Source organism: Eubalaena glacialis, chromosome Y, assembly GCF_028564815.1.
Source record: "Eubalaena glacialis isolate mEubGla1 chromosome Y, mEubGla1.1.hap2.+ XY, whole genome shotgun sequence".
Taxonomy (NCBI): Eukaryota; Metazoa; Chordata; class Mammalia; order Artiodactyla; family Balaenidae; genus Eubalaena; species Eubalaena glacialis.
In genome coordinates, this window is record NC_083737.1 from 5,209,071 (window position 1) to 5,280,652 (window position 71,582).

Here is a 71,582-nt window from a genome sequence, read left to right on the forward strand (position 1 = left end):
CAAGCTAAATGAGTTCCCCATCATCTCTTCTGAATTAGGAAAAAGCTATGTACCCCACATGTACTCATGTATGCATGAGCTTTTTAGGGCTTCCTTAACAGACTCCCACAAACTGGGCGGCTTAAACAAGAAATGTTTATTTTCTCCCAGTTCCAGAGTCTGCAAGTCCAAGGCCAAGGTGTTGGCTGCACTCCCTCTGAAGATTATAGGGGGCTCCAGGTCTCTCTCCCAGCTTCTGGTAGTTCCTTGGCTTGGAGCTTCACTCCAAGCCACTTACAACCTGCTCCCTGCGTGTGTGTCTGTGTCCAAATTTCCCCTCTTGTGAGGACACCACTTGTATTACATTAGAAGCCACCCTCCTCCAGGGTGACCACATCTTAACTAATCATCTTAACTTGATCACCTCTGCACCGACCCTATTTCCAAATAAGGTCCCATTCCAAGATCCCAGGGGTTGGGATACCAGCATATGAATCTGAGAGGGGCCACGATTCAACCCAAAACAATATGTTAATACAGTGTGGGGTGTGTGTGTGTGAGAGAGAGGGAGAGAGAGGTTTGCTTTTCCAATGTTAAAAGTCGGAGGTGAGTCAGCATCCTACAACTGGAAAACCTTGCACATGGTGGTTTATAGTTGGAAAAAAGGGTGTTTAAAAAGTAGAATTAATTTACAATGTTTTGTTAGTTTCAGGTGTACAGCAAAGTGATTCAGTAATATATATATACACACACACATATATTTTTTTTCAGATTCTTTTCCATTATAAGTCATTACAAGATATTGAGTAGAGTTCCCTGTGCTACACAGTGGGTCCTTGTTGATTATCTATTTTATATATAGACTGTGTGTATGTTAATCTCCAAATCCTAATTTATCCCCCGTGGCCACCTTTCCCCTTTGGTAACCATAAGTTTGTTTTCTATGTCTGTCAGTCTATTTCTGTTTTGTAAATAAGTTCATTTGTATTGCTTTTTTCAGATTCCACATATAAGTGCTATCATACAATATTTGCCTTTCTCTGTCTGACTTACTTCACTCAGTATGATCATCTCTAGGTCCATCCATGTTGCTGCCAATGGAATTATTTCATTCTTTTTTTATGGCTGAGTAATATTCCATTGTATATATGCACCACATCTTCTTTATCCATTCCTCTGTCGATGGACACTTAGGTTGCTTCCGTATCTTGGCTACCGTAAATAGTGCTGCAATGAACACTGGGGTGCACGTATCTTTTCAAATTAGCGTTTTCATCTTTTCTGGATATATGCCCAGGAGTGGGATTGCTGGATCATATGGTAGTTCTATTTTTCGTTTTTTAAGGAACTTCCATATTGTTCTCCATGGTCGCTGCACCAATTTACATTCCCACCAGCAGTGCAGGAGGCTTAAGGGTGTCCGAGGATATCCGAGGATGTCCGTCCACGGAGCACCAGACACATCCGTGCTCCCAGGAGGCAGGTGTTGCTTTGAACACTATACACAATGCTCTCATTTCCTTATTTTAAGACCTTCGAGATTGGGGCTTCCCTGGTGACGCAGTGGTTGAGAGTCTGCCTGCCAATGCAGAGGACACAGGTTCGAGCCCTGGTCTGGGAAGATCCCACATGCCGCGGAGCAGCTGGGCCCGTGAGCCACAACTACTGAGCCTGCGCGTCTGGAGCCTGTGCTCCGCAACAAGAGAGGCCGCGACAGTGAGAGGCCCGCGCACCGCCATGAAGAGTGGCCCCCGCTCGCGGCAACTAGAGAAAGCCCTCGCACAGAAACGAAGACCCAACACAGCCAAAAATAAATAAATAAATAAATTAAAAAAAAAAACAAAGATCACGGTCCTTAAAATGATATATTTAAAAAAAAATAAAAAAAGACCTTGGAGATTGCAGCTAATTGTGACTTTTCTCCTGTTTTCAGCTTGGAAAAAATGTCCTCCGGGTGGTCCTGGTGATGCCTTAAAGAGAGGCTTCCCGAGAGATCATTACTCACATACTTTAATTTCAACGACATTGAACACTAACCATATTTTCCTCTTGTCATCGGGGGGACGTTTATCCCGCTGTTCTCTAACTATATGTTTCTTTATGTGTTCAAAATCCATCTTGTTCCACATGGTACTGAGGAGACCATTTCTTCCTTTGGAAGGTGACAGATGCCCCTCTGGTTCTCAAACAACTGCTGGGTCCATCGGAGCTGGGGGGGGGCGGGGAACCATCTCAGCCATAAGCCTCCAAGGCCATGCGCCCAAAGGATGCACAACGGAGTAGAAAGGGATTTCCTGGATACATGCAAAGCTACGTAGCTTCAGGACTGTTTGACCCTTTCACCACTGTCTCATGGTTATACATGCAAAATATAGAAAAGAGAACACCACCAACAAGGCCGATTTTATTTTTCTCTTACATGTATTTTAAATGATGAAAAGTTGCCCATGACAGTTACAGAAAATGGATGGAGTTACCTTTAAAAATGCTTAAGTTCCATTTATGTACATCTGTGTGTAAATCTGTGTGTAGACATACACACACTTTTTAACAAGAGTTAAATTAAACTCCCCACTAAAACTCATATATGGGAAATGAGTAGTGGGCATCCTCACTTATGGGGAAGCTCAACAAGATTTGGGAAAAGTCCTAGGATATTCATATTAAAATAGGAAATACAAGCTGTGTTCAAATGGCTCAAATCTTTGTAAATCCAGGCCGGAAGTCATGCAATTCTGAGACATCTAATCAGGATCTTTAGTTTTAAGTTCTTTTCCATTTTGGGGAAGCTCTTTCAAACGCTTTCTGCTTTCAACTTCTCTTCGGAGACCTAGCTCTCAATCCTTAAGGGTGTGCACAAAGCATGCATATTTGGAATTTTAATGTGTCCTCTTTATGAGATCCAGATTCTAGTGACTGGCTTCCTCTTTGGTTCTAATATTTAAACTCTAAAATTCTATCAGCATTAATCTCAGTTGAATCAAACTATACTAATCTGCCCAAACCATCCTTTTTCCTCTCCCCTAAAGTATTACTAAAATAGAAGCAAACAGCTAGTATACGTTTTAGATGTTTGAGGATAGAAGATTATCTAGTCCAGTAAAAAGAAAAGTATAAATCAAGGAAAGCACTGCCATCGCCTTAAGAACTGGTTCCCACAGAGGATCAAAGACCAAAAATAATACGAAAAGCCTCAACATCTGCAAATCTCTATTTCTACCCCACGTTCTCCAAAAAAATGTAGAAACTGTACTATTTCACAGGAAAAAGCACCCCATGATCACTTCGCCGAGACGGTTTCCATCAGCGATTTTGCACTTAAATTTCCCAAATCCAGCCTCATCCTCTGCAGGTGACAATACTTTTGTGAGCTGAAATAATGTTCAAATTATGCCGTTAGTGTCGGAAATCACTCATTCCCGATTCACGGGCGGTGATGAACGGGTCTGGATTCCTGACATAACTAAGGAACTTACAGCATCAGTCAAGCTTCTTACCCCAGCTTGTTGGAAACCCAAACAGCAGTCTGTCTCTATCTTTTAGAAGTCGATGGCATTCCCGCCCAAGACCCCGGTGCCATTCTGCTGCCCCTGTGCTTCGTGACCATGTCGATGGCCTGGGGTCACACCAGGAGGTAGTTTCGGAGCTCATTCCAGAGCTGGAACCTCTGTCCGGATTCACGATGGAACCAACAGATCACGCAATCTTTTTACAACCCAAGGTCCAGCTGTCTACCTTATCACGATCGAGGTGTCTGAGGAATTAGGAGTTCTTGGTTAGGTAGCACGTCTATTGCAAACAGGAGAGAAAACCCTTCAGGGCAGCTGCTTAAGCCAAGAAGGAAAGGAACTTTGCACGGGAGTGATGAAGGCGGTTCTTGTCTGGGTGGAGCTTTTCTCAAAGCAAAGGGTGGATTTTGAAGGCCTCAGATGTTTTCTGGTTCTGTAAGGAAAGATTGGATGCAAGATGTCATAGCCAGGAAAAAAAGAAAAAAACTCTATGGATTGATCTTAAAGCACTGGTATCTTTTTTACTGCTTTCTATTTGTTCAGGGTTTCGAACATTTTAAATGAATCGAGTAACTCTATCTTTTGGGTGACAACTCATACTTGTAGAAACCCCTTTGGGGGATGCGGCCGAATTAGTCTTCATAACCTCTAAACTGGGAGTCACTATTACGTCCATTTGACAAAGTAAAGGCAAAGTGTGATGTTCACACGGTCCCCTTGAGCGAATAGACATCTGTCGCCCCCATAGAGGCCTCCATCTCCATCACTGTCTCTACAAGATGCACAAGCTCCAGGACTGGGTTGCATACAGACGCACAGGTCGTGCACGGCTCCTAATCCCTGCAGAGCTGGCCAGTGTACGTGCCCGCCATCCTTCGGGAAAGAGTGGGCATCCCTGGCCCTACTCAGGGATGCTAGCCAGCCAGGCAGCATCAGCACCATACCGTAGAGGGAATGTCAAGCTGCCGTATTTCTTAGACGGTTTACGGGTTTTGCACCCAGCAAGGATCAGTCCTTCCCACTGTGGGAGGGGTGCCCGAATGATGTCACAGCATGTCTTAACTCTCTGAGCTCGTTAACTTTCACAGAAAGGCAGCCAAATTCGGTCCTTCGTGGACCTGGTGAAGTTATCATTAAAGTATAATTGAGGAAGTAGACAGAATTTTTTTTTTTGGAGTATAGTTGCTTTATAATATTGTGTTAGTCTCTACTGTACAGCAAAGTGAATCAGCTAGACGTGTATTTTATCTAGTCCCGAAAAAGGCAGGAGAGAGCGTCAAGACAGGACACTGCTTTAACCAAAAAGGGCTTCCGCCTCAGATAAACGGGAAGGGCATGATCCCCAAAAAACAAAAACTGCCCCTGCTTCAGAAATTCAAATAGGGGGAGGTGAGTGGACACCAAGTTGTAACAGGTGCCAGAAAACTCAGGATATGTCGTAATAATCGAATGCAGTGTTTTTTTAAAAAAAATCATAATGAATGCCCAGAAAAGCCCACCTGAGCATAGTATCAAAATGTGAAATAAACGCGGGATCCAGTCTTGCATTTGTATGTGAGGCCTCACTTGCCTCTGGCTGCAGTAAAACTTTATTGACATAAACAGGCAGCAAGCCTGCAGGCTGTAGTTTGCCAGTTTGTTATTTTTTTAAAAATATGGCACTAAAATAGTATTTATCTTGGTGACTTCACTTGTTGGGGCTCCCTCCACCCCCTTACATTTGTGCCTGAGATGATGCCTCACTTTCCTTGCCCACTTTCAGCCCTGAGCTCCCGGGGTCACAAGTGCTTACAGAGTTTGGCCAAAGATGCAAGCGAAATTAACACAGAGTGTCTCTGTAATGATAAGGCATGTTGCCCAGAAAGTAACGTTGTTCTTCATAAACTGTTTCCCGCCCCCCCCCCCACCCCCGGCCCCCCAAACTTTCAGGGTCAGGCATTGTGTACACCAAGGCTCGCCCCGGCCAGGGGGTTGCTCAGTACCACCCATCCACCAGCAGAGGGAGGCCAAGGGTAGGTTTTGGGATTTTGAAGTCACCCAAATCCTTAAAAAAATACTCCTGGAATAGGCTTCTGTTTCATAGCTTCCTTCCTGGAGGTGGAGGCCCCCTGGCAAAACACAGACAGATTCAGACATGGTTGGTCTCAGGACCAAACCTTGAGAGACCCCGAGTTAACATCTGAGCTGTTGTTTCTGCAATACAGCATCCCTCTCTCCACCCACCCCCCGCCCATCTTGCCTTTAGCGATGTCTTTAGGGCATTCATGATCAGCAGACAGAATCTCTGAGTCCAAGGACGGCAACCCACCCGGGCGTGTGATTCTTCAAACCCGGAAGCCTGGACCCAAAGGTGAAGCAGAAAGTCCCAGCACGCCCCCAGCCCTGGCCCCAACCCATTTCCCTGGAGTCTGTGCACCTTTCGACAGAAAGGTTTGCAATTTAGTCCTTCTGTGGTTCTCTTTTGGGAGAAGGGTCCAAAAACTGCAGACTCCACCCAAATATCTTTCCCGACTCCCTTGTGATTGAAAGTTCACTGAAAACAAAAGCAAGTTACTTATGTAAGGTCTGTGGCAGTAAAACCAAATCTTACAGATGAGAAAACCTTAAAAAATTAATAAAAGTGTAAGCATCTTTTCAAAAGCATCTCTCAGGTCCCCCGTGTGTCCGTAATAAAGTCCCAGCTTTAAAATCCCTTCATTATGCAAGGGGGTCTATATTGGACTTTATCAGAAATAACATTACCAGCGAAGGACCCCAGAAAGTATTTTTTAATTCAAAACATGCTATCATTTATTGAGTGTGACACTTGAACACAGCTCACACAGATGCATCGCGGGTGACTGCTTTCAACTCTATGTGCAATATTTTTAAACCCACTGCCTTATTAAACAAAAGCAGACAGAAAACCTTTTCCTCACGAAATCAAAGTATGTATTTTGCATGAACTTTTTTGATAGATTGTATTCAAGAGGATTTAGCCCTTCATCATAAGTTAAATAAATTAACTAACATATATTTGTCAAAGAATTTTATAACATAATATAGCCAATATTCTGTAATACCTGTAAATGGAGTATAACGGTTAAAACTTGTGAAACACTATATTGTACACCTGTAACATATAATATTGTACAGCAAATATGCTTCAATTAAAAAAATGTATAACAAGAAGAGATCTTAAAAGCCATCATTTAGGTGTGGCTTCAAATCAGCTCTCAAGGCCTATATTAAAAAAAACAAAACAAAACTACTTTAAGGAGTTTTTGAAAAGTAATAAATTCTAAATAAAATGAAACATTTTTCATTTTAAGAACAAATTTCCTAGATACATATGATTCGTGTGAAGATGTGCCAGTGTGTCTATTGGACGTAAGTTGTTTTGGCTGTTATTTTATTAAAATAATTTTTTAAGTGAAGTATAGTCGATGTACAATATTATATTAGTTTCATGCATGCAACATAGCGATTCAACATTTTTATAGATTGTATTCCATTAAAGTTATTATAAAATCTTGGCTCCATTCCCTGTGCTATACAACATATCCTTGTTGCTTATTTATTTTATACACAGCAGTTTGTTCCTCTTAATCCCTTTGCCCCATCTTGCCCCTCCCTGCTTCCCGCTTCCCTCTCCCCACTGGGAACTGCTAGTTTGTTCTCTGAATCTGTAAGTCTGCTTCTGTTTTGTTACATTTATTCATATATTTATCAGGCTTTATACTTAGGGAAGATAAAATTGGGAGGGAAACTTGCCATTTGCCCTGCAACAATTCCTCCTCCTGTTGTACTGGAAATAGCTGGCCGTTGCCCCCACCAGGGTCACCAGCACCCCGCACACGACAGGAGACACGATTTTTGCTATCCTGTTGCCTGTGGGAATCCAGAAAAGCAAGATGGTCTAAGAAAAACACAGCCAGCGGGAACACCGCTGATTGTAAATAACTCTGCAATCACATCCCTGGCCCTCCCCACCCTCCTATTCACGGGGAAATGATGGAATTCACACAAGAAGCCGGAGGAAGTGATTCTGCTTTCACCCGAGGGGAGCTTACCAACCAGTCTTATAGAACTGGGGCATCCAACAGTTTTGGGCAGAAGATAGGCTTGATATGTTTTTTCATGTATTGGTGAATTTGGATGAATCTGTAGCTTTGGGGACATAGAATGTTTACTCATGCAAAAAAATTTTTTTAACCAAAAAGTGCCCTGATAGCCCGATGCTCAAATCATGCTGGGGCTCTGAACACAACCATATAGCAAACATCAATGCTTTAAGGGAAGCTTAGGTTTTCCTGCACAAAATCCAAGGTATGGAACCTTGATGTGACAAAAATCAACACGTCCCCAGAAGAACAAATTGTTGCTTCCATCTAAAATAACCACCCATGTCCTACGTGAGATCCAGGCAAGTGCCCAGCGTGTCGTAGGTGACGGATGAATGGCCACGCCGTGGATGTGGCTCCCGTGATGCTTGGAAGAGCGTTACCACGGCACCCAGGGATCTATCCCTCCTTCGTGCTGCTGTCTCACGCTGTCCCCTGCTGGACCCCGCTCTCCAGGGCTCCCCACCCCACGTCCACACCCTCTACCATGTGACTTGGTGGCATGGGAAGGGGGGGGATGGTCCAGGTCATCATCCTCAGAATTGGGTCTTCAGCCAATAGAACCGGCAGACATGAAGCTGTGATGCTTCTTATCCTGGTCATGCTTCTCTTTATTCTCTGGTACCATGTCTGGCTGCCTTGTGGCCCAGCCTGGCCTCGCCTCTTGGACGGATGTGGCCTGGTTTTAGCCCAATTGCGACTCACATAATCATAATCAATGGTGGTTGTTTAAAATCACTATGTTTGGGGCTCTTTTGTTACATAGCACTGCTAACTGATACACCTCTTTCCTCTCTGCCACCCCATACAAATCAACCACGTGATATCAATGGTGACTACCAAATGGTCCTCCAGGCTGACCTCTTATCCCCACGTCCACTGTCTCTACAACATCCCTTTTAGTCTGGGAACTAAGTGGGTCTTAACACTGATCTCCCTGACCTTCGCTGGCACTTTGATCCATGCATCACATAGGTATAAATAGGGGCAGGCTTTTTCCCGTGAAGCATGTATAAAGTGCAGACGTGCCCGTGGGGTCGCCTGGCCAGTCACCAGTGTTACCACCTGCCCATCACACTCCACACCCTGGCCCCATAAACTACTGTTGTTCCTGGGGGTGTACCCAGCCCGACCTAGCACAGCACCTACCTCTCCCGTCCTGGCTGCCTCTCACCCATCCTTTAGACCTGGCCTTGGAGATGGTCCCCTCAAGGAGCATCCTTACCCACCTCCATTCTGCCCCAGTCTAGGATGCGTCCCTCTGTCCTGCCGTGGACCCCATCAAACCATGTGTCAGACCTGGATTCTTGCCCTGAGATGCACCCCTCCTGCCCCACCTCCTGCCCACGAGAAGAAAAGCATCCATGGACTTCTCCAGAATGTCCATACACCCGGCAAATAGCAGTACTGAGACTCGGCATGGGGACAGGGTCTTAAGGTTGGAAAGGCACCTCAATACCTTTCTTCTTCCCAAAGCCTTGGGGTCAGCTGGGCGGATTCACTGTCACCCTCTGCCTAAATGCCAGATCACCAAGAGGCTGGACCCCATCCTCCCAGTGGCACACAACAAAAGCCCACCATCCGGACTCCAGCCTCCACTGCTGGACCTGTGATGGAGCTGGCAGTGCCCTCTGGGGGTTCTCCATGGCTGAATGCCACGACTTCCCCTCTCCTCTCCCTTTTGGCTTCCGGTCAGTAGTGGTCAATGAAAGGGACACCATCGGTGGCCCAGCGGCAGGTCCACGAACCCCAGCCCTGCTCTCAGAGCTCCGAGGCATCTTCCAGCCTGAGGACAGTCCTTGCCCTCCTTCTCTGACCCCCACAGGATGGACCCCTCCCTGAAGGACAGACATGTGTGTTCAGGAGCTTCCAGACGAGCATGGGAACCGCAGGTGCTCCCTGAACACCCTCAGGCTGAAATAATTACACGTCTACCCCACTTCATCCCACAGTGATGTGGAGAGCTCGCTCCTGGGAAAGGTGGGGTGCCCCGCCCCCGTGTGTTACCTTGTAGGTTGCCGTACGAGGGATAGCCATCTCCACCTGGAAGGGGACAAGCACATGGTCATTCATTTATTCAGAAGAGCTGGTGGGGCTGCCTTCTGCTGCCAGCGCCATGAAAATGATAGGGACCTGGCCACGAGCAGAGCAGACCAAACCTCTGCTCTCACGGAGCTGACCTCCCAGCGGGGAGGTGGGGACACACAGAGCTAGGAAGGGGAGACGCAGGCGTTACAGCTAAGGGGGGAGCGGGACCAATGGAGGTGGAGGGGGCGTGGCTCTCAGCTCATGGCTCAGGGAATACCACACATATGTGCACACACATGCAGCACACCCCCCCCAAATATACACATGCACACACAAGTGCCCATACTCGCGGATGCACACACGTGCGACACACGAGCACACATACGGATGCACACACGTGTGACACACAAGCACCTGTCCACGTGTATATATGTGCACACACGCGTACACCCATACACACATAGGCACCCAACACACACATATACACATGCAGCCATGCACGCAGGCATCACATGCATTGTGCCCATGTGGACATGGGCACACATGTATGCGTGTCTCCACACAGATGTGCGTGGTACACATCCACATGTGTACCTGTGAACACACAAGAGCCACACTCGTACATACACACGCACACATCCATCCTCACGTACACGCACGCAGTGCACACACGTGCACGTGTATTTCACATGCATACGCATGCGTGCACGGACACAACACACAGGCACACACGTGCACATGGGAACACATGTCCACATGTATAAACACAGGAACCCATGTGCGCGCCCAGCCACGTGCACACGCAATGCACGCATGCAAGGGCACGCACACGTGCATACACACACGTGCAAGCACAGTAACACGTGTAAGCAGGCCTCCAATTCTTGAAAGGATTTCAATGTGCAGCCCAGGCAAAGCCCTCCCCAGGTTTGGCGACCGGTGAGGGCACAGATTAGCAACCCAGGTGGTCAGGGAGCTTCCATGCAGGCCCCATAGGGCATGCTGCCCAGCAGCGCCCACACGGGGTTTAGTTCTTCAGAAGGAGAATTTCTCCTCATGCAGCTTTTAAGGAAGAACTCCTTTACCATAATTACTCCCATGGTCGCTGGGTCTGTAGCGCCCTCCTCCTGCAGGACAGAAAGGCCATGTGAAGAGGAAGGAAATCCCGGCGACATCTCCAAAGGAAGCGCCGACGAGAAAGCCAAGATCCTGAAGCAGAGGCTGTGACATCCCGCAAAGACCCCACCTGCTTCTCCCCAAGCCAATGGAAGGGACACGGTCACCCCAGGGCATCCCCTGAGCACACAGCGACAGGGCTGGGCTCGCCCTGCAAATCCAGCGGGTCTGCTAACAGCAGGTCCAAACCCACTTCCTGGGCCAACCAGTGAAAACCGCAGCCCCCGAGGCCAGGGAAGCGTCTCCCACAGAAACACAGACAACAAAGTCACCTCAGCTAGTAAGAAATAAAGGAGATTTCCCTACACCTTCTTGTGTCCGGACAGCATTTTCTTTTTTGACCACTTGCGGGATCTTAGCTCCCCGACCAGGGATTGAACCTGCGCCCCCTGTACTGGGAGCACGGAGTCCTAACCACTGGACCGCCAGGGAAGTCCCCGGAGAGCAATTTTTAAAGACAGATTTGAGATGAAAACAAAATGCTTGGTGCGAAGGTGGTTCATTTTGAAGCGAAATAGTCTATGTGGGTACGATTTAAATATTGAGAGGTCATTTAATAAAGGCCCCTTCCAAGTGGAGACAAGCTGTGATGGCCTGAATTGTGTCCCCATAAAATTAATGTGTTGACGTCTTGATCCCGAAAACCTCAGGATGCGGCTGGATTTGGAGATGGAGTCTTTAAGGAGATGATTAAAGTAAAATGGGGTCATGAGGGGGGTCCTGATCCCATAGGACTGGTGTCCTTATAAGAAGAGGAGATCTGGACACAGACACACACAGAGGGACGACCCTGTGAGGACACAGGGAGGAGATAGCCGTCTACACAGCAAGGAGAGAGGCCTCAGGAGGGACCAGCCCTGCCCACACCTGGATCTCACATTCCAGCCTCCAGGACGGGGAGAGATACACGTCTGCTGTTTAAGCTGCTCTGTCTGGGGTATTTGGCTACGGCCGCCGGGGCTCACTCATACAGTGGTTATTAGAGAAACCAACCGGCCATTGAAAGCCAGCCCTTAAAAAGGGCTGATGAGTAAAGTGTTTTCTCCACTTTTCGAGGAGGGGACACAGTCATTGGGCAACCCCTTCCCCGCTGCACAAGGTCAGCCCCGGCCCTTCTGCATTCTTCACAAGGAAAGGTCACCCCAAACACGTGTTGCCACCTGCAGGGAGAAGCTGAGTGACTTCCTGCCCTGAATGACCCAAACCCTGGTGCTAAGCTCAGAGGTGGCTCACAGCCTCACCCAGCTGGGAGCCAGAGAACAGGGGTGCAGACATGTACAGAAGCAGGTGGTCTTTCTAAGAGCCTGATGTGAAAATCAGCCTGGCAGCCCCCCAACCTCCGCTGTGGCCCCTATTTGTGAAACAAATAGGAGTTTCAACCAAAAAGATAGTTGGTCAACTCACTGAAGATGCTCAAAACCCTTAACACATGGCAAACACAGAAAACAATAATGCTTTCAATCAATCTATAGATTGATTTGAGGGTGAAGGGGGTCAGAAGGTACAAACTTCCAGTTATAAAATAATTAAGTCCTGAGGATGTAATGTCCAGCATGGTGACTACAGTTAATAATATCGTATTGTGGGACTTCCCTGGTGGTGCAGTGATTAAGAATCCACCTGCCAATGCAGGGGACACGGGTTCGAGCCCTGGTCCAGGAAGATCCCACATGCTGCAGAGCAGCTAAGCCCGTGCGCCACAACTACTGAGCCCGCGCTCTAGAGCCCGCGAGCCACAACTACTGAGCCTATGTGCCACAAGTACTGAAGCCCGTGCACCTAGAGCCTGTGCTCAGCAACAAGAGAAGCCACTGCAATGAGAAGCCCACGCACCCCAATGAAGAGTAGCCCCCGCTCGCCGCAACTAGAGAAAGCCCGCGTGCAGCAACGAAGACCCAATGCAGCCGAAAACAAATAAATAAATAAATTAATTAGAAAAAATAATATCGTGTTGCATATTTGAAAGTTGCTAAGACAGCAGATCTTAAAAGTTCTCATCACAAGAAAAAAATTTGGAGCTCTGGTAATGGATGTTAACCAGACATATTGTGGTGATCATTTCGCAATAGATACAAATATCAAATTACTATGTTGTACACCTGAAACTAATAGAGTGTTTTATGTCAATTCTATCTCAATTTAGAAACGTGAATCCAAAGCATTCTGTTTTCCCGGCTGTGACATCTTGCCCCCAGTCTTCCCTTACAGAACCAGAGACCATCTGAAGATTTCAAGATCCACCCACCACTTTGAGAAAAGCTGATGTAGACAAGAACCCCGTTTATTGCTCCTGTGGAACGTTCCTTTCATTCTTGGTGTCCCCAGAAAGAATCTCCAATTCATTGGCTGTTCTGTCCCTGACGACGCTTGTGGCCTGTTGCTCTGTGTCTTTTTACCTGGACAAAGGTGCGTGGGGCAGCACCTGGAGGGCAGGGCAAGGCCCAGCAGATGGTCAGCAGAAAGGGCTCAGAAGATCAACGCCAGCACAGAGGCATCCAGCACCCAAGACCCCAGGAGGAAGGCACGGGAGCCCCGGAAATGCCAGCCTAGCCTCACCACCCACGCGGGCCCTGGTGCTGGACGTACCGTGCGTGCTTCCGTGGCCGTCATGACTGGGGGGGTAGCTGCCACCGCCTCCTGCAGGAGAGAAGCTGGATTTGAGGAACATTCTGGACGCGGAGCTTGGGTTCCAACAGGCATCCACCTGGGGTGTTGGCCATGGCACCAAAGCCGGGCCCAAGACTCACCCCAAAGACAGCCCCACGTGATGGCAAAGCAGGGGCCACCAGGGGATGCCCACAGGAGTGCCCGCACCGCCCGCCAAAGTCAGGTCTCCTGGGTGGGGAAACCCATGCCACACGGAGCCCTTTAGAAAGTTCTGTGCCTTCAGAGCACACACATGCCCTCCCCGCAACCAGGGCTCCGAATTAATGCAGGCTTGTCCCCTTCCTGCAGCGACCCAGGTACAGAATCACCTCAGCGAGAAGGACGATCGGGCGGACAAGCCCGATCGTAAACGTTCTTTGTTAGACACTGGGCGCTTTTAATTTTCCCTGATTGTTACTGTAATAACCTTGAAGACAAAGCTATTTCTTGATGGCCTTTAAACACCACGGAAAAGATGGCTGGATGCAACGTGTTTGTCCAGACGAGGAATACGCCCCTGGGAAAGTATCAGGGACAAGTCTCTGGACTCTTCTCAAAGAAAATCACAGCATGAAAGACACGAGAAACTTCACCTACTGGAAAACCAAAGCCCCGTAGGTCACCCTCCGGAGCCTGGCACTGCATGCATCTCTCCCCTGTATGTGCATACGGCCTGCACGTTCACTGATACGGGAAAGAGTCTATGCAGCCGCTCACACTTCAATTATAGAGAAAACCTTACACTCAAAGTTTCATATATACATATATGTATGTGTAAAGATATCTATATACAATATGGATATATTCATATATAATGTTCTATACATACACACATACATAGAGAAGTTTATATGTATATATAGAAAGGCATATAAACATATAAAGATGTATACATATATAAAGATATAGATAGGTACACATATGAAGGTATTTATACACACTCATATAAATATATACATATATAAAGATATATGTACACATATAAAGATGTATCTATACATACATATATAAAGATACATGCATATGTACACATATGAAGCTATACACACACATATACCTACATATAAAAAGGTATATACAAACATAATTTTATAAAATTTTTCTCGTGTTTTTTAAATTTTATACAAGTGTATAAACACATATATTAATATATAAACACAAACATACAGAAAAGTGTTATGCAGGTACAAGTATATAAATATAAAGATATGTATAGAAACATAAACATACACATAAAGGTATATATCTATAAGGATGTATATGTGTGTATATATATAAAGGTACATATATACATAGGTATATGCACATATATAAAGGTACATATATATCAAGATACCTATATATATATATATATAGAGAGAGATATCTTTGTATGTATACATATAAACACGCACATAAATATACATACACATACTTATATAAGGATATATGTAGAAAGGTATATATACACAACTATAACGATGTATAGAGGAGACTAGATCTTAGTTCCCGTCACCAAAAAAAAGAAACGGTAATTATGTAACAGAACAGAGGTGTTAGCTGAGGCAACAGTGGTGATCACACTGCAATGTATAAGTGCATCAAATCATCACACTGTACCCCTTACACTTACAAGATGTTATGTGTCGACTGTATCACAACAAAAATACATTTTAGGAGAGATACATAGAGAGAGACATGCATCTATAAAGGCACGTATAGACACAGCATCTGTATAAAGATAGGACTGCAGACACACGCATACAGAGGCATGTATGTAAGTACGTGTGTAAAGGAATGTACGTACATAGGCACATGTACACACACACATACATGTTCATATGGAGACGATCCCCACTTCTGAAGGGCATCTGTGCCGTGGCCAGTTTGGTCCACCTCGCAAGGCCCCGGAGCGGACAGACGCAGGGACCCGCCGCAATGCGGGGTTGGAGGGGAGGGCCCGCGCGCCACCTTCCACGGGGGGTCACAGATCACAGAAGCCACCGTGTACCTGCGGACGGCCTGGGCCTGGGCGGGTGGCGGCCGGCATCTAGGTCCCTGTCGCTCAGGGAAACTGTGGACAGAGCGCAGGGCCCTCGCAGCCCGCCCTCCGGGGAGCCCTCTGCACACCCAGGCCTGTGAGCGTGAGGGGGGCACGGGGGGCACTGGGGCCAAACGCCAGAGGTCCTGGCTGCCGTGGTTCCTGCCTGCGGGCGGTGTGCGGGGACCCGGCAGCCTGGGAAGGGCCGCCGGTGAGACAGACCCCCTCCGACTGCAGAGCTTAGAGGGAACACTGCCTGGGGGGGAAAGAGGCCCGGCTCTTCATCCCTCGGACCCCCCAGGTCTGCCTTCCCCTGGATGGGGCCCCTGCTTCCGTACCGCCCATTCGCTCCCCCGTCCCCCTTGCTGCGTGGTTGGCACAGTCCGTTTGGTGCCCAGAACCAGGCTCGGCCCATAGCAAGCGCTCAAGGAAATGCTTTCCGAGTCCTCAGCGCAAGCTAAGCTGCCGTCCTCAAAAGGGGTCCGTCCCGGTGGGCTGCTACAAACCTGCCGGGGATGCTATCCTGTCCCTCGCGCCCACCTGGGCAGCCTACTGCGGCCCCGTTGCACAGCCCGCACAGCGGACCGGGCCCCGGGACTTGCCCCCAGTCCCAGGAGGGCCTTGATGTCCCAGCCGGGAGCATGGGGCCCGGCTCCAGGCTCTGTCCCCTCTCCCCGCCCCGCGGCCTCCCCATCCAGGCCTGCCTCGGGAAGAGCGGGGTGGTAGCTACAGATGACAGCAAACTCCCTCCTGCGGGCCCTTCTCCGGGGACCCCAACCTGCTACTTCCACCCCACTAGCCTCAAGCAAGATTTACAAAGAGGATGCAGAGGGCGACACTGTGATTTTAATCAGAAATGTACATATTTGGTTTTCCTCCCTAATCCAAACACAGAGCCCCTTGGAATTTCCTAAATGATAGGAATGGTAAAGGGGTCTTTTGTGAAGTGACAAAAGAGATAAAGGTGTCTTTTGTTATTCAGAACAAGCCCCTTCAAACCACACCTGAGTTTATGTTAATGAGGTGACTTTTGGAAAGCCCTGGAGGATGCTGGTCGCCAGGGCAACCAACCAGTGATTGGAGGGTTGGGACTTCCAGCCTCACCCCTGTCTGGTGGCCCAGGAGTTCATCAGTCAGGCTCACAGGACAGAGCCTCCGTAAAAACCCAGGAGACAGGGTTTGGAGAGCTTCTGAATGAGTGAATTTATCTACACGGTGGAAGGCAGTGCACCCCAACTCCAGAAGCTCCTACACTTGGGACCCCCTCGCCCTGTGTCTCTTCATCTGGCTGTTCATCTGTGTCGTTTATCATATCCTTTATGTGAAATAAAATTCAGGTTCTATGGCAGGGCAAGAAAAATTTAAACATAAGAAATTTTCTCTTCCCTTTGGCCTCCTCCCTTCCCCCCCGCCCGCCCCGCTGTGCATCGTGTACCTGCCTTAGGCGTTGGTCGGACCTCCCCCATCAGCAGGAATATCTGCTAAGCCATAAACAGCAGCATTCTCCCAGCACCCACAGGACGACTCCTAAAAAGATGACATTCCTTACGGATCTTGTGAGGGGCCACGATGACGCTTAGACCTGGACTGTGTAAACTGTCACTAGTACATGCTGTGATGTCCAGCCCTCTGTCTCAAAAAACTTATAGAAGTGGGCCTTGACTTCTAAACGGGGCGGAACAGTTCTCAGACTTTTCTGAGATGCTCTACCTGGGTTACAATCCTCAAATCTGGCTCGAATAAAATTTTCCATGTCTTTCTGAGATCGACTAATTTTTTGTCAACACTTATAATAAACTGGTAAATGTCAGTCAGAAACCTAAGTATTTCTCTGAGTTCTGTGAGCTATTTTAACAAAGTAACCGAACCCGAGGCGGGGTCGTGGGAATCTCCGATCTATAGCCAGTGGGTCAGAGACACAGGTGACAAGCTGGGACTTGGGACTGTTGTCTGCAGTGGGGACAGTCCTGTAGGACCGAGCTCTTAACCTGCGGGGTCTGAGGCTAACTCCAGGTAGATGACACCAAAATCGAATTAATCGCTGGGGTGGTTTTGGAAAACACACACGGGACAGACTGCGAGGTTGCCCATTGGAGAAACCCAGATACGATCCCTGTGGTCCTCCAGAATATTCCTGGCCTCCTTCTTACTGAACTTGCTCCTGTCCTGAGCAGATTTTTTAACTTTGTCAAAATAGAATCAAATGTAACATGCAAGGCGTCGGCAAAGCTCATCTGTGGGTTTAGTCACTGCCGTTTCTAAAGCTCTTCTAAGCAGCAAACGTTCAGACCCTCTTCTGGGGATGCTTCTAGGTGAAGTCGGGATGGGCATGGCGATCACAGCCTGGGCTGCGCACTGCGGTCGGGTCACAGAGACAGGTCTGTGTTTCGGAATCAGAATAAACCTCAGGGCTTTTAGGGGTTTGGGGCGAGCCTGGCTGCTGGGTATAAGCCGACCTGTGGGAGATCCGGGTGCCATGGGGGCGTCAGGAGACAGCAGAACCCAAGACGGACGATGGCCAGGCCAGATAGGAAGCTGTGTATTCTGTGAGCTCCTGCGGGTCACAAGCCGCCGCCCTGGGCCCCCTGCCTCCCGCCCCCTGCCTGACTCCACCCACCCATATCCTGCAAACACAGGGGGATCCCAGCCCTCAGGTCTGAGCTGTGCCATTTGCTAATACTTTCCAGATGCCCACAGCCAAGTGCAAAGTTGCAAGATGCGGATGGAAAGGAAAACAGGAGAAGCCCCTCGACCCCGGGCTGGGGCTGGGGGTGGGGTGGGAGCATTTGGGGCTGTACGTGCTGCTGGATGCATGAAATCTATGCGTTTCCTCTCCAGAAGCCAAAGAGATGGCCCCCAAAGATGCACTCGTGAGAGAAGACGGTCCTATTGCCCTGAGGGTCCACCCAGCAAAAGCTGGCACCACCGTAACCCACCATCCCCGCTTTGCAAGCCTGACGTCCCCAGGTCTCCTTTCCTTCCTGCTCGGAGTTCAAATGCCCCTCTGGCCTCTGGAAACTTGTTGAAGGCCCTGCTACTTGCGGCCACCATGAGATCCAAGGGGATTGTCTCATGATGTGTGAGACCCCTAATGGCTCTTCCTCTCCCTGTCTGCTCCCTGCAGAAGTGACTCGGTCCGTCTCCAAGAAACCCACGTGGAGACGCAGCCCTCCCTCCAGGGTATAAATCATGCTGCTGGGGGTTATGAAAAGTGTAAGATGCAGAAGGCAGGCAGGGGTCCTTCTGCCTTCTCTCAGCAAGGATCACCCCCTCGGCGAAGCCTTCCCAGAGCCGTGGGGAACCCCAAGGAAGGGGTGTCCCTTGTGTGTCCTGCCACCCAATACATGTGTGAAGCAGAAGACAGGGCAGCATCTTCAACAAGATCAGATGAAGCCTCTGGAGAGCTCAAGGGATCTATTTCGTTTAAAGGCATGTCTCAGGACTTCCCTGGTGATCCAGTGGTCAAGACTCTGCGCTGCCAGGGGACACAGGCTCCATCCCTGGTGGGGGAAATGAGATCCCACATGACGCGTGGCCAATAATAATTAATAATAATAATAATAATAATAAAAGGGTGTCTCCTGAAACATCTTGGAGGAGAGAACAGCTTTGTGAGAACCCCTTAGGAACATCTTGCTGGGCGCTGTCAATCAAAGAGCACAGCCTTTTGGAGGCGGGGCCGTTAGACCTTTCAAGCCAACAACACAGTGGAGGGTATGTGTCCTGATGAAGGGGTTTAGGGGTGAGCCCTCCGTCGCCGAAATTAGCTAAGGCATTGCTCATGCAAATGATCTTTACAGGACCTACTGTGTGCCATGCCTGGCTTCTGGCTCTGAAGATGCATCGGTGGAGGAAAGGCAAAAATCCCTGCATGTGTGTGTGTGTGTGTGTGCGCTTTTCATCCTAACTCAAGGAAATAAATTAACCACAGTTGCATGGCATTGCATGTTACAAAGTATAACATGATCTCCTGCTGCAGGGCAAAGGGATACAGAGAAAGGATCACAGTTTAGGATCTAGAGGTCAGGTCTTGGAGACAGAGATGACCCCCCCAAGCTGAAACCTGCAGGGAAGAAATGATGCTTGAATCTCTCTGAAGGTTGTCTGGTTGGGCATAAGCAACGGTGTTTTGCACCCTAGGAATTCAACGTTCGAATAATATCTCAAGAGAATCGGAAACAGGGGAACTCCCCATTGCCACACCAGCTGGAAATGAGGATGCCCATAGAGCTGAGCTTTCCCCAGCACTCATCTGTCGGCACACGTGTCTGCCCAAGCCCTGGAATTCTTGCGATTCTCCCACCACCATGAGCCGGCATCCCTTCCCGAGTGGTCTTCCCCCAGGTGCCTGGATTCCCAACACATCACTCGACCTATGGTGGGAACTCAGGCAACGTGGCCCCAAACGGCTCTTGACAAGGGAAGCAAAACTCAGCGGAACACCCAAAACAGAGCAACCAAGGACAAAGAGAATCCCCTTCCTCCATAGTGACGTGAGATGTCTTTGGGGCGCATTGCATTTTTTTCAGCCCCAAACCAAACCAAACAAAATGCATCCTCCATCAACAGAGGGATTGCTAACAGCAGGTGAACTCCTTGTTAAAGAACCTCTGCATATTTCAAATGCCAACTCGTATTTCACCATTCCAAGACAGAATTCCAAGATGGTCCGTTGCATCCCTCCCAACGCTTCCAGAAGGTGTCTCAACACTCAGGACTCACCTCCACTGTTGTCAGAGCTGCCAGGCTGGGGACGTGGCAGTGGCTTTGGCCTTGGATAGATATCTGTTGGAAAACACCAAGGTGATGTTAGGAAAAGAATGACATCTTCCCGCAATGAACCATTCAGACAATACAAAAGACCGAAATACAAAATGACATTCCGGCTTATTTATATTTGCTGTTTATCGCTTTCGCAGGACCTCTGGTACTCAAAGTCTCCAAAGTTTTAAAAACCATGTTGATTTTGGGGCCCAGAACCTCCTTATTTGGTTCTGAAAGCAAGAAGTTCACGGATTCCTGAAATGAATCTGGCAGACGCTGCCCTGTGAATGTTCCAATGTTTAGCGTTATCGCGAACATCAGGTTGTTTGCAAAAGCCCGTCGTCAGTATTAGGACAAAAGCATCTCACATTTTTGATGACGTGTTACCCTTCCTGCTGTGCGTGTGTACATGCCCTCACTGGAGTTAATCTTAACTTTTGTCACAAATGCCCTTAATCTGTCCTTCAAACTTAGCCCAAGCTTCCTGCCCCAGAGCCTTGGCACAAAACACTGTCTCTGCCAGGATCTCCCATTCCGCCTGCAGGGCCTTTCTTGCACAGCAGAATGTTCCAGAACAGCCTATATTCAAGGGACTGCTCACCACTGCCTTCAATGACTCACCTTTCTTCTCGAGAGACACATACAGGAACTGGGTGAGCCAGGGAGCAAGCATGAAATTTAAGGAGATCTTCTACTCCTGTATTGCCATTTCCATACTTAAGTTCTAATCAAGTCCTTTCCCTTCTTCGTTTGCTGTGTGTGTCGAGTTTGCTGAGTCCCTGTTTTTACATGTTTTATCGTTTCATTATGAATCATTCCAAATGGGTTAGGCAGAAAGCATAGTCACTGAGGCTGATCAGTGTCCAAAACCTCTTAATCAAGACGTGTTCCCCCATAAACAATAAACCATCAGAAGAACTAGCATCTAAGGGAAAGTCAGGCTGATACCAAAAGCCACATAACTCATATCAAATATAAATTCATTATTTGGGGGCACCATTTTAAAGGCATCTCCCCACTGGATTTTAGCAAAGCTTGAAAACAAAGGCCAGAAAGCAACCTTCCTCTAATTTGGAATGTGTCAGCTGCTGGAACCCTGAGTCATAGAGGGACCCCTCCCAAGCGTGAGGCTTGCTACCCACGCCCTGGGGTGGATGAGTCACCCTGGTCCTGGTGACTCATCTTACAGGATGGCCAGCATCTAACATTCTCTGGACCCCGTAGGAGGGAAGCCCATGGGAATACGTTTAACCCGAGATCCCTAAATAGACTGTAGCAAGAAACACTCCCCAGGAGGGATTTCCATTGGCACCTTGTAGAATAACAGCGCTCCTTCGGACAATAGTTTGTTGAAAAGGCTGGGAGGAATTTTTACAAGAAAGGAATCGATGGAGCTGGGATGTTAAAATTGGAGGGGAAAAAAAAAACCAAAGAGGATGAAACCGAGCTCCCCGTGGAGCTCCTGGGCACAAAAGCCTTCCTGTGTCCCCCGTTTCTTGATTACAGGAAATAGGCTTCATTCAGCCCCCATGACCTTCCCTGAGTTCCAACGGGCAGATTCAAGCAGTTGCTAATCAGGGAAGGGAGGGGATGCAGAGACAAGGGAGGAGCCGTGAAGAAACAATAGTGCAGCCTTTGGGGCAGGTCCTGGTTCCCCCTCGAGGGATACACATGACAATACTGTTTGGCAGATATTGAAACCCCCAACAAACGGATGATGTTGACTACTTGATAAAGCATTCTTCATTCCAAAGAGAAGGCCACAGTTTGATAACCTCTGAGAAGCACAGAAACCCATCAGGAGACCACCTGAGCCCAGGTGATGTCTAGATTGAAGGAGTGCAGGCCCTGCAGGCACCCTGGTCCTTCTAGGCAACCCCACCCTCTGAACCATGGCTATAAAACTCCTCACCGAATCCCACCCCAGGTAGGGACACAGTTTTGAGGGCAGGAGCCCTCTGTGTCCCCCTTTGCTGGGCAAAGCAACGAAGCTATTCTTTTCTACTTCACCTGAAACTCTGTCTCTGAGATTCAATTTGGCATCGGTGTACAGAGGCCAAGTTTCGGTATCAAGGATGACAAAGCAGTGACGTAAGCGTCCCTTAACTAACGCAGTTAGTGGCCTGGGCTGCTTTGCAATTAGGTAACAGCTTCGTAGAACCTTACGTCTTACTTTTCGTGACATCTCCCTCACCATGGCCATCGCCACCGCCGAGGAGATGAATTTCCACCCATCTCAAGGCCACACTAAGCTTCCAGGAAGCTTCCGCAGGCCGTCAACTTGGCCAGTGTCACTGGTCACCTATGCCTGGTCAGCTTTTAGGTCTTTAGGGTTTCTGAATTGCTGAGGACTTTATGGGCTATTGGCTAAGATTACCCCCCGCCCCAGCCCCTTTTTTTTTTTAAAAAAGGTGATCTATAGGCGCAGTGTCTGCCAAGCTTTTAAAACAAAGGAGAAACTGAGGATAAATGACCTAAAATGCACAGTGCACGGGAAGTCATTAGGAACCACGGAAACAGCTAGACAAAGACTCGTCCTCCAGCCTGATTAAAATTCCAGCACAATAATGACCACCGTCCCCAAATGCTCAGTATTCTCCAAGCGTCTGAGCAACGAGGAAATAAAATAATGCAATCTGCTCCCCCCGCCCCCGGAAAAGCTAAGCTGGCTCTTACTTCAGAAGCAGCCAGATGAAAACTCGTAGTTAAAAACAAAACAAAAAGAAGCACCTTTCATCAGACTTGTTTTGAAATGAATGAACATTCTTACTTCCACTGTTGTCGGGATTTCCAGGCTGTGGCTGGTAGGGAGGCCTCGGCTTTGGGTAGATATCTGTGGGGAAGACAACATTGCATGTTTGGAAGAGAAAAATGTCCTTCCGTCAGTAGCAGCCTATAAAATAAGAACTAGAGCTTATATTTTATTCACAGTTGCTGCTCACAGACTTACAGATCACCATCGAGCCGCTAAAAATCACTTAGCCGCTAGAAATAAAACCTCAGAACGTAGAACTTAAAGAAAAAACTGCATACACACAGTTACAAGACTAACTGTTTAGCCTTTACATTGTACGCAAAAAAAAAAAAAACCCAAAACTGTTTATTCCTTGAAGATTATTTTGTCTGACATTGCTACGTGATGCCATTTTCCTCTGGTTAGTATCTGTCTCCAAATCTTTACCCAAACATTTACTTTCACTTTGTTTAATAGCATATTAAAGTGCTTTAAGCCCTGTCTTTTAACATAGTCGTTAAATCATTTTACATCTACAGTAATTAACGTTACGTTATTCCTACTATTTTTTTTTTCCTTTCTTTTCTTTTTTAAAATTTCTGGACCTCTACTTAGTTAATCAAGTTTACTTTATTCTTCATTCAATCAAGTTTATTTTATTCTTCATTTAATCCAGCTTATTCTTCATTTTTCTCTATTTAGTTAATCAAGTTTATTCTTCATTCAATCAACTTTATTATTCTTTTCATCAACTTTATTCTTAATTTTCCTCTCCTGGACTAATGTAGGAATTATACACGATCAACCTAAGTGTGTTCATTTGGGTCTATACCCAGGAGTAGAACTGCTGCATCATAGGGAAATTCTATACGTAGCTTTCTGAGCAGCTGCCAGACTGTTTTCCGCTGAGGCTGCACCATTTTCTATCCCCACCAGCAATGCACGAGGGCTCCAATGTCTCCACACCCTCACCGACACTTGGTATCGCCCATATTTTGATTCCAGCAGTCCTAGTAGGAATGACGTCTCACTGTGATTTTGATTTCCAGTTCCCCAAGGGCTAGGCTTTGCTTTAAACACCTGCCCCCCTTTCACACGCTCCACGTCCCTAGAAACACCTTCAGAAAGCTCATCTCAGGGGCACAGCCTCCTTTCTGTGCCGTAGTCACTCACCTGAGCTCGGCTTCTTGGTGGGCTCTGCGGACAAAGAGAGAACGTACATTCAACAGGCATCGAGGATTTACGTGCAGCTCAAAGAAAGAATCGTTAACGCCCTAATGAACCATGAGAATTTCAAGGCACTAACCCAGACATGATATGAACACAAATTCCACTCTGTATTCAGGGGGGGAAAAAAAAAAAGAACAAAAGCATCCTTAAAACCCATGCCCACCAGTCTCCACGGGAGCTGTGCAGAGGTCCAGCTAGGGGAGCAAAGCTTTCCTGAGGTGGTCAGCTCAACTCCTTAGGAAGTGAGTTTCATGCGAGCCTTGCAGGAGGTGAGGGAGCGAGATTTCGGACGCCCGCGGGATGACCGGCTGAGCAAATAGCATCCAGGGCAGGGGTGCGCAGAGCTGGTGCCACACAGGCGTGCAAGGTGACTACACGCCTGCAGAGCAGAGGAAGGGCGGGTGAAGGCCAATCTGGAGAGAAGCTTCCCCCGATTCCAGGACAATGCTTCTCTCACTTTCTTGCACGTGTTTCTTCACGTGACAAACGTTTGCGTTGTGCCTGTTGTTGCCGGGGGTGTGTAAACGGGGTGGTCCACAGCTTCCCAGGTGGCTTCGGTTCCCTGAGGTCGGCACTCACGGACAGGGCATCAGGTGCACAGTACCTGTCTGCCAGGCTCAGTGAGTCTGGGGGTGGAGTGTGGGTGGGCAGACAGGGGCAGCAGGAGGAGGGGGTTTGGGGAAGATGCTCGGAGGGGTGGCACCTGACAAGGGTGAGGGAGGTTGGAGCTGCCCGGGGGCACAGTGGACAGGGTCCTTCCTCTCGGCAGAAAGCCCTCTCTCATTGAGCATCGTGAGCTCAAGGTCCATCCACGTGGTAGCCTGGGTCAGAGCTTCACTCCTTTTCGTGGCTGAGTCATAGCCCACTGTGTGCATGGACCCCAGGCTGTTTCTCCATCCATCTGTCCATGGACATTTGGGTGGCTTCGGCCTTTTGGCGATGATGAATTACGCCGCTATAAACACATATGCGTCTGAGTCTCTCCTTTCAATCCTTCCCTTTCTTCCTAGGAGGGGAACTGCCAGCTCACAGGTTGATGATATTTTTTAACCGATAAAACGCCTCCGATGATTCTGCACCACAGCCCTCAGCTGTGTGTGCCCTACCCTGGGCGTGCTCCTTCTTTATCCATCCCAGACCCTGTGCCAACCACCCAGGCTGAATTTGGGGGGGTACCTCCCAATGCCCCGCAGTGTGGCTGCAACCACTGGCCCTCCTATAACCCTGACCTCGCAGCCCGTCCACTCTGGGAAGGACCGAGCCCTTCACCATTGCAGTCTGATGGGGGAAGCAGTGTGTCAGCCTTGACCTCCATCATTAGGTTTGTCCGCTGTTCTGACAATAATCTCATATCTGCTCTGTCACGGTTACCACTAGCAAAAGCCTCAGTTAGTGGGGAAAACTGGGGAGGGAGCTAGTCTTGCATCATTGGTTGTCATCCTTTTTCTTTTTTTCCTCATCCATTATTTTGTTCTTTCTATTTCTTACATGTCTGCAATTTTTCTGATTACAAAATAATACATAGTAAAAATTCCAACATATCAGAAATGTAAAGACTTAGATAATGAATATCTTTCAAAATGCAATTCTCTAGAGAAGAAATCTTGTTAAAATTTTATTATTCCTAAGGTGTATTTTCGTTTTAAAAAGCAGCTCCTTTGAGAGTACAGAAGTACTAAGTGTTGCCCCCTGGCTCATAATCTCTAGGAAATAGTGGAGAAGAGGTGACAGGCTGCTATAGGAGGTCACTCTGTCCCCTGGTTCTCAAGCTTCTTTTTTTTTTTTTGGTTGTCATCCTTTTTTAAGTTGAGGGGGTCTGGTGATCACGTCCCTTCCTTACTTCTCGGAAAATCCCCCGTAACTGATGTGCGATGAGTGACCTGGGGTTGCCCTGATGACAGAAGAAGCTGATTTCTCTCTGAGTAGACAAGCACTCATCTTTCTTCCCACTGTGCCTGCAGGTCACACCCCTTCCTTCTTCCCCAAGCCCCCCAGGTCTGAACGCTCCTGCCACCCAGCTCGACTGTGGGCCTTAATCCAGACCTTCCTCCCGGGCCCAGGAGATGTACAGTCAGCTTTCCAGCTGGCAAGAAGGTCCAGCTGACCCCAAGGGTAGTGGCCACACACAGGCGGGGTGTAGGGGGGGTCTTCCAAGTCGTAGATGCCCCGCGAGTAGAGGTGAACCACATTTAAGCGAAGGAAAACCCTCCAGCGTATGCTCGGACCCCGGGCTTGGGGAGCCCAGACCTACCAAGACATAAGACCGAGCCCCACAGCTAAGGCAGGACGTGAAGGACCATCTCCCGGTGCTTGTAATCTGGGGTGAAAACCAGAGCTCTCCCTGCCTGGAATTCGGAATCCCCGCCCCAGCCAACCCCAAGCCGCCACAGAGCTGCCACAGGCTGCGAAGCACAGCATCTCCTGGAGAAAGACGGGCACTTACCGGGGTCATTGAGAGCATCGGCCAAATCAAAGTCACCTTGACCTGTGGGGAGACATAGGGCGTTAGGTCACACCGCGATGCGACCGTCAGGGCCCCCTGACACCTGTCACCCCGACCCCCTTGGCCCCGTCTTCCCAGACATCCCCCCTGGTGCAAAGGTCAAGCCCACCACCCACTGTGAGGTCAGCGGAAGACCAAAGTCCCCCTCTCTCTCCACCTCCCCTGTGGTGTGTTTGTCAAACCAACATCTCAGCTTTCCTGGTAGGCTGTGCCCCTCACCAAAGACGCCTCCGAAGAAAGATGACGGCACCCACGTCTTTTTTTTTTTTTTTTAATTGAAGTATAGTTAAGCTACAATATTGTGTTAGTGTCTGCTGTACGCGGAAGTGATTCAGTTACACATATATATTTCTTTTCAGATTCTTTTCCCTTATCGGTTATTACAAGATATTGAATGCAGTTCCCTGTGTTGTACAGTAGGTCCTTGCTAATTATCTATTTTATACACAATAGTTGATATCTGCTAATTCCAAACTCCTAATTTATTCCCCCCTCCCTTTTCCCCTTTGGTAACCGTAAGTTTGTTTGCTATGTCTGTGAGTCTGCTTCTGTTGTGTAAATAAGCTCATTTGTATTATTTTTTAGATTCCACGTATAAGTGACACCATATGGTATTTGTCTTTCTCTGTCTGACTTATTTCACTTAGTATGATCATCTCTAGATCCATCCATGTTGCTGCCAATGGCATCCCCATCTTTTTTTTTTTAATTAGAATTTTTTTTTAAATTATTTTTTTGTCTGCGTTGGTCTTTGTTGCTGTGTGCGGACTTTTCTCTAGTTGCAGCGAGTGGGGGCTACTCTTCGTTGCGGTGCACGGGCTTCTCATTGCGGCGGCTTCTCTCGTTGCGGAGCACGGGCTCCTGGCACGTGGGCTTCAGTAGTTGTGGAACGTGGGCTCAGTAGTTGTGGCTCGCGGACTCTGGAGCGCAGGCTCAGTAGTTGTGGCGCACGGGCTTAGTGGCTCCGCGGCATGTGGGATCTTCCCGGACCAGGGCTCGAACCGGTGTCCCTTGTATTGGCAGGTGGATTCTTAACCACTGCACCACCAGGGAAGTCCCTGGTATCCCCGTCTTAAAGAGGAGGGAGATGCTCCTAGAATCTCAGCTGCCTCGAGCAAAACACATAGACGTCTTGGAAAGGCAAAGAACCCGTGCATTCTGCAAACATTTACGAGCTGCGACTCTGATCCAGGCACACTGTTACCCAGTGGGGACGGGACCTTCAATGACACTGGCCCTGCTTCCTGGTTCTTTAGGGGAGAGAGACCCGTGAATATCCCTAAAGGTGGGGACAGGGTGCAGCGGGGACCACAAGGCAGCGGGGGCAATTGCACGTCTTGTGTGAGCCGACCTGGAGGTCTGCCTGGAGGAGGTGACACATGAGCCATGTGGAAGATAGTGGTTTACTCACCGGGAAACACTCTGACCCCGGTTTACAGCTCAGGGGATGCCTTTGGGAAATGCGGTACGGTGGCGGCTCTGTGGCTGGAACTGTGGATATTTTCCTTTATGGCTAAGACAGACTGCATCTTGGACTGAGGCCCAGAAACACGCTGCCCTTGCCTCTCCGTGACACCCCCGCAAGCGTTTCACAAACATTTCAACCCCGGCTCCCTCCCAGTGCTCAGGGGCTCAGAAATTCTGTTGACGTGCGGGTTTCAGACTTGCTAAAAATACGATGAGGAAGTCTAGGGTCTGGAGAGAAGCGGAGGCTGGATTTCAGTTTTCTTACAAGCTCAGCTCGGAGAAACTTGGGTGCATAACAAGTGAGTCGGGGGACTGGCACTGACTGCTCACGGGTGCGGGGTTCCTTATGGGGGTGAGAAGAACATTCTGGCATTCGACGGTGGTGATGGTTGCATAGCACTGTGAACGTGCTAAACAAAAATGTCTGCACTATTCACTTTCAGAGGGGTCACAGGGTGACTCTTACGCATGTGAATTTTATCTCAAAAAAACCCAGAAAACATTTTTAACGAGCTGAGGGCTCCTTTCCTGCCAGTTTAAGAGCTTCTTCCCACACACAGCCCACCCATCACCTTCGCCGCCTCTAAAACTACAGAAGCCCGATCAGAAAACCTCTGAGCTCCTGACCAATTTGTATCTCATCTTTGGCTGATAAAAAAGAGCTTTTTAAAAGAGCTTTGTTGAGACAGAATCCATAGATTATACAATTCATCCGTTTAGAGCACGCAATCCAGTGGCATTTAGTATGTTTATAATGAAGGCTGTGCAACCACCACTTCTATCTGGTTCCAGAACATGCTTATCCCCCAAAAGGGACCCCGTCTGCATTAAGACTCACTCCCTATGCCCCCTGCCCAGCCCCTGACACCACAGACCCACCCTCTGCCTCTGTGGACTGGCCTGGTCTGGACGTTTCCTATCAACGGACTCACGCACGGTGTGTCCTTCTGGGTCTGGCTTCTCTCACCGAGCATCCTGTGCTCAAGGTCCAGCCACATGCTCAAGCGTCTCAGTGTGAAATCCTAAATCCGCCCGGGGCAGGGTTTCCTCAGGCAAAGACACTGCTTTCAGGCCCCCATGACCTGCTCCCCGCTTTGTCGCTCTGGCCCGCAGGCTCTCGGACGGCTCACCGCCCGTCGCTTTGCTCTCCAGGACCTCTGACGGCTGCCACGTGCAGACAGGCCTGCAGGTGGGGGCCTGGAGGCACCACCCCGTGCCCCCTGCTGCCCCGCACCAGCCCTGCCGCGAACACGTCGCTGGGGACCTATTAGGATGCGCAGCCGTCTATGAGCACCTACTCTGCACCAAGTCCCACTGCAAGCATCTGCAGGTCACCCGAGCATCCCTCTTTCCGCCCACGAGGGGACATCAGTGTTACGACTATGCACATGTGCCAGCCGAGGGGCCTGAGTTTCCAGGAGCTTAAGGGCAACGGCAGGTTTTGCACCCAGACCCTCCAGGAGCCCCAGTCGCAGCCCCTGTGCCTGGAAGGGGGCTGGCGGGAAGCGGGGGGACGCCGTTTTCCTAGACCCTGGGCGTCCTAGACTCCCCGAGTCTGCCTGGAGGTCGTTTTGACCCATCCAGCCTGGGGTCAGGGAAGCCCTTGGCCTGGCCCGGCTGGGATGCTGTGGGGGCAGCTTCTGGGGCTGCTTGTCAAGGGAACTGGGACCCCGGTGCGTGGACACCCCCAGGCAGGGGTCTCCTGACCTGGGACCGGCCCAGGCACGGGAGGGCAGAGGAGCTGAGGGCAGAGGGCACCCACTGGCAGCCCCATGGTCCGGACTGCAGGCCGGGGGTCAGCGCGTTTAGAGGCCGAACCCCGGAGAGCCGTCTCTGACACAGGGAGGTCCCGCATCTGTGCCCATCGCCCCTCTCTTTGGCCAGGATCTGTGTCCCTCCAGCTTCTGCCAGGTCCTCTTTTGGGGATCAGGCCGGCCACTCTCTGCTCTGGGTCACTGTCTAGGGGCTGGGGGACAGGACTCGGCACCGGCCTTGGGGACGCTGAAGACACATTCCTGCCAGGGCTGCCGTGGGGCTGTGGCGGACCCCCCTCTAGCGTGAAAGGACAGATACCCGTGCGGGGCCCCCAGTGCCCTCAGCTACGAGGGCAGCTCCGGAATTTGCATTCTAGTCGCCCATTGACAGTTTACAAACAACTCTCACCAGGCTCTTGCCAGGAGTTCCAGGCATCCAGTAAAGAGGCACCGAAAGGGTGTCCTCCAACCTGAGTGTCTGGCCACTCCCTGTTCTGAGATGATCGAAGCCCCTGTTATCTGTACCCCACCCCCACCCCCCACCCCCGGCCCCTCCCGAATCCATCGCACAGCTGGGCGGCAGCCGGCTGTTTTCTAAAGGGCCTCGGGTCGCCTCTGGGGCGGCGGTAGCCTTGCCAGCCAGCCTGCTTGCAGCCGGAAGCCAGGAAGCGCCCTCTGGGGCTTTGAGAGCAGCAAGTCCCTGCACGCTGCCCCAACCCCATCCTGTGTCCGCTTCTCTTTCCAGCAGCTTCCTTCCGTTTGGAAATGCTTCTGACGAGGAGGAGAGGTCGTGGAGGAAGCTGTCCCCAGTTGTGGCGCTACTGGGAGGCCCGTGAACATGACTGACGCACAGAGCCGGCGGACCGCACCCAGTGTGAGGGCTCCCCTACCCTCGGCTCGGCGACGATCCAGCCCCGCAGGCCAGGCTGCCGTTCAGCCGACGCACTCTGCTCTCCGGAGTGGCTGCAGCCAAGACCCTCCCCACGTGCTTCAGATCGCAGCCCCGCCGGGTGCAGCCCTGCCAGGCACATGGCTCAGGTGTAAGAGGCTGATTCAGAGGCTCAGTCTCGGTGGAGCTGGGGGGCGGGGGGGGGCAGCTCCCCAGGGCAATTACTTCCACTAGCTTTTTTTTTTTTTCCACTCAGAGCCTAAGACGGGGCTGGGAACATAAGACGTGTTTCTGATCTGCTTAGTTTAGCTGGCTCGGCAGTTTCTAATCAATCCCACATGTTCTGGGATCTGTAAACACCGAGGGGAAAGCAGCCGCGTGGGTTCTGGGATCATAATGCTGGTCACCCATTGCTGACATCCTGGAGACGGGGGTTTAAAATGACTCATGCTGCTGGGTGGGAGGTCTTAGCATCATACCCAAGACCCCCTACCCTCCAAAAAAAAAATCTATTTAGGAGGGATTTTGAGACGAAACCACCTGAATGGCCCTTGGAGGAATTCTTTCGTTATCTCTAGTAACCAATCCCCTCCCTCCCCCGTCAAATTCTACCCCAACGAGATTCTAAGATGCTTTGTATCAGAGTTTGCGTCCCTGAACTTCTCAGACCCACAAGCCTACAGAAGAAAGGGCATTTTTGCAAAGGGCAGAGCTGTTGGAATAATCGTGACACGGTGCCAAGGATGACGCCTTGCACTAGAAAAAACCCACCACGCCTTCACGGCCACCACGATAGAGGCACACGTCCAAGTTCCCACTAACTAATCCCTGAATTATTCCCTCTGAAGGAGAAAACCAGCCCCAGGCTAGCTCTGAGAAGAGGGGGGAAAACTGATTACTATCTAAAGCCCTGGCACCAATTACAGCCCTTACCAGCAGAATTTATAGGTGCTGAATTTAATTACCTTTGAGTCGGTCCATCAGGGGATAAAAATCCCACCCCTCACAGGCAGGCAGGATCTTAGATTTTATTATTCCGGCCAGTGTCCTTGTATCTGCGTCCCCTTCGGGAACGGCTGCCCTTCAAGACAATTGCTTTCCATTTCTTTACATAGGATTTTACAGGCTTCCTCTGAAGCGTGGGTTAATTTAAGCCAATCCTTCCGGGGATCATCAGTCACAGATTAAGCCACTTTGCAAGCCATAAATCGGTAGGACTTTCTTGTCCTTGAGGGATTTCACCCAGCTGGAGCAGGGACTCCCAGGGAACAAATCCCGACTTCCTTCAGGCAAATTTAAGGTGCCCTTTTTGACACTGGCTCAATTGTCTTTAAAAATACTGCAGGGCACTTCCCTGGTGGTCCAGTGGTAAAGAATCCGCCTTCCAATGCAGGGGACGCGGGTTCGATCCCTGGTCTGGGAACTAAGATCCCGATGCCGCGAGGCAGCTAAGCCCGCGCGCTGCAACTACCGAGCCCGCGCGCCTCAACTAGAGCCTGTGTGCCACAAACTACGGAGCCCACGCGCTCTGGAACCTGCGGGCCACAACTAGAGACAAGCCCGCGAACTAGAGAGAAGCCCGGGCGCTGCCGCAAAGATCCCGCGTGCCGCATCTAAGACCCAATGCAGCCAAAAATAAATAAATAAATATACATTAAAAATAAAATAAAATAAATAAAATACAAGTACCATACTTCAATTTTTAAAAAAAATATGTACAGAAAGCATATTACAGCGGCTGTTTCCCAGGACGCTGAGATTCACGGAGTAGAGAAAAGTAAGCATCTGCCTAGGTTAGCAGTTCAGATTTACAAGGGAGAAAAGGAAGGGATGCGTCCAAGTGGGGAATTGTTCCCGGTGGGTCTTGGTGCATCACCGGCAGGTTTCCACCTCCTCCTCCTGGAACAGCTGTGTCACTAAATCCATTCCAGTCTCTAGTTTCTCCTGACATTTCGGTTTCCTGCAGGACAGCAAATATTCTTAAAGAGAGCTGGGTTCTCACCCTGCACAGCTCGAAGTGAATATCCAGATACTTGGTGACTGACACTCCACACAACTCCTGCATGACCTCAGCCCCTGAGAGCAGCCCAGTTTCACCCCAGAAGGTCCACCAGTTGTCTGGGTTCCTGACATCCCAAAGGGCCCTTCTAGCACATTGCAGACGGAAGCCCTCTGCACCAACGCACAGAGTCCCCAGGAGGAGAGGTATTTGGTCACAAAGCAGTAAGGAATGATTATCTGCCAAAAAAGGCAAGACATGCGTCATGAAATGGAGACTTGGGAAAAACGCTGCAGACCGTCTGAGGAGGCATCGTTGGATGGCGTGTCCTAAACCAGCCTTCCCAGAGTGACGCGTGCACAGGGATCCCTTGGGGCACGCGTGACACACAGACACTTCTATGGCAGGTCTAGGTTGGTTTGGGAGGTGGCATTTCTTACCAGCTCCTAGAGGTACTGAGGCTGCAGTTCCAGGAACCTCCCTTTGCAGGATAAGAACTTTTATCTTTTTTGGGGGGCTCCCACAACAAAATACCACCACCTGGGCAGATTAAACAACTGACATTTATTTCTCCCCGTCCTGGAGGCTGGAATCTGAGATCCCGGTGTGGGCAGGGCTGGTTCCTCCCAAGGCCTCTCTCCTGGGCACGTAGACGGCTGTCTTCTCCCTGTGTCCTCACAGGGTCGTCCCTCTGTGTGTGTCTGTGTCCTAATCTCCTCTTCTTATAAGGACACCCATCTCATGGGATCAGGACCCACCCTAGTGACCTCATTTTATTTTACACATTTTTTTATTTGTTTAAGTCTTCTTTTTCAAATTGAATTATAGTTAATGTACAATATTACATACATTTCAGGTGTACAACATAGAGATTCACAACTTTTAAAGGTTATACCCTTTTCATAGTTATTATAAAATAGTGACTATACTCCCTGTGCTGGACAATATATCCTTGTGACTTATTTTAGGAGTTGGGATTTTTTTTTTTTTTTTTTTTTGGCTGCGTGGCTTGTGGGATCTTAGTTCTCCGGTCAGGGATGGAACCCGGGCCCTCGGCAGTGAGAGAGTGGAGTCCTAACCACTGGACTGCCTGGGAATTCCTTGGAACTTATTTTATACGTAATCGTTTGTAACTCTTAAGCCCCTCCCCCTATCTTGCCCCTCCCCCTCCCCTCATCTTCCCTTCATCACCTTTTTAAAGACCCCCATCTCCAAGCACAATCCCATTCTGAGGTCCTGGGGGATAGGACTTGAACATATGAATTTGGGGGGGACACAGGTCATCCTGTAACAGACTCAAAGCCACAGGAGAGTCTCAACCATCGTGGAGGCACCATCCGACAGCCTGGTGGAATGGGATGGGGCAGAGGCAGTCACCCGGGGGGTGAAAAGGAGAGGGTCTTCAGCACAGCCGTTTGAAGACAGGCCACTCACGGCGCGCTGGTCCACGCCACAGCTGCCCCATCAGCCTCAGAGCTTCTGTCTCAGCGCCTCTCAGACCCTCAAGGGCATTCAAATCAGCCCGGAACCTGGCTACAGGCAGAGTCTAGGTCAGCAGGTCTGGGTGACACTAAAACTGCATATCTCACTAGCTCCCAGGGGATGTTGGTGCCACCGGTCTGGGGACCCCACTTTAGAAGTTCATGATGCAAACAGGAATCATCCTTAGTGTCCGGGGATGGTGATCCTTTTTGCACCCTCCAGTTGACTGAACCCCCAAGGTCCAGGAGGTCCTCACCCTCCAGGGGTATCACAGCCTCAGTTATGGAGGGAGTCATAGAAGAACCCTTGTCTGCTTCTTCCAACAGGCAGGAGAGAAGGCGGCCTTGAACCTTGACCCCCATGGGTGAAGCCCCAAAACACTCCAAGGGGATGCCAGTTGGACCAACTTCAGATCCACCCTGCAGGTAACCCCAGGAAACAGCAAGAGAAGAAAATTCCACTCTTTCCTTGAAATACCCCAGCTCCATCACTTTCCTCAACACCCCTTGTGCATTGGTCTTCAGCTGGCGACAGCTCTGCTCTCTTTTGAAAGGAAACGGGAGTTGGACGGATACGGGAAGTGGCCGCTTCCCAAGAGACCCCTGAAGATGGTGAGTTTGGTCTCATCTTCACCCGGAGCCTGAAAAACTGGCAAGGCTGCTTCAAGCATCGGTGTTCGTCCTCAGGGGGACGGGGGCGCTGAGATGTTCCGCATCTGATTCTGAAGGACAGTGGATGACTGGTTGGGGCCCCCCGATTTGCTGACACTCAGGACAACCAGCTAGAAGACTCGCGAAGCACCCCATGGAGGTCCTGGAGGAAGGGGGGTCAGGCGTGGGGACTCTGCATTTTTACCCTATTCCCCAGCAATACTCACACCCACCAAACTTTCCCAACTACCTCCCTGGAGTATCCGAATTTTGTGTAGACCATGTGTTATCACCACAAGGATAACGAATAAAAAATAATTGGAGGAAAATACTCACAAGGCATTCATCTAATTCTAAGACCATGCTTTTTGGGTGAAATGGACTCTTTTACTTTTTTTTTTTCTTCTTTTTGGCTGCGTTGGGTCTTCGTTGCTGCGCGTGGGCTTTCTCTAGTTGGCGGCGAGCGGGGGCTGCTCTTTGTTGCAGTGCGCGGGCTTCTCATTGCAGTGGCTTCTCTTGTTGCGGAGCACGGGCTCCAGGCGCGCGGGCTTCAGTAGTTGTGGCACGTGGGCTCAGTAGTTGTGGCGCATGGACTTAGCTGCTCCACAGCATGTGGGATCTTCCCGGACCAGGGCTCGAAGCCATGTCCCCTGCATTGGCAGGCGGATTCTTAACCACTGCGCCACCAGGGAAGTCCCTGAGTTTGTTTTGTTTTTTTTTTTTAATCTTGAGAATGACTTACTCCAAGGAAGAGCGTAGTGCTTTGCACCCATCAACTCTTGGGGCTCAAGCATTTGTCAGTCTCTACAGGAGCTGTTTTCACCGCAAAGGCAACCCCCTTCAAGGGGGCCATTCGTGGTAATAGGGAAATTGGGGCAGCAAAAAGATTTAATAGTGCTGGCTCCACCCCACGTCCTGCAATAGCCACAAACACGGAAATATTTCTTAAGACGCAGACGTGTGGGCCTGATGATGCTATAAGGCAAGAGGACCTCGGAGCCCTCCATACAATTGTCTACAGAATCAGCCTCTCGGCCAGTTGAAGTGGAAAAATGAAATCATACTGAACGGTGAATTTTATGTGTCCACTCAGCCAGGCTATGGGGTCCAGTTCACTCAAACACTAATCTAGATGTCACCATGATGGTATTTTGTTGATGGGATTAACGTCTACAATCAATTGACTGTAAATAAAGCAGATTATCCTTGATAATGTGGGTGGGCCTCCCCTGATCTGTTGAAGGCTTTTAAAGCAAAGACTGAGGTTTCCCGGAGAAGAAGCAATTCTGAGTCAAGGGTGCCAGTTAAATCCTGCCTGAGTTTACAGCCTATGGGCCTGCCCTACAAATTTCAGCCCTACAATCTTGTGAGACAATAGATGATAGATAGATAGATATGTGATTGCTAATAGATAGATAGATAGATAGATAGATAGATAGATAGATAGATAGAGACACTGATAGATACACTGATAGATAGATACATAGGTAGATGGAGTCTCTCGTGCTAGGGCAGGGTTTCTCAACCTCGGCAGTCCTGACATTGGAAGCTGGAGGACTCCCTGCTCTGTGGGATGTCCTGTGCACTACAGAACACGAAGTGTCACCCCGGCCTCCACCCATCTGATGACAGCAGCCCCCTCCCACTTGTGACAACCAAAAATGACTCCAGACATTGCCAAGTGTCCCCTGGGGGCAAAGGCACCCCTGTTTGAGCATGGCTGGCTGCAGCATCTCTACCCCGGGGGTGTCACTATGCACCTGTTGGGTGAGGGATGCATCACGGAGTCAGGAACCATGGAGCAGAGGCCCCACAGTGGCAGGGACCCAAGAGGCTCAGCCCCAGGTTTAAACCAGATGGCCAGATGCTCAGATATCACCTCTCAAGGGAGCCCTCACTCCAGCATGGGCGTCACCAGGGTGCTTCCCGAAATGCAGGTACCCTGGCTCCCCAGCACCACACCCACCTACCTAATGAAGATCTCGAGGGGCTGGGATTCAGGTGGTGCCTTTAAACCTGCTCCCTCCCAAGTAATTTGTCTGCACATCAAGGGCTGAGAATCACTGCCCTAAAGAGGGGGGCAGGTTCAGTGTTACAGATGCGCATGGGACAAGGGCAGTTTTAATGACCAGCTTGTGGGGTGACTTGCACACCCCGAGATTGGTTAGATCAAAGGGAGGTTGGGGGCCATGAGGAAGGAGGCAGAATCCAGAAAGATTCAACTCAGGGCTGTGGGGTGAGGCCAACGAGGGCTGGAGTCTGGTAGCATCACGTGGGCTGGCTTAATGCCTTGGGCAAGCATCACAACTTCTCCAAATCACCATTCTCAGAAGGAAAGCCCAAACATCCTGCCACATCTGAAGGCAGCAACCAACCTAAAATACCTCGCTCAGCACCTGACTTACCTTTATTCAACGGCAAGTACTCAGAACCATGATGGGCTGCTGTTAAAAAACTATAAAGAATATCACTATCAGTTTTTATTGCAGTCAGAGCTCCATATCTGCGGATTCCACATCTGCAGATTCAACCGACCACGGACCAAAAATATTAAATTTAGGGGGAAGGGTAAGCTGGGACAAAGTGAGAGAGAGGCATGGACATATATACACTATCAAATGTAAAATAGATAGCTAGTGGGAAGCAGCCGCATAGCACAGGGAGATCAGCTCGGTGCTTTGTGTCCACCTAGAGGGATGGGATGGGGGGGTGGGAGGCAGACGCAAGAGGGAGGAGATATGGGGATAAATGTATATGTATAGCTGATTCACTTTGTTATAAAGCAGAAACTAACACACCATTGTAAAGCAATTATACTCCAGTAAAGATGTTAAAAAAATAAATAAAATAAAATAAAATAAAAATATTAAATTTTTCTGGGACTTCCCTGGCAGTCCAGTGGTTAAGACTCTGCACTTCCACTGCAGGGGGAACGGATTTGATCCCTGATTGGGGAACTAAGATCCCACATGCTTCAAGGCCAAAAAAAATTAAATTTTAAAAAATTCCAGAAAGCTCCAAAAAGCAAAACTAGCATTTGCCATGTGACAACAACTATTTACATAGCATTTACACGGTGTTAGGTATGATAAGTCACCTGGAGATGATTTAAAGTCTACCGGAAGGGGACTTCCCTGATGGCGCAGTGGTTATGAATCCGCCTGCCAATGCAGGGGACATGGCTTCGAGCCCTGGTCCGGGATGCCGTGGAGCAACTAAGCCCATGCACCACAGCTACCGAGCCTGCGTTCTAGAGCCCGCGAGCCACAACTACTGAGCCCGCGTGCCACAATTACTGAAGCCCGCGTGCCTAGAGCCTGTGCTCTGCAGCAAGAGAAGCCACCGCAATGAGAAGCCCATGCACCGCAATGAAGAGTAGCCCCTGCTCGCCACAACTAGAGAAAGCCCGCGCGCAGCAACAAAGACCCAATGCAGCCAAAAGTAAATAAATAAATTTATAAAAAATAAAAATAATAATAAAAAAAAAAGTCTACGGAAGGAGGTGCGTGGGTTATATGCAAATACGACATCATTTTATATAAGGGACTTGACCATCCACAGATTTTGGTGTCCCAGGGGGTCCTGGAACTAATCCCCCTCAAATACCAAGGGATGCCTGTACTTTTTTAGTCTGTAGGTAGAAAAGGAGCTCTATTTAAACGCACACAGATGTTTAGTCTTGTCTGATAAGAGGAGAAGATACAATACATGTAGAAGGGAATTTCAGAGCCATTGTATAATATAGACACAGGAAAATGGTAATGTATACCCAGGATACAATAGATATACAGGCAAAAAGGGAATATAAGGAAATATATATATATATATATATATATATATATATATATATATATATATATGCACACACACATAATCTAGAGTTATATCTGTATTATAGCTAGCTAGCTAGATGATAGATAGATAGTTGATAGATGTTAGATAGTTAGTTGATAGATAGATGATAGGTAGATAGATAGATAGTTGATAGATGATAGATAGTTGATAGATGTTAGATAGTTGATAGATGATAGGTAGGTAGGTAGGTAGATAGATAGTTGATAGATGTTAGATAGTTGATAGATGTTAGATAGTTGATAGATACATAGACAGAAGATAGATAGGTAGGTAGATAGATAGGTAGGTAGATAGATAGGTAGGTAGGTAGATACATAGATAGATTTTTTTCTCAACAAACCAAACACGACAAGCAGCCCCTGGAGTTTCCATTTCTGCTTCTATCAGCTTTTAGAAGACCTGACTTGGTCTCATGGTCCTTCAAGAGCCTCCAGGTTTGATAGTGAAAGGTAATTAAATACACTGGAAATCTGAAACCGCCAAATTGTAAACCCCTATGCCTCAGGACTATACCCATATTCTTATTTTATTTTACACACACAGTTTAGTCATTATAAGAATGGTTAAGTGATGTTCACCATAATGATAGTCTGCTTTTCCAGAGCCTTTGTAACAAGCATCTTGGCAGCCTTGCAGGAAGTGTTTGGGGACCTCGTGAACTCCCTCACGCCGAGAGCTGCTGGTGGTTTGGGGTGTGAGGGGGCGGTCCATGCATTTAACAAACTACCCAGGACTCGGGACATCTGCACAACGTGTTCACACCGACGCGCCCTGACCCAGACCTCACGACCTTTCCTATCCCTCTTCACACCTCTCCTGCCTGTGCACTTCCCAACAATGTGACCTCAGACAAATGATGGAACACCTCTGTGCCTCCGTGTACCCGTCTATAAAAGGGCATCAAGGGACTCCCCTGGCAGTCCAGTGGTTAAGACTCTGCGCTTCCAATGCAGGGATGCAGGGGACACGGGTTCAATCCCTGGGCAGGGAACTAAGATCCCACATGCTGTGCGGCATGGCCAAAAATAAAATAAAATAATATCATCTTCAAAAAGAAAAAAAAAAGTTCCGTGTTAGATCAAAAAAGGAAACATATTTAAAAAAAAAAAAAAGAAGAAGAAGAAAGAAAAAGCGCATCAAGCCTGGCAGCCCCAGCCCAGGGCTGTGTGAGAATGAACTTGATTAACACCCGCAGAGCCTGTAGGAAGTCACGCCCTCATCAAAAGAACGTAACCTGGGCATCCTCAGAAGAACTCGGCTAACATCAGCCAGGGCCGGCTCCTGCATTTTTTTCTCTTCTGAAGAACGGCGGTTAAATCCACAACAAGTTTCCCCAGCACATATGATGAGGCACGTGAGCAGCTGAAGGAATCTGACATCCCATTATCCCCAAAGGAGCAAACCAACCGCGCCTGGTAGGAGGCTGAGTGGCCTGAGCCCGCAGGTAAAGCCACAGCTCCTGCTGCGTGCACAGCAGCAGGAATAAACCCTCAGACGGGTTTTGCTGGCTTGGCTTCTGGGCGGGTCTGTGTAGAATCAGAGCTCTGCCCTCTTGCTGTTCCTTCAGCCCTGGTGTCAGATCAGGGACTAACATCTCCCTGCAAACAGAAGCGCCTGGACTGCATTTCTGCGTGACCCACGTGCCGGGGGGGGGGGGGGCAAGATGCGCAGACAGCGAGGACTCCTGGAAGGGTCTCGGGGAAGGTGCTGGGTGCTGGGTGCCAGGATGTCTCACAAAACCACATCTGCTCCTAAGCAACCATCCTCAAACAGGATAAACAGGAAATGCCACAAGAGTGCCATCCAAACGAAATCCTTTAATTCCTAACCTGCAACACTTCTCACTCTTAAATCCTGCCTGGGCCTCCATCTCCTAAAATTCAAATATTCAAAGGGCCAAAGGAGCTTATCCAATTGCTGTTAAATCCTACATGTCCTGGGTAAATTATAGTTCCCAAACTGGGCCCCTCCCCACCTCTGCTCCCCGACAAACCAAAATCCCGGCATCACCAGAAGAGCCTGTATTGAAGTTTGGGGTGTAAACAATTCAGATGCTTTTAATTTGCCGACAGGAGGGGTGACACTGATGAGAAATGTCTAAAAACCTGAACGGAGGCTGCCCTTCCAGCAAACCCAATCTTGGGTGATCAGTCCCACAAAACCAAGCTGTGTCTCAGTTCCACTGTCCCCGTACGGAAACGCAGCACTCATATTTTAAATCGAAAACAAGGAATTGAAAAATCCCAGCACGCCCCAGGAACACGGGTCACTTTTTTCCATGTGTGACACACCCAGAGATCAAAAGCAGACAACAAAAACAGTTTGCTTCTAAGTGCTGTGATCCACATCCTACACTTCTGGGTCCAATTCCCAGACCCCGAATTGGTACCCGGCCCCTTTTTCTCCCCTCAAAGCCACCATACTTGGTCTGTTTTTTGTTTTTTTTGTTTTTCTACAATCTGGCACGTTAGAACCATTTCCCGAGTGGTAGTGGTTTGGGGCGGAGGGTTTTTTTTTGTTTTTTGTTTTAAAGCAGCCAGATAGAAATGCACACCCACACAGCTCTCCCCAGAGCAAACCCTCCCTTACCTCGGATGTGCATCAGAAAACACAGGAACGTGAGGTGGAAGATGCCCCACCAGGGCTCCATCCTCGGTTAACTTTCAGGCGAACCTTCAGTGTGTGTGCTGGGCGATCTGGCCACGCAACCCTTGCTGGACGGATGTGCTGACTTCTGCTTCCCCGTTTGCAAGGGAAACAGGCAATGTCTCCAAGCAGAAAGGATGAACCAAACTTGTGTGCCTCTGCCAGAATCTGAAGGGCTGGGCGTTCCGTCCCAGACTGCACCGCCTGGAGCCCGTGAGGCGTGGGCCTCCATGCTGAAGGGCATCCTGGGGAGCCCGCCTCCCTGCGCTACGCTGGCCAACCAGCCTCAGGATGCTGGGGAAACAGGTGGCTCCCCCGCACCAATGGGTTTCCTGGGCTTCGGGTAGCTGGCACACCTGCCTGGCAGGTCTGCTTCCCGCGGGCATGGGAGATGCACCAGGATCAAAGGCGACAACCCTGGGTGCAGGCAGGACACTCCCTGCCCGGCATCCTTCCCCAGCACCCTCCTGCAGGGCGATGCCAACGCCAGACCCAGCAGAGCGCCAATGCAAAGATCAGAGTATAGACCTATGTTCAATCTCTGCTTCTGCAACTTGAAGACCCTGTACCTTTAAAGAGTAGCGCTGCATCCGTGGACCTCAGTTTCTTTGTAGGTGGCCGGGGCAGTTAGTCTGGCTGGGGATGCTGGGGGCCAGAGAAGCAAATTTCACCTGGCCCTCCCTCTGTGTCTTCCACCTGAGCTGTGTAAGAAGTGGTTGGATATAGGCTTCTAGAAAATAACCCCTCTGTGTGGAGGGAAGCATTTTGTTTCCAATTGTATACACTTGAGTTACTACACCTTTCAGATAGAAATTATATTATATATGATATATATATTATTTATATATAAATGTATAAATTTTACATACATCTCGGTATATATATTACAGTACAATCTGATGTAAACTATTATATATAGACTGGATCAACAAGGTCCTACTGTACAGCACACGGAACTATTGTCAATACCCTGTGATACACTGTCACAGAAAAGAATATGAAAAAGAATGTATATATGTATAACTGAGTCACTTTCCTGTACAGCAGAAATTAAACACAACATTGTAAATCAATGATACTTCAGGAAAAGTTTGAAAAATAAAAAAGAACAGGTTGGAAGCACCAGATTTATTTTTTAAACTTTTATTGGAGTATAGTAGACTTACAATGTTGTGTTAGTTTCAGGTGTACAGCAAAGTGAATCTGTTATACATATACATAGATCCACTTTCTTTTTTTTAAGATTCCTTTCCCATATAGGCCATTACAGAGTATTGAATAGCGTTCCCTGTGCTATACAGTAGGTTCTTTTATTTTTAAATTTTTTTACATCTTTATTGGAGTATAATTGCTTTACAATGGTGGGTTAGTTTCTGCTGTATAACAGAGTGAATCAGCTATACGTATACGTATATCCTCATATCTCCTCCCTCTTGCGTCTCCCTCCCACCCTCCCTATCCCACCCCTCTAGGTGGTCACAAAGCACCGAGCTGATGTCCCTGTGCTATGCAGCATTGGAAGCACCAGATTTATAAATTCCAGGGTTTCCATCTCCACAGTGTGGGACATCAGGTGAGCTCGTGCATTCATTCAACAAACATTTGACGCACAGCGGTGTTGAGCCAGAGAGGCAGGCTAGATGCTGGCTGTGCGGAGATAGAGAAAGAAAAGTTGTTTACAAAGAGGAGGAGAGAGTTGCAGTGTAATGTTTGGTAATATGGGGGAGCACACCAAGGCCGGGGGGCTCCTGGGAGGTTCTGCACCCAGCTTGTGTCCTAGAGGCTTCTGGGGAGGGTTGTAGCCTCACGCTGATTTGATTTGATTTGATTTTCTCTTCTCTTCTCTTATCTTATTTTATATTTTATTTTATACCAGCATACGTGATCTTAGTTCCCCGACCAGGGATTGAACCTGCGCCCCCTGCCGTAACCACTGGACCGCCAGGGAAGTCCCGCCTCACGCTGAATTTAAAGGCTGGGTAGGAAGGGAACAGGAGGGGAGGGATGGAGAGTGGAGGCTGAGGAAGGGGTGGGGCAAAGGCACATGGTAGGAAGGGGGGACCCAGGGCTTCTGTGGGACCACCTCTAGGGGGTGCTGAGCACATCGCCCAGCGGTGTGGACCGAATGCTTGTGTCCCTCCAACACGTCATCTGTTGAAGCCATAACCCCCAATGGGATGGTGTTAGAGGGTGGTGTCTGGGGAGTGATTAGGGTTAGATAAGGCCATGAGGGTGGGGCCCCCATGATGGGATTAGCATCCTTGTAAGAAGAGACACCAGACAACTCTCCACCAAGTGAGGACACAGGGAGGACAAGGCCTTCTACACGCCCAGGAGAGAGGCCTGGGGAGGAACCAGCCCTGCCCACACCTGGATCTCAGATTCCAGCCTCCAGGACTGGGGGAAATACATGTCTGTTATTGAAGCCGCCCCATCTGGGGTATTTATTTCGGCAGCCCGAGCTGACTAATGCAGCCCCGAACTGAAGCACAGAGAGGGCAACGTATAAACCGTCTTCCACCTGCTATTTCACTCTCCCTGATGCCCGGGTGCCATGATCTGGGGGCTACAGTGGGGCTTAAGACACCAGTTCTGGCCACAAGGAGTCAAGGTTCCCTTGACAACAAAGACACAAGGCTTAAAAACAAACAAACAGGCCACGGAGCAACTAAGCCCGCGCACCGCAACTACGGAAGCCCGCGCACATAGATCCCGTGCTCTGCAACAAGAGAAGCCACCTCAATGAGAAGCCCGCGCACCACAATGAAGAGTAGCCCCTGCTCGCCACAACTAGTGAAAGCCCGTGTGCAGCAACGAAGACCCAACGCAGCCAAACATAAATAATAAATTAATTTAAAAAACAAGCAAACAGAAAACACCTTAACTGCCATGAAGGGCGATCATTCAAGTAAGTCTATGTGCTTTGGGAACCCCAAAATCAAGACCCTCAAATATTTGAGTTGAGGTGTGAAGAGTGAACACAAAGTTGCTGCAGGAGAAGGGAGGGAGGACATTCCGGGTGTGAACGTCCTGAGTCTGGGGTTGGGCTGGGTCCCTTGGGAATGAAGTGGCAACACGTCGGGGCTTGATTTTGCTAGTTCCATGTGCAACTGAAGATCTGTGTTCTGCAGGTGGCAGGGAGGGGGGGTAACGTTGCACTTTGAATCGGGGGGGACAGAGACGGGATCCTTACGTGAAGATAAACCCACGAGGGGTCTTGGAGGTGGTTATAGATTGGGGCAAATTTCTTCTTTTTTTTTTCAATTGAAGTAGAGTTGATTTACAATGTTGTGTTAGTTTCAGGTATACAGCAAAGTGATTCACTTATACATATACATACTCTTTTTCAGATTCTTTTCCATTCTACATTATTGCAAGGTTTTGAATATAGTTCCCAGCGCTATACAGTAGGTCCTTGTCGCTGACCTGCAGATAAAAAATGCATTTTCTGTAAGAGAAATCCTAGGAACACAAAACTGGGCTGTCCGGCAGACACGGAGATGCAGAGAATGATGAAGAATTGAAAGTCAAAGTAGAGCTAGCATACTAGAAGACTACTACAATCACCGTGTTTCATTACCCCGAAAGAGCTACTCAATGGCTCACGAAGAGGGTCTCGGATGTGATTTGGAATAATTAACTGCTCTGCCCCCTCCAAGACCCTGCGATGCAATTCAGAGATCTACAGATGTTGCTTTCAAGCTCCATTTGATTTTGGAAAAATGTTCCCCTTCGTTGTTTCATTTGGACTTTGTTCCACCAAAAAACAGCAAAAATGGGTGAACATACATTAACTTAAGTTGGAGGCCTTTTGCTGTAACTTCCACATTCTCTACATCTTCACTTGAAACATGGTCTGGCGACTGAGGCCAGTGATTATTCCTAATTTCACCCAGTCTGTTATTATTTTCTGCCCTAAGGCTTGTGACAGGGCCTCATTTATCCATATACATGTTGTATATGTAAGGGTTATATGTATATGTAACACATAAGGTTATATGTATATGTAAGGGTTAACCCTTACAAGCTACCCACCTCTAAGCAGTGGGGAAGAATAAAAGGTTAACATTTGCAGAAGGCTTTGAATCTCTCTGATACACGGAATAAGTGCATGAGAAAGAAAAAAAATTTATCCAGGTTGGGAAAGCAGTTTTTAAATACCCACACAGGCTGGTTTGATGCCAAACAGACCTAAAAGGAGAAATGAATCTTGACATTTTCTGCATTTGGGGAGCATCTAAAAATGTGCATATATTTTTCTTGATCATCTGGTGTTTTGGTTTTTTTTCCCTTTTACCTCTTTGTGAAGCTCAGTCACTTAGATGGATCATTTTGATGCACACAGGTGCGTGCGTGTCTGTATGTAGGAAAACACTCTAAGGAAAACTGCATGTAAAATCCTAAACTGTACGTACAGCCGTCAAGGAGAGCAGATGATGTGGTTGGAAAGGGGCTTCCTTCCAATTTCCCCGTCCGTAAACATGAATGAAGCTCGGACACAGGACACAAAATGCATGAACTTCAAAAACTACGCTCAGTGAGAAAAGCCAGGCAGAAAAGAGCACGTCGTGTGTGATCCCTTTTATATGAAATGTCCAGAACCAGCAAGCCCATAGAGACAGAAAGCATATTGGTCGTTGCCAGGGGTTGGGGGGAGCAGGGGGAGGTTATGTGTTGAACTGTGTCCCCCCCCCCAACAAAATCATAGTTTGGAGTCCTAACTTGCAATATCTCAGACGGTGACTTGTGTTGGAAATGAGGTCAGTGTAGATGGGATTAGTTCAGACAAGGTTGCAGTAGAGTCAGGTGGGATGTAATCCAAAACGACTCACCCCCTTATACTAAGGGGGAAAACTGGACACAGCACACAGGGAGACAGCCGTGTGACGATAAAAGTAGAGATTGCAGTGATGAATCTATAAGCCAAGGAACATCAAAGATGGGCAGCCAGCACAAGAAGCTGAGAGAGAGGCTGGAACAGATTCTCCCGTGGACCCTCCAGAAAGGAACCAGCCTGCCCACACCTTGATCTTGGACTTCTGTTCTCCAGAACTGCAAGAGAACACATTTCTGTCGTTTAAGCCACGCTCCCCCCACCATCTGTGGTGCTTTGTCACAGCAGCCCCAGGACACTCGTCCAGGGAGTCGCCTGATGGGTGTCCTCTGGGGTTCATAAAAATATCTTGGAACCAGACAGAAGCCGTGGTTGCACATGGTGAAACCATCAGACGTTGAGACAAACAGGACTGTTCTTGCTTCGAGGTTGGCCCTTGGCAGCAGACAACGTGGCAGGAAGACCTCCACCGTCCTGCCCTGCGTGAGGCTGGGGAAGACCCACATTGATCAAGGCGTGTCCAGGGCCTCATCGGCCCCATAAAAGTTGGGTGGAAGGAGAAAAAGCAAGCAGAACAAAAAAATGCCTCTGCTCCTACCTCCCCCAGGCTGACAAGGAGTGCTGGGTCACAGAGGGGACGGTCACAGGAAGGGTGCCCTGGGGCAGGGGATGGCGCTGTGTGTGCTGGGAGATGCGGGGCTTTCTGAGTGGGCAGAACCCCAATGCCTTTCTTAGGAGGCCCGCTGGTGGAGAGGGGGCAGCGCTTGGGAGCCCCCAGGGGCAGGGAGGGTGAGGAGTGGCTGGTGGGGACGCCTCAGGTTAACCTGTTACACCTGGGGCTTGGGGTGTTTCCAGGAAGGTGGTTCGTGAGGATGGACACGGGCCTGGGGTGACATAAAAAGAGCAGGAGACCCGACAGCAGGTGGCCTGTGGCCCCGTGGGACCTGCTTGAGGCCAGAGCTGAGGTCCAATCACGTGCGGACGAGTGTGCGTCTGGCTGTACCTGGGCATCTCTTAAGCAGAATGACGGACGCAGGGATGCGTTCTCAGGCATGGGTGTGGGAGAGGCAAGCACTGACCTGGGACAGCAGTTGCTGGAAATCCTTGTGGATGCAAAACGGGTGCAAAATAGCCACTACCTGCTCCACCACGCCTGACCCCTGCAAGACGCAGTTTGAAGTACAGGTATTTTATGTATTCAAGCAGGTGTTACCAACCTTTTTCTGTAAAGGATCCGATAGGACAGAAAAAAATAAAGAAACACTTCCTCCCCTGGGAGGTCCAGGAATTTAGTGGATGACGTAAACTGCATTTCAAATCAGTGGGAAAACATGGATTATTCAATAAATGGTTTGGGAATAATGGGATTATCTCATGGCGGTTTTTAAAAAACTAAATACCAAGGAATCTCTTCCTCATTCCCTTTACAGAAATGCATTCCTAGGGGAGCAAATATTTTAATGTAAAAGAACCCCACAAAAGTGTTAGAAGTATGACAGCAAGCCCAGAAACTATTAACTAACTTCACTGCACAAAAATAATAAAAATGAATGGGGGAAAATATCACTTCAGAGTTAAAAGGTGAAGGATAAAGTGAAAAAGAGCATTTGCTACTTACTTCACAGTCATATCTTTAATATGTAAAGAGTTCCTACAAATCAATAAGGATAGGACCGATAACACATATAAACATAGGCAAAAGGCACCTTCATTTCCCCCAGAAATAGAATGCAAATGGGTCCCCCACACAGATTCTCAACCTCACTTGTGTTAAGAGAAATGCAATGTAAAAGCAGTTGATTTGATATCATTTTTCAACTTATAGATTGGCACCGATCAGAAAGTTTGCATGGCATTGAGGAAACAGATCTGACATCGATGGGGGGTATCATGAATTTGCACAACCTCTATGGGGGATGACTGGGCAGTGTCCATAAAAATTAAATATACACATGCTTTTTTTTCTCACAAAGCCAACTTCAGGCACTAATGCAACACACACATTTGCACAGAGCCACAAAAATGTGCTTACAGAGATATTCATTGCAGCATCTTGATAGCAAAAACTTGGCCACAGCTTAAGTGGGTTGATCAAATCCATTATGACCCAGACTTATAACAAATCCTCCACTGGTATTGTCTCCCTTTGGCCCGTAAATAAAATCTTTATGTTGACTTCAAAATCTGTTGGATTGTGATTTCTTCATATGGGAGTTCCAAAATGACTTTAAAAAGCAATCGTCATGCCAAGTATTTAATGATCCAAGCCACATAATTTAAATTCAAATTTTCAAAAGACAGACCTTTGATAAAATCATGTTTATTTTAATGTCAACGTGAAATTAAACTGAGTCTACAACAAGGTACATCCACCGTCCATAAGAAAAGCCCAGTTGACATATTTCTTAAATGTATACTTATTTCCGAATGAGTCATAATTTCATATCCTTAAAAAAATACCCATCCTTTCACTCTTCTCTTCTTTAATGAGGCATTTATGCTTATAGTATGATTGCAATGCTTATAAAATGCCAACGTTATTCAGAGTTACAAAAAGATTTTATGCATTTTTTTCTTTTGAAGCAAGTCAGTGTGCACAATCTGACCTCAAAGGCAACCCCTGATGACTCACTGGGGAGAATATGGACACTCTCTGCTACCTTGGTAACCAGGTGTTCTGAGCCAGTTAGCGAGGGAACCCAAGCCTATTGACTAATCCGGCCCTCAGCTCTTGACAACTGGCTGACCCCATCCATTGATGGATGACATTTATTTGTGTTCCATCCTGTAGAATCCAGAATTTCATGCTCACCACTGTGCACACCAGGTCATAGGTATTTGTTGAATGAAGCAATGAATGGATATGATAAATAGCCAATCTTTTTTTTTTTAAACCATTTCATATACTCAAAAGTTATCATAGTGTCAAAGACAGAACAAGTTAAATAGCCAGATGACGGTCTCCAGCAATACCTTGAAAAAGAAACTCCAAAGGCTTTTAGATAATGCGGTGAGGAGAGGTCACAGAAAGGATACGGGCGTCCTCAACAGCAGGGGGTTGGCTCAGATGCCTACCCCTCAAACTACTGGCAGAGTTTCTGAGCTTCAGAAGTGAGAAAGACCCAGAATTCATGACTGATACTTCATAGCTGCCCTTTCCCAAGTCAGGGGATTTGTGAAGGCAGCCCATGCAGGTGTGTTAACGTCATACCCTTGAACCTGGAGAGGCTGATGTGAAACACACAACAGTTCTTTACACCATCATCCGTGACAAGATTAAATCTTCCCAGGAAACCGCCACTGCTCTGGATTACCATCCTAAGAGCTTTACGCGAGGCAAGCCTGTGCCACTGGAAACTTAATATTTCCGTGGAGGGTAGTCTATGGGTGAGGTCCAGCCCATCTGCAACATCAGGGCTTCTGCACTTCCCGAGATGAACACAAAAATCCAAGCAAACAAAGCCCTTCTGTATAAAAGCAAGCATTCTGGAAGCTGTGCAGTGTGTATGCTGGCCTAAATGGGGGGAATGCTTCTAAAGGTGGAAAAGTCATCGTTTGTTACCAGGAGAAGAGGAGGCATTCCGTTCATTGCAAGATGTTATAAAGAGCAAGCACTTCGGGTGATCGTCTGTCTTAGAGCCGCAGAAAAGGGAACAGGGGATCCATCCCACTAGCTTCACAACCTTTTTTAAAAGTCACCCCATGGCAAAACATTAAGTAAGAAGTACTTGGTTTCTAATTTCTTTTTATTAGGTTGGTGTGGGGGAAAAAAAAAAATCCTAATAAACGGAAGAACTTTTGAGGAAACTAGCTGAAGGCTTACCTCACTCTATAAAAGGGTCAACGATAGCGGAGGTTCAGACGCATTCAATTTACAGGCAATTTGTAAACAGCCCGGAGTTTCTGTTTGGGGAACTTCAGTGGGGCTGAATGATGGGGACTTGGTCGGTCAGCCTTTCACAGCACAGGGGAAACGCCTCAGGGCCGTGGAGAAGGTGAGTGTAATTCCCCTCTGGAGGCAAAACTCATCACAAGTCAATCTCATCCACCCAGCACGGTGGTGACGCACCTCAAGATTAAAACTAGGAATCCCAAGTTGAGCAAAGGCACAGACAAGCCGGGGCTTGCTCCCGGCGGGACCGCTCTGTCCCTGCAGGCGATCTTTGCAGAGGCTCAGCAGGCGAGCTTGGGATCCTGCTATGAATCACTTGGCTGCCGACCTTCTATTTCTCCAGAAGGGTCTGTTGAACTGCAGAGGACCAAGACACAAGAACAGATTTTAAAAGGCATCCCCAGCGGACCCCGACAAGCACGCGAATACCTGCAGGTGGAAAATTCCAGAAGCGGGTGACTCTATTTCTACAGAAGATAGAAGTGTGCTCAAAACTCACTGCTGACAGAAAGGAAAAACTAAATCTAATGGGTTAGGAAAAAAAATTCAATAAATTTCATACTACGATGCAACGGTCGCTATTAGAAAATGGACACTTCGGGAAAAGTAGAAAGAAACTAAGAAGAGGCAGTCTCTACTAGCGACTTCTCTGAGATGGTAAGAAATGTCTGTAAACTACAAATTTCAGAATAAATAATTTTGTAAATGAGGGTCCATGGCGTTGGTTCATTTACAATGGTGCAGGGCTAAGATTTTCGGATCAGTTCATTTCTGTTTTGGAGGTCTCTTTCGCATTTTCTCATGCTTAAAAAGGATAGCTCATTTTATACATCTTTCCCTTATTTGAAAGAGCAATGAGCTAGACACTTTCTAAAAGTCCGTATTTTTAGAATTAAAACTATGTTAACTTTTCACTAAAAACTTATCTCGGGACTTCCCCGGCGGTCCAGTGGTTAAGACTCTGCCTTACAATGCAGGAGGTGTGGGTTCAACCCCTGGTTGGGGAACTAAGATCTCACATGCCACGGGGCGTGGCCAAAAACTTAAAAAAAAAAACAAAACAAAAACTTATGTCAATTCCACAGGCGTCCTATGCAATACATGTTGCCTTTCTTGGGCAAAGGAGTGGGTCTCCACATATATACACAAATAAAAGAAAGAAACACACACAGGTGTAGAGACACATAATTTGTGTTTTCCTGCCATTTTCAGAAGTGGTCCTAATCACTGAACGTCCATCTCTGGCCCTGAGAAGTTTCCGTAATTTGTACCACCTCCTCTTGGTCCAATTCTCCACCGGGTTGGGAGGATCCTGTAAAAGTGACCGCAGCACGTGAAAATGCTGCAAAGGGTGCATCTCAGAAGATGCACGCCGGCCAGCTGCTGACTCTGGCCATGCGGCAATGGGGCGACACTTGGAAAATTCTCGTAGCCGACATTTAAAGAGAACTTGAAGCAGACTTAGGTCTCATCAGAAGCCTCAAGCCCCGGCAAGTCTATGTAGCATCTCCCCAGAGAACCCCCTTGAAAACTTCGAGATCCCATCCAAGAATCTGAGCAGGGCAGCAGTGAGAGGAGGTAAAACAGACCCGCGGGGGGGCCGGGAGGGGGCCACTCGGGTCGCTTCTTACCGGGTGGCTCGGCGTTGGCGCCCTGATGGTTCTCCATGTTGACCTCGCCCTGGTCGGCTGCAAGCAAGAACAAAACGCCCCAGGAGAGTGAACACAAAGACAACGCACCCTGATGGTCACTCTCAAGCTGAACTGGCCTCCCACCTCCTGCCCCCAAGCAGAGGACCGCCCTGGTCATCAGGGCATGAAGGGCACCTCGTGGGGTCTGGTTTGTTCGCTCCCGTGCTTTTTCAGTCTATCATTTTATTTCCCAATTTCTACTCCAAAAGTTTTCGAACACACGTCAACGCAAAGAGGACCATGCCGCGCCCCACCGGCCCCCAGAAACGATCTCCCAGCATACAGCGTGAGGCGACAGAATTCAAAATGCACGAGCGAGCGGGGCGGGGGACGGGACGGGACGGGACGGGACGACAGGGTTGAGGGAGGGATGGAGTGGGAGTTTGGGATTAGCAGATGTAAACTATTATACATAGGATGGATAGACAACAAGGCCCTACTGTAGAGCACAGGGCACTCGATTCAATATCCTGGGATAAGCCATCATGGAAAAGAATACGAAAACGAACATATATCTGTATAACTGAATCACAGCTGTACAGCAGAAATTAACACAACATTGTAAACCAACTATACTTCAGTCAGAAACAAACAAAAACGCAGGAGAGATTCCCAGTCAAAACATGTTTATTTCTTTACTGCATGCTCGGGAAGGGACACGGAAGCATGTATGACATGAAAAGGACTGAAGTAGCTCACGGGACCCATGACAACCGTTCTCCTATTTTCCCGAAGCTTTGATTTTCGCAAAACAGCAGCATCTGGGGTTAGCATCACGCGTGAACACCCAACACCCCTTTTAATCCCGGTCCCAGAAACACACATCCCCCGTCTGTATGAAATGGATTCCGTGAGCCATCACCCTTTCCCCCAACCACGAAAGGAGACCCCAGTTAGAGACCAAAATTCTAAGATGACAAAAAAAAGAAAGAGAAACACCCAAAGAGGAGAGAGTTTGAAGAGATCTGTGAAAACACTGCAGGGCGGTCACTGCCAATGTCACGTCTTCTGCTGGCCAGGCAGGAGGTAGGCTCTGAACACACGCACATTTTAGAGTGAACTATTATGACGAGAAATCCTAAATGTGCTTTACTTTCACATGACAAAGAATCTCCCTACCAAAAGAAAAAGAAAGGAAGAAAAAACCCAGTAAAAATATTCTAATGGGTCCGCAGAAACCCTATATCTGGCTACGTTCAAGGAAAAGAAAAAAAGAAATGCCCCTGGGAAATAATAAAGTACAGCCAGACCCAAATCCATTTGGGGCCAAACGTTATTTCCAACAAGTAAAAGGCACGTTCAATCCATTATCTGAAGAGACATTTGGGGGGAGGGGGAGGGGATGCTGGCACACTTGGTGTCACCAACGCCCAGCATTTGGGGAGAGCCTGAGGGAGGGTGGGTGCTTCGTGGGTGGGGAAAAGGATCGGCCCCCTGGGATCCCGTTTAGCTGGAGCCGTGTGGTCAGGGATGCAGGGCCGGATTCCCCGTTGCCAAGCGCCCAACCCAACCCCAGGGACCCCTAAGAGGAGACCCGGGCTCCACAAGGTGCATCATCCCGCTGCAACCTCAACACTTAGAAGGCCAAACACAGCACATCTCAAAATCAAAACCAAAGCAACTCACATGCTTTTCTTTTAAGCGAGGAGCCACTTGAGCTATGAAGGCAATTACAGCAATGGCAGCTTTAGGGGTCTCTATGTGTGCGGGCTATTTACGTAAACACAGCAAGCACTGGGGCCAAGGGCAGACCCCAGAGACCACTGACCGGCAGGGTCTCATCTGGAGTTCACACCGAGGACTTAATTCTTGGGGCACAGAGATTCGATTTAAATGCACCCCTGTGCTAACCGGGACATGGGCTTTATTTCATCAGAACCAAGAAATCTGCAGACGCTTTCTTCAAAGACCCAGACGGCCGGCAAGGTGACCACTGTCAAGGCCATCAAGGTGACCGGCGGAAGATGACCAGGCCCACGGGAGGGGCACGGAGAGCCTCCATTGCAGGGTTCTTAACCCACCTCCTGATACTAACCCCCAAAACCTGCCACTCGGCCACCAGATCACCACCAGCCATTTCACCCCGGGAATGGACGTGACCCTGACGCTCAGCACACGGTCGGAAAAAGAAAACTAATATTTACGCACAAGAAGGAGATGGTCTGATGTTAAAAAGGAAAAAAAAAAAAAAAAATGCAGCGATGACTTCCATGCTTACAGGGATATACAAGGATGCAAGAATTCTAGGGTGTCAAGATCCCAACACTCACTTCTCCACTGACCTTAGAAATTTAAGATCGTGAGATTTTTAGGTTTTTCCTAAATATGTGGATTTTTTTTCCCCCCGCTGCAAACTGGGAAATTCACATAATTGGCAAAAACTGATCCGAGAAAGAGTTAGGAAATACTTCATGGAAATGGACCATAAAAATCCAAGGGCTATGGAATGAGAAGGTTAAAAATCCCATCATGAGCGTGAAAGATGAAACCCTATGACCCAGGGCCGGCTTTGCCCCAGGACTCTGAAAACAAGACGGCTAACCCCCTGCAGGATCCACTGGCAAGGACGGGGGATGGTGAGAAACCTGGCTAGTTCACGGAAGCCCCCGCCGGCACCATTTCTTTCTGTTGGATTTCACTTTAAAAGGAAATGTCTGCATTTCTCTTCTTTATTCTGAAGCTACCTGGGCCTTAAAATATAATATCATACGCTTCTGTGCACCGTGAAGGGAGAAAACATATAGGATTCAAGGTATGGCATCTGGTCTGGGAGAAACACATCACTGTGGCAGTTTTACTAATAAAGAAAAGGACAAATGACAACAAGGTCTGCTTTCGACTCTGCGTCTTTGTAGATAAACACGGATCGGAAAGGAGGATCTTGAGGCCCCGCCTGGGGTTTTCTGCTCGTCCCTAGGTCTTCGACTCATCTGAAACGGAAGGTCAGAAAAGGAAAATGAAAGAAAAACAAACACCGAGAAGTAAACGTCCGAAAGGTTTGCTTCAGGTGCGTGCCCACAGCCCAGGCAGCAGTGCAAGCTGTTAGAAAGATGCCCTCTGGGCTCAGAAGTTGAGGAGACAGGCTGACAGAGCAGAGCCTCACAGAGTGGACACCGGAATTAAGTGGGGGGAGGGAAGGGGGGCGGGGAGGAAAGAAGGAGGGAAGGAAGGAAGGAAGGGAGGGGGGAGAGAGAGGGAGGAAGAAAGAAAGAAAGGAAGGAAGGGAAAGAGAGGAAGAGAGAGGGAAGGAAGGAAGGAAGGAAAGCAGGGAGGGAGAGGACATGCCAGTAGCTCATTTCACCAAAGCCTCAAAAATCTGCCACCATCAAGGACAAGGGAAGCAGCGGGCGGATGGGCAGTGAGCAACGAGAATCAGCCATCGACCACATCCAGTGACAACAACCGAACACTGTGCCCTGTGCAAGCGGTCAGTCTCAGCATCATCCATCATTTAAACTGGTGACTTGAAGCCAACCCACGAAAACGCAAAGACACACATCCACCAGGAGCCTGCGTCCCAAAACGGCTTTAAGAGGCCAGCTTGCATCACTTGGAAGAAAACCAGATTAAACTCCTAGAGTCACAACGTCAAACCTTTAGGAATAAAGGACAGAGCTACCAAACTTTGCTGGCCGTGGAGGTTTTCTCCTATCTTCTCACGGAGAAGCTCTTAACTAAGTACATATCAAGACTGACAGTACCAGATTGATGTATCTCCACGATGGGAAAACACATCTGCTTCCCCCGTAAGTGCTCGAGAGGAAGCTTGGCGCAAATTCAACAGACACTACAAAATTCAGTACAGCAACGAGGTCCTGGCAAGTCACTCTGTGAACTGCCACGCTCGGAGAATAATGGTTTACCCCAAAGCACGCTTCCTCCAAGGCTGGGAGCTCACTGTACAGGGTGTAGCCACATCCCCCTTACCAAATCTCCAAGCTCACCACTGCACACCTTAAAATCACCACCCCAGAAATAAAACCTATAAAATAGTCCTGCACGGACCTGAAAAGGTCTAGGATCGTCATGCACCCGATACCTGGCCATCTCTGTTCATAAAGACACATAACTGACAACAAACACTAAATTCATTTTATAAGGCAGGTCTATAAACAGCAGTATCTACCCACGTAGTCAGAAAGACGCTCACTGTCTGCATTAGACTCGGTGCTTCTATGAGAAAAGGGACCTAATTTTCTTTGTGTCAATGCTGGACATTTTACAGCTGGAGACAAAAGTGCCTAATTACTGAAATCAGAACTACCCGCTTCCTTCCCTCATGAAGGTTTGCCCCCCCCTTTTTTTTTCCTTTTTCTTTGTGCATCTACATCAGCCCAAGACCATGAACCTGTGAAAACCACAAAGCAAATCAAAAATTTAAAGTCGCACCTAATGTTAATTCAGCCTACGAAGAGAGACTGAAGGACATATTCTAGGGGAATGATTGCAGCCAGCCTCTCCGGAAGCATAAGTTGAATCCTAGCCTGCCCTGAGCCAGTTCTTCAGAAAGTTTGCTTTCGGTTTTGAAAATCGTACGTGCAACTCTTTCTACCCGGGAAGCTTTCTGTTTCCATGCCCACCCCTTCCCCCTGCAATGGGGGAAGAGTGCTTGAACCCAAGGCCGAGACCCAGGGGTGGGGTAGGGTGGGATGCAGAACACTTGGTTTTCCCAATTTCTGAATCCCTTTTCCAAATATTAGATGATGTCAAGTCTATTAAGACTCTTGGGTGCTTCCTCAAATCCCTGTGTCTTGACATACGAACATCCAGAGAATCATATATCCCATTCACACGGTAACAGAAATGCTTTGTAATTCCAGAGTCCAACTGGGGTTCGCCTGAAGATTTTCAGAAAATTCTGGGGCCAGGACTTCCTGTGCATCCTTGCCTAGCGAGTGCCTTCCTCTCCTGGCTGAGCGTCGAGCTCCGAATTTGAGCATCTTCAGAGAAAGCGGAAGATGTAATTGAAAAGGAAACAGAAATTCACTTCCATCGAATCCCTAGTCTTTTAAGTCTTTGCTCGTTCTAGGAGAAGCAAAAGAAAAAGGTGTTTTCTTTTGTTCTGTTTCCCCCCACTCGGTTCTAACTGTAGATCTTTTATAAGTATCTCCTGGAACTTGGTCATCTGTCCATTTGGGCATTGCTGGATGCCCGCCATTCCGCCAGCCAACCACACTTTCCTGAGCGTGGCCAGATGGAAGGCGACCACTCCCACGAGGGAAATAAGATGCACTCAGGCACCCTTACCCTCCACTGCAAGGAGAGGGATATAAAAATGGCCTCTTATTTTAGGTCTCTGAATCCAAACGCTGTGTCAGACTTTCAATATCAGGCTATAAATAGTGTTTGTGAACCTAAAAATCTGGAATGATGGAAGATGAAGGTAAACTCCATCCCTAGAGGGTAACTTTGCCTCTATCAAGTCTTCTGGGAATTTCCCAAGAACCCTCAGGAAAGGGTCCTTTAGGCAGATGACACCAATGGCCAATGGCAAAGTATGGATAAGGACTTAGGGTCATACACAGAAGGGAAGTTCAGATACCACAAGCCTCCTCCGAGGAGGATGGGCTGCCACGGTCCATGGGGCCACCACACTGCAACCCACCCCTCGCTGGTTCTCAAAGCAAGACCTAGACAGAGCCTTCCAGAGACGCACAAACATTAACTGTGCTCAAAACAGTAGAACTCACTGATGTCAGGACGAATCCTAAGTAACTTAGCATTTGAGTACAAAGTCCCAAAATGCCCAATGATGGAATTCTGATCTCTGGGCTGGTAACGGTGGCATTCGGCGGTCCATGTAAATAACAATGAATGAATCGTAAGAGCGGACATTTCTTCAACACTCACTCTCTGCCAGGCAACCTGTCAAGACTTTCACACATGACCTTATTGACCTCCACACATGACCTTATTGACCTTCATAAAAATTCTAAAGCGCAGACTATCATCTCTCCTCGTTATGGGAACGCCCGCCCCCCAAAATGGAGTGGTTAGTAACTTGCACAAGCTCACACGGCTAAACGCAGGAGACGCTGGGATCAAAGCCACAAAGTCAGATCCCAGTTTTCTAGCGACTTCAGGACCCCCTCGGCCGCCTTCCACGTGTTTCATGCCAACCTGAGTTCTGCTTTTTAGTTTTTTTTTTAAAGAAAGCACGGTTTTCAAAGTAGCAAGGCCCCACGGAAAGGACGCGGCAGTGAACGCCTTACCATTCTCTTTGAAGCACAGCTTCTTCTTCTGGTAGGCGATGAAGCTGGAGATGGCTCCGGCCACGGCCACTGCGACGGCACCGACGATCCCAGGGACCACACCCGGGGAGTCGGCTGAGGGAGGAAGCACATGGCACCATGACAGGCGAACACGTAACCCTCACGGACGGACCACGGGGCGGGGGGCTGGCGGCCCTGCCCGGAGGAAGAGGATGGGGCTGAGGCCTGAGAGGCGGGGCCCCAGGGTAACCACGGAGGGACCGTCACTCCAGAGCCTCTCCCGGAAACCCACGTCGGAATTCATTTGACTACGTGAGCTGTTTCCAATCCAAGAACTGGCTCCCAGTGGGATGCCAAACCCCACCTCTTCCCCATCCCTAGGACCAGCTCAGGTGTCCTCCCAGCTCAGTGAGGAAGCTCTCAGGTGGGTGACAAATCCACAGTGGAAGGGGGCCCAGCGGGGACCATTCAGAGGCCGTGTGACCTCAAGCAGCCAGATGCCCGGCTCTTCATGTACCTTCTGAAAAATCAAAGTCACCGACCTCTTCGTTACTCTCATGTACTCTACGGTGACGGTGTTTCCATCCACCATCAAGAATTCTAAAGCTACCTGCATCCATCCCACATCTACAGCTGTTTCTTGACACGGCAGGTGCACAAGACATCCTCCCCCATGAATAAAAAGAAGGACGATGTGATGGATGGTTCATCTTATGTGTCAGCTGGACTGGCCAGGGCCTGCCTAGGCAGCTGGGAACACTTTATTTCTGGATGTGTCCATGTGGCCGTCTCCAGGAAAAAAAAACATTCGAACCCGTTAGCCTGGGTAAAGCGAGCTGCCCTCACCAACATGGACGGGCACTGTTCAATCCATTGAGGGTCTGATTAGATCAAAAAGGGACAATGTGCTCCCTGCCTGAGCTGGCACGTCTATCTTCTCCCGCCCTTGGACATTGGTGCTTCTGCTTCTTGGGATTTTGTACTCAGACTGGGACCCATGCCATTTGCTGTCCTGGTTCTCAGTGTTTTGCATTGGGACTGACTGGCCACCTTCCTGAGTGTCTGGCGTGCAGACAGCAGATCGAGGCCCTTCTCAGCCTCCGTAACTACGTGGGCCAACTCCTTATAATAAGTGTCTTCCTACTCATCTCTATACATCCCAGTGGTCCTGTTTCTCTGGAGGACCCTGGGTAATACGGATGGCGTTCCTTCTTAGGGCACTTTGGCAGGGCGACTGAACTTAAAATGCAGATCCTGTCGGTACCAGCTCCAGGCAGACCTCATGCGAGAGCGCTTCATGGATACTGTGGGGTTTTTTGTGTTTTTTTTAACAAATGGAAGGTTTGCGGCCACCCTACGTCAGGCAAGTCTATCGGCGCCATTTTTCCAACAGCATTTGCCCACCTCACGTCTTTGTATCACGTTTTGGTAATTCTTCTAATATTTCAAGTTTTTCATTATGATTCTATTTGTGACGGTATCCGTGATCTCTGGCGTTACTCCTATGACTCGCTGAAGGCTCAGAGGATGGTGAGCCTTTTTTAGCAATAAAAAGTTGTATAAATTTAGGCCTGTACGTGGTGCTTTTTCTTAGCCTTAATGCCACGGCACACTGAATAGACTACACTGTGGTGTAAACGTCACTTGTAGATGCACTGGGGAACCATACAATTCGTGTGACTTGCTGTACTGCAATATTCGCTTGATTGCGGTGGTCTGGACCTGAATCCCCAGCATCTCCGGGGTCTGCCTGTGTTTCCACTGAGCCCCCTTGCAACGCGTGTCCAGAGAACCATTCTTCATTCCAGTATCTTTCAGATGACGCTGCAAATACTAAAAGTGAGGCTGTGACCACTGGCTCCCGCTTTCCTCAACAGTGCATGTGAGGAACCCAGGACATCGGGAACCAGGAGTACGTACCCTGCTCCTCCCCGTCATGCCTCTGGTTTCCGCCACCACCGCCTCCTGCAAGAGAGGAACAAGGCTTGGTGACAAATGGCGCTGGGGAGACGCTCGGTAACTGAAAACTCATACCAAGGACCAACTCCTCTGACCTTGGCTTGGGAAGGTTCCTTAAGAGAAATGACCATGGGACTGACGAGGCCATTAATATCAGGGTGTCCCTTTCCACTGCTGGAAGGGGCTGTCCTCGTTCTGCGGGACGTATCACCTGTCTCGCTCCCGTGTACCTGAAATCCAGGCTTGGCGCCTGACTCGAGCCCCTGGCCCCATGGTGGGCTCCAGGGGACCCACTGAGCCCTCAAAGTCCCCCAGGGATTTGGGGAGAAACCCAGCAAGGGCCCCAGAGCCCACCTGAGACCCTCGCATGGCTATGGGGTCATCCCAGGCACATTCCTGTTAACTCTCAGGCCCCCCAGTCTCACTAGGGGTGGTTGTCGGCCATGTGCTATCCATGCACCCACCACCTCTGGGTATTGTCTTCGTTCGTGCCTTATAAACAGACTTATAATCCTTTGGGGGCTGGTTCATTCATTTATGCCAATCAATGGCGCTCCATCAAGCAAGGATTCAAAGCAAATATGTTTCCAGTAACATTTAAGGCTAAGGGATACCACCTCACCACCCCCTCTACTTTTTCCACATTTAATGCCAATGGATACTTGATGTTTTTGTTGCTGTTTGTCTCATTTTGTTTTTTCTTTTTGCCCACACTACGCAGCTTGTGGATCTTAGCTCCCCAACCAGGGACTGAACCTGCACCCTCGGCAGTGAAAGCGAAGAGTCCTAACCACTGGACCGTCAGGCAATTCCTGATACTTGATGTTAAGCTGATGCTTGTACAATTATGAGTGCACAAACCAGGAATCCACCCAGTGGACTGTACACTTGTGAGGGTGCCTTTGGCTTTGTTTAATGTCAGCCAGTCACTCCCAGTGTGTCTTTACGGTATAGTCACACAGGCACTGCATGTTACATGGCTATGAAGCAACACTGGCTGCTACAAAGGAGGGGCTGCATGTTACACAGCTACAGAGCCAGCGAACAGCCTATTACATTCAGTGGGTAAGAGCACGTTACACGGGTATCAAACTAGAACCCTGCCTGTTACACTCCTCAAAGCGGGGCGATCTTGTACAGCACCTAGAGATGTAAATTTAAACATAATTTAGAAGGTAGATGGCTAGCCACTGTAGACATGACTTCGGGGACCAGGGTGGAAGGGGTTTACTCTGAAAGGTATGTGAGCTCAAGAGGGGAGGTAAGGGCATTTCCGGTAGAAGGCAAGCGAGATGATCAAAAAGCATGTCACCGTAAGGGCGTGACTGGTATAAACAGACTTATAATCCTTTGGGGGCTGGTTCATCCACTGATGCCAATCAATGGCGCTCCATCAAGCAAGGATTCAAAGCAAAAATGTTTCCAGTAACATTTAAGGCAGGCCAGGGAGGAATGAACCCAGCAAACTCTTACATGATCCTCTTACCAGTGGGACCATCAACGATCCCAGCCATTCTGGAAAGCAATTTAGCAACCCATGAAGGGATGTAAAAGTGGGAACTCCTTTCAGAAACCCTACTTCTTAGAAACCACCTTAAGGGAACCATATGGAGGACATCCAATATCAAAGCGTAAAGATGTGGACAAGAAACTGGTGCAGAATCTAAAAAGCACAACAAACCAGTGAAAATAACAAAAAAGAAGCAGCCTCACAGATACAGAGAACAAACGAGTGGTTCCCAGTGGGGAGAGGGAAGGGGGATGGGCAAGATAGGGGTGGGGGATTAAGAGGTACAAACTACTATGTATAAAATAAATAAGCTACAAGGATAGATTGCACAACACAGGGAATAGGACCAATATCTTATAATAACTTTAAATGGAGTACAACCTAGAAAAATACTGAATCACTACGTCATACACCTGAAACTTATACAATACTGTACATCAACGATACCTCAAAAAAAGGTATTAAGGAGTATCAGGCAGTTAACTAATAAAAATGTTATTTTTCTATTTAAAAAAGAAGAAACTGGTATAACCTAAATGCTTAAAAAGAGAAGGGAGCATAAACAGATTTTACATGCAGGGGGAAGAACACGGGTCAGGACGGGAATGGGGAGGGGCCATCAGAGCATGAAGGTCCCTCCCCAAGGATGACAGAGCCATGGGTCACCTCCTGGGAAATCTTCACATCATCTTACTATTATTCACCGTTTACGCTCAATTCTCCAAGAAATAAACAAGAACCAGAGCTCGATGGCAGAGTTAGAAATAAAAGATTTCCCGAACTGGGGGCTGGAGCCCAGGCTTTTCTACCTGGGGGGGAAGCTGGAGTTAACTGCCATGCAAGGAGCTTCCCTCCAGGTGGACGTCCCGAGGCTCTGAGTTTGCAGCCCTCCTAGGAGGCTGTGGGTCAAGAGTGATGCCCAAATTCAAGGCTGGCGCACAATCTTTCCCCACCTCCTGAGGGTGACCCAAAGGAATCCTGGTGGAGGAGATCTTTACCTTGTGTCTGGCTATGCGTTATATATTATATACACATATACTAGACGTAATACCTATTTTAGATTACATATGCATAATAGATGAATATAGTAAAAATATATTTATATGTAACATACGTATACACTATAATTTATACATACATAAATACATAAAAATGACTATATATTTCATCAAGTTATAACTATTCTAAGCATATATTAATCTTATACTTATTTATTTATTATATTTAAATACTGCTTTGGCCCCCATATTGACCTAAGATTTTAAAGACAGAGGTGGAAACAAGGACCTGCTGTAGAGCACAGGGAACTCGGCTTGGTATTCTGTCATAACCTATACAGGAAAAGAATTTGAAAAAGAATAGACACCTGTCTATGTAGAACTGAGTCACTTTGCTCTACACCGGAAACTAACACAACATTGTTAATCACCTCTACTCCAATATAAAATAAAAAATTGAGGGACTTCCCTGGCAGTCCAGTGGTTAACACTCTACCCTTCCACTGCAGGAGAGCGCGGGTTCAATCCCCGGTCGGGGAACTAAGATCCCACATGCCGCACGGCGCAGCCAAAAGATTAAAAAAAAAAAAAAAAAGAAAGAAAGACAAAAAAAGAAGGGGAACCCTACCTCCACCTGAAGTCCCATCAGTCAGATCCAAATCCGAAAAGCCATCTAGAAGGAAAAAGACAGCAGCATCTGTCACATGAGAGCTGTCGGCAGTGTCTTGATGTCTTGGGGTGAAGGGAACCACATCAGAATCAAAAGCAGACCTGGGGTGGCGGGGAACCCCATAAAGGTACGTTGAATCTTTCAAAGATACAATTATTGGACTTCCCCAGTGGCGCAGTGGTTAAGAATCCACCTGCCAATGCAGGGGACACGGGTTGGATCCCTGGTCCGGGAAGATCCCACAGGCCGCGGAGCAACTAAGCCTGTGCGCCACAACTACTGAAGCCGGCGCACCTAGAGCCGGTGCTCTGCAACAAGAGAAGCCACCGCAATGAGAAGCCCGTGCACCGCAACGAAGAGTAGCCCCCGCTCTCTGCAAGTAGAGAAAGCCCGTGCCCAGCAACGAAGACCCAATGCAGCCAAAAATAAATAAATAAAATAAATAAATTTATTTATTTAAAAAAAAAAGAAATAAAACCATAAGAAAGCATATGAAGATGGCTTCAATTTGCTTTGCAACTCATACTTCTAAAATAGCAGAGAAACATAACATTTTCAAAATTAGGGATTAGTTATGATAGTATATAACTGCCAAGAAAAGTCATATGATAAAAATTATTAAATGACATAAGAAAATGCTTATGGAATACTCATAAGGAAAAAATAATGTTATGACACAGTGTGAATAAAAGATTGACAGTTTTACTTAACAGTTGTTTCACTTAAATTGATATAGAATACTAGGGAGAATAACCATCTTCACTGTGGTACAGGATGGACAGTATTTCTGTTTTTCTGCATTAAAAATTAAACAAATATATAAACAAACAAAAAAGCCAACTCAAAAATCTGAAGTTTCAATAGACATTCAACTCACAACACTGATGTTAGTCAAATACTCAGAGAATACTATGATGTGTCAGAAAAAAGGCGGCAAAAACCTTTAAAAAAGAAACAAACCAAGAGCTTCTCTAAAGGGAAAGAACAAGCTGATATTTTTCTCCATATTGATTCTCTATATTTAAAATCTTACATTTAATTTCTTAAAGTTTCCATTAAAACCTTGGAAGTAAAATCAGCAAACTAAAAATCAAATCCGAACTAAAAATATCTTTTTGAAAACTGTTTTCCACGACTGGAAAATTGGCATTACCTTGCACAGAGAGTTCACAGTAAGATCATGCTAAATCTGAAATTACCTCCTTTCAGCTGACATGGAAATCAACTGTACTCTGAAAAACACACAAGGACCCACAGGGGCGAGAAGGTCTTACCAGAAGAGCCGGGCTGGTTGGGGTTTGGATTAGGTTTTGGCTTGGGTGGTTCGGGTGACACTGGGTCATCTGTAAAAGAGGAGAGTTGCAGTTATGAGCACTTTGCAGTCCAGAAAACAAAACGTGCATTTGCACACAGATGGTTTACTAAACAGTTAGAAATGGAAGCATGTCCTTTGTCATGGCGGGGCAAGTACTTTGTCATGATGGGGATACCCATACACACAGGCACCTGTGGATTTCTTTCCATCATCATCCAGCTGCGATACTTAAATTCAAGTATTTCCAATAGAAAATAAAGCAGATGGCTGGACCAGCTACAGAATTTGTGGAGCCCAGGGCAAAATGAGAATGCAGAGTCCCTTGCTTAAACTGTACTAAGAAATTCAGTATGGCAGCCACAGAGCAGTCAACCAAGGAGGGAAGCCCTTCTGAGTGTGGAGCCCTGTGTGACCCTACGCGCCCATGAGGCCAGCCCTGGCAAGGATATTCAGTTTGTCTTATATCACCCCAAGGACTGTAAGAGCTTTAAAATAAAAGTAGGCATACGGATAAAAGCCAAAAACTCAACCACAACAAACAATACATATATTCCTTAGGTTTTCGTGGTAAAAACTAATTCGACTTATTTAAAAGAGACAAGCCTCTTTGCAATGATAAATAAGCTAGTCAGACACATAGGAGATTTAAGAGGTACTACTTACTGTTCCCTCCACCAAGGGCATCTTCTAAATTGAAGTTATCATCTAAAGGAGAAAAACAGATAGTTAATACTGAAGTTCTGGGTGAAACGAGGAACAGAAATGACTTCCTAAAAAGATGGAGGAAACACTCCATCTCCACATCTCAGAACACTTTCCTGAATATCAGTCTGACCAAGGTCTCAACAGAAAAACCAAATTCCTGATCGTATTCATATCATCCTTCTCTCCAAGGAAAGGAATAAAAGGCAAAACCAAACCAAAACAATGAAAGTAATTTATAAATCAATTACGCCCCACGGACCGAGTTGAAATTCCAACTTCTGCCTGCAGACAAGTCTTCCCCGGGGACTGCTCATCCTAGCATCATCCCCTACCAAGTTGCCAACAACTTCCGCAAGGTAGATACTACGAGATTAAGGGGGGAAGTCTGTGGCCAGATTTGGGCTTGTGCCCTCCAAGAAAATGATTCAACTGACCCAGGTGTGCTTGACAAAATGATGTGACAACTCCTGACGGCTTCCGAGGTTGCCTTCTTAGTTTTAAGGACTCTTTGCAAGTCCCAGCAACATCTAGGTGAGCTTGTGTATCCACCCAACACGATGTACTGACCCATCACGAGTCACGACTGGGAAATACCGTCACTGCCCCAAGGAGCGCGTGACGGTACAAATTCCATTGTTCAATAATGACTTGTCCAGCATCCTCTGTGTGCCTGCACAGGTCAAGGACCTGGCTCTGAACAAGGCTATCTTTTTCCTCATAAGATGCCATTCTAGATGAGAAGCCCAACATTTGAAGAGAGCTATCACATTTTTAAAAAAATCTGTGATAAGAGCTCTGTAACTTTGGGCATCGATTTTACTGTGGGTGACTAACCACCAATGAATCTGACCCTTGGTCAATTCCATGATCGGTCTGATTCCTGACTTTTATTGGAAAGGGTTAGTGACAACTACTATGCTCCTCCTAGAGGCTGAGATCCAAGTTTGCTCATGGGTTATACGAGGGTCCCAGGTCCTAAAATTGTTCCTCCCAAGAAATAAGTAACCAAAACCAGGGACAGACACTCAGAATAAAAGCATCCCGAGATGCCTTCCAGGGGACCCAAAAGCATCTCGCCAAAGTGTCAGCGTCCGTTCTCTTACAGCCACTGTGGACTTGAAAGCACCAACATCACAGCATAATTCAAGTATTAACCAGGCTGGATCCAGAGCCGGTGAACAGCTGACTACGGCTCACCCAGCTCTTGGGAAAACTGGGGTGCACGACAACGATTTCTCGGCTGCGTTTGCGTGCTGGGCACCTTTGCTTCTTACCGGTGCCTTGTTTTGGTGGGGCGGGAGTGGGTTTCTTGTCATGGTCTAAAGAGAAGAGACATGTCTGTCAGTAAAACTTGCAGCTGGGAAACAGCATCAACTCTCGACACTGTTCTGTTTCCTTAAAAAGACTCAGAGAACGTGTGAAGCATCATTTTTTCCTGAAAGTTGAGGCAATAGCCAAGCACTGCAGGACGACTCCAGTGAGCCCAAGGAGCCATGGCAACAGGAACATAGGACGATGTCGACCACGGCTGCCACCGAGACTAAGGACCCCTCCCACCTCATGACGCCAAGTGGGGGGCTGTGAGTGAAAGAGGAACCCGGGAGAACACAGGACGCAAGGGAGAGCCCGGGACCTGTGCGGGAGAAGGAGGGACCCGGGACCCTTGGCTCAAAGGCTGTGCACGTTCACTACATGAAGCACACCTTTTGCTCCTTGGGACCCCCCCAGGCAACCAAGGCAAGGTGGGCTGAGGTTATTAGGACCACAGACACCTCCCCGGCATCTCTCCCCACCAGCCAATGAGGGTTCCATCGTCGAGAATAAGACTATCCCCCCGTTGGCTTTTGGGAACATTACTGCCCTCACGGTTTTGACTCACACCTCTGCATCGGACCCCAGGAGTTAAAAAGATATCTTGGGGCATTGACATACATACAGTACTATGTATAAACCAGATAACTAATGAGGACCTACTGTATAGCACAGGGAACTCTACTCAGTGCTCTGTGGTGACCTAAGTGGGAAGGAAATCTGAAAAAGAGGGGATATATGTATACGTACAGCTGATTCACTTTGCTGTACGGCAGAAACTAATGCAACATTGTAAAGCAACTCTACTCCAATAAAAAAAAAAAAGATGTCTTGGGTTGAATGCTGGGCTCCCAAATTCACATCCACCGGGAACCTCAGAACGTGACCTTACTTGGAAACAGTGTCTTTGCAGATAACACTGGTTAAGAAGAGGTCACAGTGGATTAGCACAGACCCTTATAGACGAGTGCCTTTATCAGAAGGAAACTGGAAAACATAGAGGCACTGATGCACAGCAAAGTGGCCACGTGAAGGCAGAGGTTGGGGTGATGCAGCCACCAGCCAAGGGATGGAATCAGTGAGCCCACGGGGGACCAGCCCACAGGGGACCAGCCCACGGGGGACCAGCCACTTCCCCAAGCGCACGGCGACCCTGCGTGGCATTCATCCACCACCACAGAGTGTGGAAATTATTCCACCGAAAAAGATTTATTTACCCTGACAAGGGCATCTTGATTTTCTTCATCCTACGTGAGTCTCTAGTTATCACAGTAAGACATATTTCAAAAGATTTACTATGGTCCAATAAAATATTCCCTGTAGTTTATAAAATGTTTTAATATTACTCACCATCAAGGGCGTGCGATAAATCAAAATCTTGGCCTAAAAGAAAAAGAGTCCAATTAGAAATAAGTCAAATAAAAGTAAATTGGGAAATTAAGAAAACAATTAAAAAAGGGCATGATTTTGGATTCTGAGATGTCTGGCGGCTTTGAAAATGCATCACCATGTTGTGATTTCTCATTTGAAATATTCACTCTCGTGCGTAAACGTAAGAATATGTCAGCTTATGTTTTACATTATGGACAACCTTAGAATTTAGCAGCAATTAAATTAGTGGGAAAACATAATAATTCTGCACGTGCGTTATTCTAAAATAGCAGGTGTTTTGAAATAGGTGAGTCACAATTTCCAATACATGATGGAGAAAAAACATGGAGAGAAAAACCCCTTGGAGTAGCAACATCTCTATAATTACACAACCAAAATGTACTTCTCGTAGACACACCAGACAACCCAGAAAAAGGTAAATTTTCTTTTTAATTTCCTGTGATCCCAGAGAAGGGGGGAAACTGCCTTTAATTCCATTGTTCTTCTATCCTGTTGCTACCGCTTTACTGAAGCAATTTCAATACTATTTCTATTTCTATCCAATTAATGATGGATTGAAGGAAAGCAAAGTAAGGGAATTTGGGAACGGTCCACTTGGACCGTCTGGTCAGCGGAAAGGAGAGTGACAGCGGGTTGGAGGATCATCCTGCAGGTGCAGAAGCAAAGGGCACACGTGTCTCGTGTCGGGAAGTGCTGGGCGTGTAACAAGCCACCTTCATCCCCGGGGGCCTCCAGAAGGTTGCAATGTGTTCAGTCCCCCTGAATGTCTCACAGACAGGTGTCAGCCTGTAACTCTCTCTCTCTCTCTCTCTCTCTCTCTCTCTCTCTCATGTGTGTGTGCAGCTATGTGTGTGAGCGATTGGGGGGGTGTGTGTGTGTGTCCGTTTACTGAGTGGTTTGGGATCCATGGGGTTTTGTGTGTAGGTATGTGGGTGGTTTGTATGTGTGTATTTGTGTAGGTGTGTGTGTGCGCTGTGTGTGCATGCTTTGTGTGTGTGCACATGTGTGTGTCTAAGTGCAGTTGGCATGTGTGTATTTGTGGTGTGTGTAGTCTATGTGTATATGTGGGGTTTTGTATGTGCGTGTGTGTAGTTTGGGCGTGTGCCCATGTGTAAGTGTGTCTACGTGTAGTTTGGGAAGTGTATTTGTGTGTGTGTGATTTTCCATGTGTGTATTAAGAACAGGCAGGCAGGTAAAAAAGAATGAAATAATGCCATTTGCAGCACCATGGATGGACCTAGAGATGAACATACTAAGGGAAGAAAGTCAGACAGGGAAAGACAAATACCCTATGATATCACTTATATGTGGAATCTAAACTACGACACAGATGAATCCATATACAAAGCAGAAACAGACTCACAGACGTAGAAAACAAACTTATGGTTACCAAAGGGGAAAGGTTGGGGGGACAAATAAATTAGGAGTTTGGGATTAACAGATACACACTACTGTATATAAAATAGATAAACGACAAGGACCTACTGTAGAGCACACAGAACTCAGTATCTTGTAATAACTTATATGGGGAAAGAATCTGCTATATATATATATAACTGAATCACTTTGCTGTACACCTGAAACTAATATTGTAAATCAACTCTACTTCAATAAAAAATACGATATGAACAATGAGATGTGCCCCAAATTAAAAAAACAAAACCAAACAGGCAGGAGAAGCAGCGTCATCTGGGAAGGCCCTGCGCGGGACGGACCCCAGCCCTCACGGGGGGAGGGGCGCTGTTTCTGCACCGCACAGCCCGGGAGGGACAGGTGTGGTTTCAGCTCTTCCTGCAGCACGTGGCAGATGCTCACGAGGTAGCCAGGGCGGCTGGGGAGGGTGGGATTTGTTCAGCCCCGAAGAGCCCCCTCCTGGGCAGGCGCAGAGCCTACACATAACATGCGCGTCTCTGGTCCTGTACGTCTGCCTAGAGACCCACAACCGTTATCACTCCCTCTACGCTCCCTCTGCCGAAGCGAGGGCGCTGGGACCTTCCTGAGATGTTCAGCATCCCTGCCATCGGGACGCCTCCACACCTGACGGCGGTGGGTGGGGGGTGGGGGGGTGGGGGGGGGCAAGTAGCCCCAAACAGAGCGATTCAAGGAGTGGACGATGCGGCGTTTCGGACGCGGATTTGGAAAGAACAAGCAGACAAGGCTCTTTGGAATGCTGAAACCAACAGCAACACACTTGAACGTAAGATGTTTTTACACGTGGCGCGTGCGCGTGCATGCTCCTGTGTGGGCGTGTCTGTGTACGGATGTGCACGTGAGTAGACTCGTGTGCGTGTCTGCGAGCACGTGCACCCGCGGGCGTGCACACTGCATGTGGGTGAACTGCACGCGTGCCCACGTGGTGCACTGGCGCGTGTGCGGCGCAGGTGTGTGCTCACGGGCGCGCGCGCGTGTGCGCGCAAATATGCATCGAGCGTGAGTGTTGTGTATGTATGCGTGTCTGTGCCCTGCGTGTGAGCATGCGTGCACGTGTGTGTGCACGTGTCTGTCTGTCTGCCTGGTAGCTCCGTGTCCAGGGCCTGGAGCCTCCCCAGCCCAGCTGGGCCCCGTGCCCCTGCCCGGCTCCCCGCGCATCTGGGCTCCTGAGCACCGCTGACGTGGCCCCGCTTAGGGGAGAGGTCACGGCTCAACTCAGCCCTCTGCTGAGCCCCCGGGGTCCCGCACGCAAACCCAAGAACAGCAGACCCAGTGGGGCTGGGGGAGGGGCCGGGGGGAGGGGCCGGGCATCCGAGCGGGACACCCAGGCATTTCTCTTCCTGCTGCCTTTGCCCAGCCCATCGGAGGCAGCCTGCACCGCCTCTGCGGCTTCCAGGCGGCCCCTCCAACCTCCAGGTGTGGAGGGGGACATCTCCAGACGTGAGGTGGCCCCGCCGGACGCAGGGCCTGAGTCATCCCCACCGCGCACACACACCCCCTGCCGTGCACCCTCCCCCCCCCCGCTGTCTACCCTCCCCCCTCAGCCGTGCACGCCCCCCCCCAGCCATCTGTTAGGTTTCCTCCTCCCGAGACCCAGGACAAGCCCCAGTACGTCCCCAAGGCCACCCTGGGCGCGGGGTCCTCCTGGGGAGCCTGTGCAGCTGCACGTGCCTCACAAACCCGCTGAACCGCGAATCTGAGGTTCCACAACCATGAACTGTGCAAGTGACAAGCGCACAGCACGAGGCCCGAATCCGGTTTCCCTTAAATTCCATCAGGGTGGCGCACTGACGCAGCCATCACAATGAGGATAGAAGTACTACTGACGATAATTTATAGAGATGATCAGTTACACAATTTATACACGGAGCTTATAAATTATACAAATGGAAATAGAACAGAAATAAATACGGGAGACAAAACTAGAACAGAAAGAAAATATAGATCGGGGCTTCCCTGGTGGTGCAATGGTTAAGAATCCGCCTGCCAATGCAGGCGACATGGGTTCGAGGCCTGGTCCTGGAAGATCCCACATGCCGCGGAGCAGCTAAGCCCATGCGCCACAACTACTGAGCCTGCGCTCTAGAGCCCACGAACCACAACTACTGAGCCCGTGAGCCACAACTACTGAAGCCTGCGAGCCTAGAGCCCGTGCTCCGCAACAAGAGAAGCCACCGCAATGAGAAGCCTGCGCAGTGCAACGAAGAGTAGCCCCCGCTCGCCACAAC

General features: G+C 48.4%; 2 protein-coding genes across 3 annotated transcripts in view; both read right to left on the reverse strand.

The window, feature by feature from the left end:
• Positions 1-2,489: 2,489 nt before the first annotated feature.
• LOC133082936 (glycoprotein Xg-like) lies at positions 2,490-41,438 on the reverse strand. Its single transcript, XM_061179619.1, has 12 exons — positions 41,378-41,438; positions 30,804-30,931; positions 29,867-29,941; positions 29,315-29,423; positions 26,633-26,674; positions 24,133-24,156; positions 22,996-23,058; positions 20,184-20,246; positions 13,382-13,432; positions 9,599-9,634; positions 7,242-7,358; positions 2,490-3,921 (listed from the first exon to the last, which is right to left on the reverse strand). Exons 1-12 carry the CDS (start codon positions 41,436-41,438, stop codon positions 3,905-3,907), a joined length of 786 nt encoding a protein of 261 aa, XP_061035602.1. The 3' UTR covers positions 2,490-3,904.
• Positions 41,439-49,996: 8,558 nt separating this feature from the next.
• Positions 49,997-71,582, reverse strand: part of LOC133082903 (CD99 antigen-like) — a 33,033-nt gene continuing 11,447 nt past the window's right edge. Inside the window, exons 2-10 of one of the 2 annotated variants that reach the window (XM_061179574.1) lie at positions 67,882-67,914; positions 66,495-66,539; positions 65,179-65,220; positions 64,475-64,543; positions 63,159-63,203; positions 59,984-60,028; positions 58,064-58,177; positions 51,792-51,848; positions 49,997-50,517 (exon numbers count right to left, since the gene is read on the reverse strand). In XM_061179574.1, coding sequence (XP_061035557.1) covers positions 50,492-50,517; positions 51,792-51,848; positions 58,064-58,177; positions 59,984-60,028; positions 63,159-63,203; positions 64,475-64,543; positions 65,179-65,220; positions 66,495-66,539; positions 67,882-67,914 — 476 coding nt within the window. In that variant the 3' untranslated portion in view covers positions 49,997-50,491. Of the gene's footprint in view, positions 50,518-51,791; positions 51,849-52,447; positions 54,782-58,063; positions 58,178-59,983; positions 60,029-63,158; positions 63,204-64,474; positions 64,544-65,178; positions 65,221-66,494; positions 66,540-67,881; positions 67,915-71,582 lie in introns of those variants that run through there. The other variant, XM_061179575.1, reaches the window with a different exon arrangement.

Bases quoted from the DNA above. Each gene is read 5' to 3' on its own strand.
- LOC133082936 (XM_061179619.1), bottom strand. From the start codon at position 41,438: ATGGAGCCCTGGTGGGGCATCTTCCACCTCACGTTCCTGTGTTTTCTG. The intron at 23,059-24,132 runs GTGAGTGACTAC...TCTTCCCCACAG, and splicing joins CACCAAGAAGCCGAGCTCAG to ATATCTACCCAAAGCCGAGG. The intron at 7,359-9,598 runs GTAACACACGGG...GGATTCCCACAG, and splicing joins CTCGTACGGCAACCTACAAG to GCAACAGGATAGCAAAAATC.